The following is a 71,504-nucleotide window of genomic DNA, read 5'->3' as shown; positions in this document are numbered from 1 at the left end:
AGGGATCTAAGTGTCTATGGATGGTGATCACCACCCAAAGCAATCAGCTGTGGTTTCTTTCCTGAGACGGTGGAGCATTCCAAAGGTGTGTCCTAGCCCAGATATTTGTCCTACTTTTATCCCCATCCCCAAAGGCCACCTGGAATGATAAGCAATGATGAGCCTTCACCTAAAGCCTTTTTGGACTTTTCTACACCATGGTCTCTGGGGGGGGGCCTGATAGCAGGTACCAACAATGACCCCAGCATAGCATTGCTAGTAACCATCCAAGTGTAGATCACATCTATGAACCACATCTTGGGGGGTGGGGTGTGTAGACAAGCCCTTTGTGCCTGTGCTGTGCCTGGTATCAGCTGAGGGAATAGAGAGGATCAACATCATGACCTAGCAATTGGCCACATGGTCTGAAGATAGGAACCAGGCCCTTACCTCCCAGCCAATGGCATCACATGCCATTGCAGTAGTTGTTCATGCTTGCCATTGCCACCTTCAGACTCAAGAGCATCTGTTTGCCTGTGCAGCAGCCAGACTGGGCTAGAAAGGAGTTGAGGAAAGAGGAAATAAATAAGGAAAGCAAATGCAAAAGGAAGGCAATATTTACACCTGATCATAAATATCACCTAGTAATTGCCTCCCTGCAGCTTTATTGAAACAATCTGGGTTGGTAATTAAATCCCCAGCAGGGATCCAGTGTCATTGTGGGTAAACACACGATAAATTATCCAGTACTTAAAGGTCAACTGGAAGGAAATTTTCTTTTGTTAATTTCTTGGAAATGAAAATCTCCCTGGGGACCAAAGGAGGGTGGGCAGTGGCTCAGGGGAAGGAAAAGCAAGAAGTCCGCTCCCTTCACCTTTGGGTGCAGTCCCTGTTGAGTGAGGTTCAATCCAACTCCATCAATGGGGTGGTTGGAAGGACTTCTGGAGCTCCTTCTCTGGTTACCCCATCAAAATCCAAGGGATGCACCTCACCTCTATCTTCTGCTTCCCCACCTGCTCCACCATCTTGATTGTAATCATCATGCCTTGAGAAGTTCCTCAGAGCAATGCATCCCAGAGAGACACCCCATGGTAAGAGGATGACTGTTGGACAACCCTAGTGTGTTAGGGCCAAAAAGACCAACTTGCAGGCTTTGGCACTGCAGAGAATGATAGAAAGCTCTGCTGGGTGGTTTGAAAGTAATAAGGATGTCCTGGAGTACTGGCCAGAACTATCTCACCCATCCTTAGTACTGCTCTATGGAGGCATCTAAGAATCCCATCTCACTCACCCCTTGTGCACCTCACTAGAAGAGTCATTTATGATTCATCCTGCCAGTAATGCAGAAGGGCTCGGGACTCCCCATCAACGTCCTTAGAAATGGAGCCTGCTACCTTTTGCTGTGAGGATGACATCTTTGATATCCTTGTGCCTCTCTTGCTAGTGACCACCTACCTCAAAATACAATAAACCAAGCAGAACCAAGCCCCTTTCTCCTGGTCTCCTGGACAAGTCGAAGGCTTCATCCTAAATTTTCCCCCAAGGTTTCTGCCACCAGCGGCAAGACAAGTGGGAGCAGAAGATGGCTGTCTAAGGCAGCTCAGAGCAGGTCCAAACACCGCTGCAGTAAGGATTTTACATGAAAGGACTCCCCCTGTCTCAACACAGCTAAAGAAGAAGAAACAGCAAGTACAGACAAGCCCTGGTACCCTGCCATGCTACTGTTTGTGGTATTACATGCTACCACCGAGTGTTTAATGATGAGGGAGGCGGCTTTGATATCTGCTGGGAACTCCATAGCACCCACATGCCTGGAGTCTCCCAAGATATTCTGGGTGAGTACATGCCCTAAGGACCTTGAATAAGCTAACTCCCCAGTCAGTGCCAACCATTTTTGGCAGTGAAAGAGAGGTCGCTGCTGCTTCCTGGCACTGGCAGAAACCCAAGCAGAACTTAGCCCTATAATGTGCAGAGAAAGAAAGATGGGACTTGGGTGCAGTGAATGCAAAAAGGATTCTTTGTCAAAGCTTTGCTGGACACGGACAGCCCCTGGGTTTGCTCTGGCCCAGTTTGCTCCCAGACTGACTTGTCACAGTTTGCTACACCTAAAGTCACCTCCTGGGGTTCTCCCTGCCTCCTGGATTTAGCCACCATGGAATTCAGGCTGTAAATTTCCCCAGGGTTCAGCTCATCACAGCAAGTCACTGATGAGGACAGATGTCACTGAGTGAACCACTGCAATTGGTGAATGGGGGGTGAAGCCCGTCACCTTCTCACCTTCTCCAGCCCAACCCAGACCAGCTGGGACCAACCCCACCCAGCAGGTGACAGCTCATGGCATATGTAAGGTGACCTGTGCAATCTCCCTCCAAGCATACAGCCCCAAAAACGATACCAACTGGAGCTACCAATCCCTTGGGGGTTAGTGACAGGAGGACTGAATGGGCCATGGAGGAACAAAAAACCCTTCCTCCCTTCATGGGAAACCCCTCCAAAGGCGCAGCTTTTTGTCAGGGTGCAACCTGGTGAGGGGAAGCATGCACGGTCATTGCCCCCCGACTGGGATTCCCCAAGGAGCCCAGCTCCCAACAAAGGCAGCAGCTTAGCAACCCCACCAGGGCTACATCCTGGCCTGTGCCATAGAGACGTGGCTAGAAGCAGGGATCCTGGGCTGGAAGTGGGATGTCTGTTGGGGGAGGCGAGGTGGCCGTGTTCAGGGATTCCTCCTTCTGACCAGTGCAGTACAGCTGCAGCAGAGCAACACGGGGCTGTATTTCTGCAGGATATATGGGCTCTGCCACATGGCTCAGGGATGGACTTCCTGTCCATAAATGGGCAGGTGTGGGGGGGAGCAGCCCCAAAGGCAGCAGGCGGGGCAGCAGAACGTGTGGGCCGCTTCATGCCTCACACTAATGTGGCAGGCTGCATTCAATGGGGTGTTTTACAAGCTTGTCGGAGACCCAGATGGGCTTTCAATTACCAGGGAGCCACTAGCCAGGGCTGGATCAATAGCATCATTAACGGGAGGTGATGGGAGCCAGCGAGGGGAACAGAAAGCCGCTAACAGCACAGGAGGGAGTTTGAACAGCGCTCCGCCTGTCAGCGCCGTCAATCACCTTAACGAGGGGATCGGATCCGGATTAAGGAATTGAGGAGGATAAATAATTTTTATAGGGCTCGCAGCTCCTATTTACTAACTGGGATCAATAGCAGGGCAAATTGGGTGCGCAACACACAGTGCAACACAATTATTTAGCTCAGTACTGAGATCCTTAAAGACACTGCAGCGCTCTCCCGATTCCCTTGGTTTCAAGCCCTTCTTCTCCCTCCTTGTGTGCATGTCTCTGCTCCTGTTTTTCAGTCCTTCTCTATGTCCCTTTCTTCCACCGTCTGTCGCTCTCTCTGTGTGTCTGCACGCACATCTCTTTCTCTGCTTCATTCCCCGTCTCTTTAACCGCTGGGACTTTGCTGGAGGGAGCATGCTAGAAGCAGCAGCCTCTGCCAGGCTGCTATTTATAAATGTAATCCTGAGCGAGAAACAATCTGCTTACTTTCCAGGCTGAGAAGCAATGTGGTTTGCCTTGCAGTTCCTTGCCTTGGCAAATGTTCCCATCCTCAGATCGATATGCCATTGACTCAGTGTGGAATATCCAGATACCACAGGAAAGACATCCAGGAGCAGAGCCGGACTGGCAAGTTGCAGTGAATGCTCTGGGCACCCAGTTTTGCCTCCCTGTGACACAGGCCAAAGATCAGCATCTGCTGTTTCCTGCACGGAGCCCAAAAGCATGGAAAGGAGACTCATTTTCACAATAAGCAGAACCCACAGGCTGCCACATCCCTAACAGGGACCCAGTAATTAAGCCAATCTTAGGCCTGTTTGGCCTGCGGTGGACATGTTATAAGAGTCATGTGATACGGTACAGTCTTCTTCTTGGCCTCCTGCTATAGTTAACCAACAGCATGTGAACTGAAACCGTCACAGCCAACCCTCCCCAAATGTCTGAGGCCACAATCCTCCTGGTGCAGTTATATTCGCTAGGTTGTAGCACAGGCAAATTATCGCCATTCTGGTTTGGCACCATCATACACCTATTTTGCTTGGGTATAAATGGCAATACAAGTGCAGGGCAAAAGGGCTTCTGGCCCCATGGCCTCATCTGGAGTAGGATTTAAACAGCCTGTGTTAGATAGTGTTCCCGATTTTGATGAAAGCAACACCTTCTCAGGCAATGTCTTCAGTGTGAAAACAGAGGTTTGGGAACTCCAGCAAGAAACACACACGCATACACACACACACTTTTCTTTTAAGTGAAGGTAAGATGAAAAACTCTAGTCAGAAACAGAGGAATTGAACTTTAGCACATGCTAAATAGAACTGAGCTACCACCCGACCTGCTAAAATACAGCTAAAGGTGTTAGACTGTGTCTGCAGTGGTGCGATGTGGGGTTTCCAAATGAGTGAAGCAGTTAGATTGAACTAACATGGTGACAAAAAAATAAAAAACACCTCTTTCCCTGGCTTAGTCCATTCAAAATGTCAGGTAGATCTGGTCAGATTAGAGGTTCAGGCCAGCACCTGAACACGCTAGAATAGTTCAGTGTTGAGAAGGCCATGCTTTCTTGAACAGATGCTGAATTACACTATGGCCTTGCCTAGAGCTGTGTTTCTCAAACTTTTTAGACTTAAGGCATCACTCCAGAGCTTTTCCAAATGTAGCAGTACCCATTTCAAAAACTAATTTCATACTCTTTTTGACTATGGAAAAATACTAGATTACGTCTACAGTTGCACAGAACTCAGAAAGACCAAACAGGTCAGAATACTTCTGACACTGTGGATTCCTGCATGAAATCTTGGGTTAATCTTGTGAATCATGTGTGGGTGTTTGCACACCTAACAGTGCTAATATTGAGCATCACTCCATGGCACCCTTAAAAGGATCTTATGGCACCCCTATTAAGAATCATCCCCATTAAGAATCAATGGCCTAGTGTGTAACTGGCCAGGATACAAGAGTTATTTTTGCAGGAGAAATTTGAGCATTTTAGGATTTTTACTTCTTTATTCCAAATAGTCATGAAAGTTCAAATTTCTGAATGTTTCTTCCAAATGGAAATTCTGCATGATTTTGACTTAGAAACCCCCAAATGTCATATTCTGATAAAGTTACATCATAATATACAAAGATGGCAAGTCTAATGTAGTCTAGTATAATATGAATATCTCAACGAAGTCAATCAAAATAATAAAACCAAAAATAAAAAGTTTGTGCTCCATTGAAACTGTGTGAAATGGAAAATATGAAAGGTTATTTTTTTCTTTTTTCCCTGTTCAGAAATATAGTCGCGGTTAACATATTCCTGAAAACCACGTTGATTGTGACACAGTTGCATTTTTTTCTGGAACCTTGTTCTATTGAAAATGCTCAATCTAGACAAAAACATATATTTAGGGGCTTTGCGGCTTCACGTATGCCGGTATAGCCCTCATAGAAATCCTCTGTGTTTACAGTGGGTCTGCTTTACCTGTGTAGGACAGTTGGCCAACGCAACTAGGAAATTCTGTGAAGAGAAGGCTGGTGAGGTAGGGGAAGATCAGTGTGCGCTTAATGCAAGGAGTGGACAACCAGTTTCTGTTCTCTTACCACTGAGCAACCTTGGACATGTCATTTCCCCCTTGATTTCTCACTTGCCAGAGGATTGCTGCTTGTGGTTAGGATCAAGGGATAAGTGGTCTGGTAGAGTGGGACACCAAGTGTCCAAGCTATGGGAAAATCCAAAGACTGTATTTTACCAAACAGCTTCCTGTCCCAGCAGCGGCAGGACATGAACAATGCCTTCATGCTCCTGCTTTAGCTGGGCCAAGTTCAAGGGTGTTTTTGATGCTCAGGCATTATGCCTGGAAGTTGTGTGTGAGGGTTGGTCCCAGAACCGTAAGAACAGGTTAGACATATGCTTGTCTGGGATGGTTTAGATAAGGATACCCCTGTCTTGAGCAAGGGATTGCACTACCAGACCTCTGGAGGTCCCTTCTAGACTTACTTTTCTATGACTCTAGGACCAGCATCAGGAGTTGACCCAGGGCTCTGGAACTGGGGGTCTAAGGCAGGAACCAAGCCAGGGCCCAAAGTCTATAAATTGTGGCTCAGACACAGAAATCAGGAGCCAGGGAACTGGGCTACTTGGGGCAGACAGGCAAGAACATAAAATAGGGCAAGAACTGGAGACCAGACAGGCTGTAGGAACTAGGGCGGGAGTTTGCTGGCTCAGGGCTGTGTTTCAGAAGCGAGGCACATTGTACAATCAGACTGCTTCTGCTTGGGCTGTCCTGAAGGCAGGGGCCATCGCCACTCGGGTAAAACAGGTAAACGGGCAACCTACTAAACAGACTAGCTAATTGGTGCTCAAACTTTTGGCCTTGCAGGCTGGAGGAGTGGCCCAGGGCTGGTCTGGAGGCCAGATCCTATAAGGGGTCAGTGCCTGAAAGTGCCACACTAGTCCTGGGCACCCAGACTGGGTCCATGCCACCCCAGCAACCCATGTGTACCCTCTAGGGCACAGGGCTGTGCTATCCAACCCATGGGGCTCCCCCCAGGTCTAGAAAATAAGTAGCAGGGAAGTGGCAATTAACACAGCTGCCACTTCCCCACCACCAAATGTTCAGACCTGTGTGGAGAGCTGGATGACATGGGTCCTTGGGCCAGATCTGGCCTGTGGGCTGGGGGTGGAGCGCCTCCAGACTAGCTCAGCAGGGGGCCTCATGCTGATTGTTCCCCCCACACCAGGCTGCAACTTGCACCATGCTTTGCCATGCCCTGGCAGGGAGAAGTGTAGCACAGTGAGATTCACAGATCCTGTCCAGTGCCTGTTCCGCACAGCTTAGCATGTAACGCTGTGTTTCTTCCTGAGCTGGGTGATTTAAATGTTCTCATTAATTTTATATCCATTTCCGCAGATGAACCAATTCATTTCAGCCAGGACTTCCTGCTGAGCCCCAAGGACGGATTGGCCAAAACCCTGGCTGTGCAGAGAATGAATTTGCTTGTCAAATAAATGGAACATTTAAATAGCAGCATAGCTGTGACGGGGGCGGGGGTGGAATGGGGCATCTGGCAGGCATCTGGCTAGTCACAGCCATAGGTCCCATTCCCCTATTCAAACCCCTAATCTAAGAGCGTTACTCCATAGACCCCACTTCACTACTGTATGTCCTTAAAGTAAAATGAAGGTCTTACTGCAAGATTTATTTCCAGGGTGGGTGCTAAGTGACCCATCCCCCTGGCCTCTCTAGCAAGGGGATACTGCCCACCCTCACCAGCCTGCTCCAGGCTCTACCCCTCATTTGTCACTCACTTGCTGTGGAAATGGGGCTGAGCACATCTCTCTGGGCTTGAGTGGGGAGCATGACCAAGGAAGAGCCCAATGGCTGCTTGTGGAGCACTCTGAGGTGCTGGCATGGAAGGCACTGGGGGAATGCAAGATCAATGGACTGGGAAGGAACCCTTTCCATATGGGCCCAGCAGGCTGTGGACTGAGAGGAGGGTGGGAAAGTACTGTGGTAATGACTAATGCATCAGCAGCTCGACTCTCAGGCTAGAAACCTACAATGGGTGAACACTGCAAGGAAAGAAAAATGTGAAGGGACATCCACGCTGATCTGAGTCCCAGTTGTAATGCAAGGGATGTGACTTTAACACTCCTGAAATCAGGGGATGAATCGAGTCGAGATTCTCACAGCTGCATCAGATCTAATCAAAGCGAAGCACCAGCATGTGAGATAGCAAAGGGGCGGGAGGGCAGCTTGACAGCAATCAATAAGCAAAAAAAGCCAGCGGAGACTAACAAGATTCCCTGGCTTATGCCAGGAAGCAGCATTACTCCTTGTGACTGGCACCCAGGGTGATGGCCAGCATGGATGACCAGCGTCTAACATGCCTCCTTATCATGTTTCAGGAACTGCAAGCAGCTCAGTATTTGCAAAGCAGAGGCAGCTGTGGCATTGCCTAAAGCCATGTGAACTGCACAGAGATCCCTGTATCAGCTCTGCTAGAGCACCTCTGTCTGACCCACAGCCCTCCTTCTGCTCCAAACCTGAGTCCTCAGAACCACAGTTCTTCCCCTGGCCCTTGATTATGCCCATAGCCCTGTCTCTCCTCTACTGCAGGCCTGCCACCTTCCACTGCACATCTTGACCAGCTACTCCACCCTGAGGCTGCTCTGACTTAGACCCACAGAAGAGGAAAGCCCTGTATAGGCTCAACTGGTGACTACAAAGCTGGTGTAATGGCCAGGATCTTAGACCTGGGGCCAGAGAACGCTACAAGCCAAACCTGCCAGCTTAAAGAGTGAGGGCTCACTAGAAGGCTGTGTAGAGCTGGACAGGTGGCAGGGTGGCTACCTGCCAGGACTCTGCTGGGGACAGCTGTTGAGGAATGCATGCACCCAGCCAGCCTGCTGTCAGCTTCACCAGGGGTTCTCTGGGTGATCTGAGCCTGCAAGATGCTGGGATCACCAGTTTCAGAAGAACCACTAGCCTATGGAGACAGGCTGTGACCAGTACAACCCTGGGGGCCTCCAGTTGCCCTGACAGGGTTTCCCACCCCGCCACCAATCCCTGTCCTGTCCCTTCCCCTGTCTGAGCACAGCAAGAGGAGGCTGAAGTTTATTTTCCCTTTAATTATTTCGAGATAGACTGTGTATTGATTGTAGATATTGTTCTGCCTCTTGGATACGAGCATGTGCATAATTATTGAATCCATATCAACGTCTGGAATGTTAAATCTCCTGGCTGTCACACTGGAGGCTCGTGGCCCGGAGACCTGGCTGCCCTCCCCATTGGCGCACCAGGAGCAGAGAAAACCCCCTTTGCCCTTTCCCCATTCCCATCTCTGCCATCCGTCCAACAGATTAAACAAGCTGCAGGTTTTAATGAAGCCGGACAGGCCTATAATGAAGAACAGAGGGATAACAGGTGCAAAGAGGAAATGCAGGATCAATACCCACAATCCAATTCATTAGGCAGCTTTTAAAGAGACACAAACAACCTGCCAATAGCACTGTAGTCATCTGAAGCCCATTAACTCTTAACTGATGGTCATCTGGCTGGGGTTGACAGGCAGAAATTGGATTTCCAGGAGCTCTGCATGAATCCTTCCATCTTAACAGGCTACGTTACCTGGTAATACAGAGGGCTGGGCCTGGGGAAGTGGTGCTCTGCTAGCCATGGGTGGTTGTCCCCCATAGCTTATAGGATCCTGAGCAAGCCTGACCTGGGATCAGGCCATGAGAGGCTTTTCCTTCTGGTCTTGTTGCTGGGGAAAGATCAGTCCAGAAACTGTGAGTTTTTAAGGCATCTCCCAAACAGTGAAGCCTAGCAGCCTTGCTGCTTTTACTTACAGCTGACCTCAGGATGCCCTGGCCACATCCCCTTTCTCCCAGGTGTGATACTCAGCAACCCAGATCAGCCAGGCTTCTGGCCGCTTTATGCTAGCAGGACAGCGACTAGGATCTGGTCCTAAATGGGCAGCATGACTTACCCTGAGTGCTGAGAGGCTTCCTGGAGCACAGGTGCTAACCAGGTACCATTGCTCCATGGCTGTCTAAGCAAATATTATTTGTTCCCAGTTCAATTGCTGCTCCACCCTGTGCCTTACCTGTTCTGCTCTGAGTTGGGAGCTGCCTTACTGTGCTGGTGATTGCTCTCAGGGTCTGAACTACATTGATAAGCTTTGTGTCTCACAGAGGGGTCTCCCTTGTAAAAGGGAGTGTCACCTCACCAGGAGTCAGAGGGGGAGGGAAGCAAGTCTGGATTCACAGAGAAGGAATCCATCAGGAGTGAGGCTGAATCAAACCAACCCAGCCATGCCGAACTCCTCATGGAGGGAAATGACAGCCATGAGGTACTGGGGGATGAGCTAGGATGAGCAGCACCTCCCAAAGTCATGACATCTACCCTTGGAGACTGGGTGGCAGCTGCAAAAACAGGCAGCATATTGTATTGTGACAATAGAAGTCCTGCATGGGACATGGGCGAAAGCATGACTTGAAAGCTGGGTCTGTTCTGCTGTCAGCACCTTCACAGAGATATCACAGATCTGAAGAGGGTTCAGAGAAGAGCCAAACAAACCATCTGAGGCCTGGAAAAGCTGTTTGGCACCCAAAGACTGAAGGAGATCAATCAACTTGGTTTGTTGAAGAGGGGATTTGAACAGGGGTCTGTAAGCACAAACTACAGTGAGGACAGTTGATACAAAAGGGCTTTCATCTGCCAGACCAATAGGACAGGATCCAGTGGTTGGAAATACAAATTGGTAAAGTTCTAACTGGAAACAAAGCACTTTCTTCATAATGGTAGGGATAATTAGCTATTGGAAGAGATGGTCAACAGATGTGGTGGATCCCCTAGGGCTTGCAGTTCCTAAACCAAGACTCCGTAACAGTTCTAAAAGGCATGCTCTAGCTGCAAAACTATATGTTACTGGGATGGCAGCAGGGATCCGTAAGTGAAACCCTCAGATTTCTGTGATGCAGGAAGTCAGGCAAAGGGTCATCATGCCCCCTTGTAGCCTTAAATACCCAATTTAAGGCTAGAGCCAGCATGCCCCATAGTTGCCACCTAGCCCCCTAAGAGGCAGAACAGAGAACACAACTGTGGGCTGCCTCCCCCAGACACAGACCTTTCCCACTCAAGCCAAAGACTAATCATCATTGACTGCTGCAGAAGCAGTAGTGGTAGGGCTTGTATCTGCCCCAGGGCAGTCAGTAGAGAGCAAGCATATCTGATATTCATCCAACAGGGCTGTGCAGACAACTGTTAGTAGGCCACATGGAGATGGGGAAAATACAAGAAAAACAGGGATGGCCAGGAGGATGGTCAATGGTCACTTCAAATCATCTGATGTAGGCAAGGCCCCAGCAGTACTGGGGCATGGTCATTGATAAGGCTGCCTTTCCAAGGCCATAGGGAGTGATGGCCCTGCTCTTGCTGCTGTTAAGCAATGTGCCACAAGAGATTGGTTAGCAGCTGGGCTCAGTGCTGACATATTGCCGGGAAGGGAAACACTGACTTACAAGGGTTTTATCAGGCCTGGGTACTTTTCCTGGCTCTACTCTCAACCTAATGGATGGCCTATTGGCCTTTGTCAAGCCCCACTCTTTGCTATCTTTTCTATTTTGACTGTGAGCTCATTGGAGCAAGTTTTGCCTACCAGTAACTGTATGTCTAAGTCCCCACCAACAGGGTCCTGATTTCAGACATCCACATACAACATAACCACCCCCAGGGGTAGCTTCTCTGCTGGGAAGGAGGAAACAGCACCATGGAAGAGAGCTCATCACTGATAGAGCTCTACCCAGGCCTGTCACCTAAGACCCACAACACATCATGACCCCAGGCCGTGCCACACCCAGCTGCTGAGACACTGGAGGAGGGAGCATGGAGCATGGAGCAAGGCGATGGTTCCTGGCCTTGTTTTTGGACTTATTTCCCCTCACCCAAAAGGGTGAAACCACAAAAAAAATAAAACAAACAAACAAGCTCCAACCAATTTCCAGGTGGGGAATGTACAAAATTACTATCCGTGACGCTTGAAACAGAGTGGAGGAGAGCATTAAAGCCACTTTATACGCAGAGAATGGGCTCGTAAGCGCGCATGCTAAGAACTCATCCACGACGGCAACTGCTGTGCCAATAGCGGCTGTGCCACTCCACATGCTTTAACTCCTCTTTGGAACAGGCACCGCTTCACTGTTGGGTCAGGCATAGCTTGGCCTCCAGGCCCTCCCGCTGACGGTGCTCTGCTGGATGCAAATGCCAGCAAGGAGGATTTGGTAAAAATAAGCCACTGTCGGGGAGTAATGTGGTTTGTCTGGAGTGTGCCCCACACTTCCCAGCGCCTCCTCGCCCCAGGGATACCTTTGTATTCAATTTATTGTTAAACAAATCAGCCAGCCTTGCACTGAAATTAGATTAGCAATTTACACCTTTGTAAAAGGATTAGCGGAACTCAATTCTTTTGATGTCTGATTCTTAATTTGCATCCTTAACGAGGTGGGAGCCCATCCAGGGAGCCAGCTCCTGAGCCTCTGGGCTTGCTCCAGCTCTACAGAGGATGAGGCAGGCTTGGGTAGTGAGCTCTGGGCTCATTCTGACATGGGTTGGAGGTAACAGGGTCTCAGGGGGAAGTCTGAGGGGCCTATGGAGCCAGGAACCATTGTGGTCCTGCTTCTGGCTTTTGCAAATTTCTTAGTCTGTCAGAGCTCTCCTTCCCTCCATAGAATAAGCTTTCAAACCTCACCTGGTTGCAATGGCTTTGTGCAACCCAAGCCAATGGAGCAAGGATGGTCCACTGTTTAAGTTAGCCCAGGACTTGGGTTTGATTCTCTTCCTGTATGACCTGGGGCAAATCTTCTGTGCCCTGGTGTAAAATGGGGGTAACAGCAGTAAGAAAGCATCAGATTGAGGGTGCAGACACTGTGGTAACAGGGGCCAGAGAGGAATGTCCAGTGGATAATGAGGGACCAGAGCTTCAGGGTTTGGATCCAGCATCTGTGATTTTGTTTCAGGCCATCACAAAGCCAAGGCCCACCCCTGCCACCAGGACTTTCTAGACTTTCTAGATTTTACGAAGGCCTTTGACACTGTCTTTCACCCCATCCTCATCAATAAATTAAGCGACTGTGGCATTGATGCCTGCACAGTTGGATGGGTAAAAAATTGGCTGATGGGGCGCACCCAGAGAGTGGTGGTGGATAGGTCGTACTCAACCTGGTGAGATGTGAGCAGTGGGGTCCCCCAGGGCTCGGTCCTCGGGCCCGCACTGTTTAACATCTTCATCAGAGACTTGGACAAGGGGGTGGAAAGCACGTTGTCCAAGTTTGCTGATGACACTAAGATGTGGGGCAAGGTGGGCACACTTGAAGGGAGAGAGGTTGCAACTAGATTTAGACAGACTACAAAAGTAGGCAGATGAGAATAGGATGGGGTTCAATGTAGACAAATGCAGGGTGCTGCACCTTGGGAGAAGGAGTCCACAGCACACATACAGGCTGGGGAGTTCCCCTCTGGAAAGCACAGAGGCGGAAAGGGATCTTGGAGTCATTATTGACTCCAAGATGAACATGAGCCGCCAATGCCAGACCGCAGCCAGCAAGGCCAGCCAGACCTTGTCATGCATCCAAAGGTGCATCTCAAGCCAGTCCAGAGAGGTGATTCTTCCCCTCTATGCGACTTTGGTCAGGCCGCAGTTGGAGTACTGCGTCCAGTACTGGGCACCGCACTTCAAAAGGGATGTGGCCAGCCTGGAGAGGGTTCAGAGGAGGGCCACCTGCTTGGTGAGAGGGCAGCAGGACAGGCCCTATGAGGGGGAACTGAGGAACCTGAACCTGTTCAGCCTCAGCAAGAGGAGGCTGAGGGGGGACCTGGTGGCTGCCTACAAGCTCATCAGGGGAGATCACCAGCAAATAGGCAGAGCCCTTTTCTCCCCAGCACCACCTGGGGTGACAAGGAACAATTGTAATAAGCTGATGGAGAATAGGTTTAGGTTAGAGATCAGAAGGCAATATTTTACAGTTAGGGTGGCCAAAATCTGGAACCAACTTCCCAGGGAAGTGGTCCTCGCCCCTACCTTGGGCAAATTCAAGAGGAGGTTGGATGATCACCTGTCTGGGGTCTTGTGAACCCAGCATTCATTCCTGCCTGTGGCAGGGGGTCAGGCTAGATGATCTGTTCAGGTCCCTCCTGACCCTAGCTACTATGAAACTATGACTTGTGACCATCCCTGTGAAAGCTGCCTGCACTAGAGAAACTGGTCCCCTCTGGTGGCAACCTGCAGGCACTCCCTCTTCTCTTCCCCATGCTCAGCCCTTGCTACTACTGCGGAGCCCCTGCCTATGTCTCCTCTCTCTGCTAGGACCTTAGTGACACCTTTATAGGCAGCAAAGTCTGTCTCTGACTTGTGCCCTGCTGCCAGCTCCTCATGTGCCACAGTTTGATTTCTTCCCCATGCACATCCTAAGCAGCCTCAGCCTTTCCTGGTGTTTCACGGCCTCTTAGTGATTCCCTTCTCCTAAAGAGGTGCCCACTCAACCTTCCTTCACTCATGCTGTGCCCTCTCGGTTCTCTAGTCCCACGGGTGTCAAGTCCCTAAAGACAGCACTTCCTCAACACCTTGACTTCTTCTCTTGCCCCTTCTTTGATGTCCTCCTTCCCCTTCAACACTTCTTCTGAGGTACCTCTTTAGACTGGAGCCCTTAACTTCCCTCCAGAGCTCTTTGGCCTGCTCTCCATCCATCACCAATGGCAATTCCACCCCTCTCACCTTGGTGTGGACACCTGTCCTGCAGCCTCCTTTGGAAGCAGGCTACTTGTACCTCACAGCCTAGGCAGGGCAGGACTAGGTCAAGAGCAGACCAGCAAGGAAACTCAAGGGCAGCAGGAAGGGGAATACTGTCTCCTCCTAATGCTGGTACCCAGCTCTATTAGAGACCTCCCTCAAACTGCTGAGAAGCAGCAAAGAGACAGTGCCCATGCAGCAAGGGAAAATAAGTGGTGCTGGGATTTTGCTTTTAATCTTCTCCCTCCTGAGATATGTCTGAGGCAGGAAGGAGGCAACTGAGGTGCAAGATGTAAGAAATCTCCACCTGGAAATCTCAGGTGGTTTCAGAAAAGCAAAGATAATGAAACATGAGCTTGGAAACAGGGAACTGTGTTTAAAATAGTTAATAAGGCAATGGAAGTGAATTCTAGGCACAAAGTTGACATAGATAGCTAGCTAGCTAGCTAGCTAGCTAGCTAGCTAGCTCACATGGCCACCATGTTAAGTGGCTATCTTGGGACGGGGTGGTGCCAAGCAAGTTTCCTTTCCATCCAGGCTCTCAAGAAGTCACAGCTGGCTCTTGTGAGCAGGATGTGGGGGAGGATCCAAGGCACTGACCTCAGGGATGCTATGATGGAGACATGCCACCCAGAAGCATAGCCCCTGGGGAGCACAGCAATGGAAGAGAATCCCCTGCCGCATCCTGTGTGCTCTGCTCAGCCACTTCGCAGAGTCCCACTCCAAGGCTAGGAGATGAGCATTTGCACCAGTTCCTGGAGTGCTGTGGGCTGCATCGGGGCAGAGGGAGGAGGAGTGGATCAGGCAGGAGCTGACAAAGCGCAAAACCCCTCGCCTGTTGATCAGGGATTTATTCTAAGGGGGGCTTAGACCAGAGGGGCCTTGATATATGAGACACCAACTACCATCCTTTAGCCTCCCTATGCCAGGAGAAGATGGGATTCCTCTACTACCTGGCCCCAGGGCAAAAATAGTGGGCAGGGCTCCCCTTATTAATCCCTGGATTGGAATTGGGCCCAGACATATGTGGACTCCAAAGACAGTCTCCCCATGTCATCTGGATGCTTTGCAGCACTCCGGGTCTCCTCCCAAGGTCTGTCCTGCAGCTCCTTCCCGCACACACCCCAGGCAGGAGACAGCACATTGTCAAAGCCAGCGGCATCCAGCCAGCTGCAAAAATGCCCTCAGTGGCAGGGAGGCATCTGCTCTTTGCATGCAGCCCACATCCTCACTGCCCAATGTAATTAACTCCTTGTAATTGTGCTGCCTTGTTTCAGAGAGGCGGTTCTCCAGCTTCAAAACAGAGGTGTGCAGGACAGGGTTGGGGGGAGCTAGAGCCCCCTTCCTATTCCGCTGCTGCCTGGTGAGGTGTATGGCATGGAGGGAGCCTTACACAGGGCCTGTTCAGAGGGACCCTCAGGAAAAGAGAAGGGCAATTCCCATGTCACTCACCAGGGCCCTCTCTGGCAGGTGCATGCAGTGCCTTTCATATGCCCTGGAGCAGGACCCAGGGAGAGACACTCATTTCCACATAGGGAAACTCACTGACCTAGCAGAGGCAGTGGAGGAAATTGGAGGACCCCCTATCACTCAGACCTCTTGTTGCACCCATAGGTCTCTCCCATAGGTCAGTGCAGCATCCACCAGTGGTTGGAGGAGGCTGCATGACCGAGAGAGGACGAGTTCTTAAGCAGTAAGAGCCACTCACAGGCCCCCGGTTATGAAATGATGATCATCTATGTCTGCACAGCACCTAGCACCATAGTATCTGGGAGCAACGCTCATGGCTCCCAGCTTTCCCAGGCTGTAGAAGATCACATCTCCCCATGCCCCCCTAGCACCAGGACACAGAGTGCAGACAGCAAAGGAGCCCTAAACCCAAGGCCTGGTAAAGTGGGCCAAGTTCTGAGCATTTTTCCAGTATGGGCAGACTGAGGGTCCTGGCTGGCCCCTGTGCTCAGCCCCAGTACCTGCATTGGTCCATGACAAAGACATCGGTGAAGGAGGGAGGCCTTGCTCACAGAGGAGATGAGGGTCTAGGCACTCAAACATTGATGAGTCTAAAGCAGGGGACAGGTGCCCTAGCAAGCTGGGGCCATAATCGCCCTTGCCAGGTCTCCAGATACTTTCCTCTCCCTGTTGGCATCAACTGCCACCTTGCATGGATTGAGCACTAGCCCAACCACCTTCTCTTGGGTGTTGGCATGGAAGGGATTGTCACACAGGCAGACCTTAAGCCAGCTCAGTTCCTGTTCCCCTGTCCATGGCACTGAGGAGGCTAATTCTGAGGTACTCACAAGACCATGCTGGTGATAAAGGGGCTAATGCTTGAAAGTATTTATCCTAACTCCATCTGGCCCTCAGTCCTCTCCAGGCCTGGACCTCAAAAGGTTCATGTGATCCATAATTGCCTGGACCAACCACCCAGGTGTAATGGTTCTACCTGTCCCCCTCCATTTCTTTGCCCTGACACTGAAGAGGCTAACAGCATGAAATGGCCCCCTTTCTCAGTTTACCACTGAAGATGTTAACAGTACGTGCAGGTGCTAGCCAGTACTGAAAAGGTTAACACCATGATGTCACAAAAGCCTGCCTATGCTCCCTTCCCCTGATCCAGCACTGAACGAGATAATGGTGTGTGCGTGTGGTGGGGGGCACCCACTAGCCCAGCTCAGGTCCCTTCCCCCTGATCTGGCGCTGAAGGGGTTACCACGGTGGCCCATGGCAGCCTGGCCTGGCTGGTGCAGTAACAAATGGTCACAGCGCTTTCACCTGCAACTTTTCAGCACTGACACTTAATCCATTCCCATAAATCACAGGAGCCGCCTCAATTATTCCTTAATTATCTCCTTCTATTCAAGAACATGTTCCCTTGCTCAGTCTGGCCCGGCCTGGCCCCGCCCCGCCCCGCCCCGCCCAGCCCACCAGCTCATGACAGCACCAGGCAGGGCTGGCACATGGCACATGGCAGATCCCTTCCCACCTTCTGAGCACATCTCTGTACCCACCCTTCCTTCCCACAGCAAGAAGTGTCACCACCCCACCAGTCAGCCCTTCATAAGGGCTTTTGGGTTGGATGCCCTGTCAGGCCAGCATTGATCCAGCCCTGACATCTGCGCAGGGGAGCCACCGGCTCATTTTCAGGCTTAGGATAACTGATCCTCAGACCCCTTTGGTCTCCATAGCAGGGCTCTGGCTTTGCAGTGCAGCTGGCTTCCTTCTGTGCCTGGCAGCAGCCAAGGCTAGCAGGGACTCTGGCTATGCTTCAAAAGAAGGCCACATTGGTTTCATGTAAGGGGAGATTTGAAACCCATGTCGTTGAGCGGCGCAAAGGACTGGCCACATGCTGGCCCTGGTCTGATCCAGAGTTCTTCACACCAGTGGAACTGCTGCAGTTTGAAGTCAAGCTGGTGCAGCTTTCCCGTGTAGACAAGGCCAGGCCATGAGGTCTAGGAAAGGGCTGAAGGAGGAAGACACAGGCCTAGCTGAGCTGCCAAAGCTTTCACTGTGCTGTGAATGGGGATCTGAGAGTAGGAGATCCCCTAGGTCCCCTGCTCATGTCATGACATCCCCTACCTCATGTCAGGAGCAGTCACAGGGGAACACTCCCAAGGGGCTTCCCTGCTTCATTTCCAGGTTTGGTGGGTGGAAGTGGAAGTGGTTGGGCGGCAGGTACTCAAGACTGTCCCTCTGCAAACACTCTAGAGACACAGCATAGACATTCTCTTAGCGACTCATCCCATATCAGAGCAGTAACCAGAACCAACAGCCTGGCCCAATGGTCCTATGAATTTCACTGGGCTTCAAGGTAGGGCCTATGTGCATAGTAGAGTGATACAGAGGAGACTATGTTAGAAAAGATCCTTGGAGACACCCAGGGCCTGGTCATGGACCTGCCAACAACACCTGGGAGGAGGTTACGCCAGGTGAAATCTTGAGTCTGTGCCAGTTCATCTCTCTCTCCCAACAAAGAAAAAATAACCGCTCTGGAGTCTGAATCATGCTGGCATAAATCTGGTGAAGTCAGTGGAGTTCCATATGTCAGTGTACATCTGGGAAAGATTTTGTCCCTGGGATCAAAATCTGTCCTGACTCCTCTAAAACTAGTCCGGTGAGTCCGTGTACTTGGATTTTCATCAAAGTTTTTAATGAGGTCCTTCACCAAAGACTCTTCAAGAAACTAAGCTGCTGTGACATCAGAGTGAAGGCTCTCTCCCAGATCAAGAACTGGTTAAAAAGTAGGAAACAAAGGGCAGAATTAAATGGTCAATTTTCACAACAGAAGAAGGTAAAAAGTGGGGTTGCCAAGGGATCTGGCTGGGACCTGTGCTGTTCAACATACTCATAAATGACCTGGAAAATGGAATTAACAGTGAGTGGGCAGGGTTCAATTGAGTCTAAATTATTCCAGATAGTCAAATCCCAAGTGGATGGCTTTGTTACAGAAAGATCTCACAAAAGGGACTGGGTAATCAAGTGTCAGCTGCAATTCAGCATTGATAAATACAGAGTAATGCATATGGGGGGAAAATGTCCGTAACTATAATATACCCAATGATGGGCTCTGAATTAGCCATTACTACTGAAGATAGAGATCTTGGAGTCATTGTAGAGAGTGTTTCTAAAAGCATTGGCTCAATATGGAGCTGTGCTCTAAAAGGCAACAGAACATTAGAAATCAGTAGGAAAGCACAGAACATCACTGTACTATTATATAAACCCATGGGACACCCACATATTGAACATTGCGTGCAAGTCTGGTTACCCCATCTGAAAAAGGCTCTTGTAGTATGACAAAAAGTAGAGAAAGAATAACGAAAGTAATATATGGGATCTGGAACACCCTCCATATGAGGAGAAATAGAAAAGACTAGGGCTTTTCAGCTTGGAAAAATACAACTGAGGGAGGAGACGATAGGGATCTATACAATCATGAATGCTGTGGAGAGAATGAATAGGGAACCATTGATCGCTATGTTTTATAATCTAAAATCTAGAGGTCACCTAATGAAATTGCCAGGTAGCAGGTATAAAACAAGCACAAATCCTTTGTTGTACAATGTGTAATTCATTTATGGAACTCACTGCTACAGGATGTAGCAATGGAGGCCAATAGGATAACAAAGCCCCAAAGAAGGATTAGAGAAATGTATGGAGGACAGATTCCACCAGGGCTATAACTCACAACAGTCAGAAATGAACTTTGGTTTCAGGATGTCGCTAAACCTACAACTGCAGGTGACTGAGGGGATGATGACAAGGGATGGATTATCCTACATATGCCCTGCCTGTACCTTATACTTTTCCACTAATGCATCTGCTACTTGCCATTGTCAAAGGCATGATACTGTCTAGATGGACCTTGAGTCTGACCCTATATGGTAGTTCTTATGCTTATGCAACCTAGTGGGGCTAATTAAAATAATACCATGTGGAAAATGAATGCCAAAAAATAGCTACTAGCTTGTAGAAACAAGGGAGCTGTTTGGAAGACAGCAGAGAACAGATATTACAGAGATAGGTCTAAGTCCTCAATAGCTCTTGCTGCTTCTGGGACAAGCCAAACTGCTTAAGCCAGTTGCTTAAGCGCACACAGCTGGGAAGAAAATGTTGAAAGCCATTGATCAACTCATCAATACAGTTGACTTAATCGTCAATGCAAATGACAAGCAGCTGTCAAGTTCCATTCTACAGCTGCTCCAGTGAGCAGGAATGAGCAGATGTAGAAAAACTCAAAGTCCTGGCTGAAATGTCACCACCTTGAAATGCAGCAGAACCAAGGTGGTCTCTTGGTATGATTGAATTTTGAAGCGATTCAGAGCTGATCTGTTCCCAAGGGACTGAACTCTTCATGAACTGCAGGAGAAAGTCTGTGTTCCTCAAGGATCAAGAGTTTTTGAGGATCGACCAAAACTATTGAGTCCAGTGCAGTCCACATTAACTGATAGGCCTTGGAGAAAAATAGCCCTAGTGCCATTGAATGGAAAGGGAAATACCTACTGGGGAGGTTTGTATACATTTTCCTTTTCCTTGGATCAACAGGTCACAGGGAAATGGAAAAGTGACTTCCTCCTTCTGATAACAGGCTACAGCTTGTCAACTTCAAATCCCAACCTGTAGGGATACAGAAGCACTTCAAGCATATTTATCCCAGCCACCCACAATGGTCTGGCTGAGAAAGCAGTGCAAAACACTGCATGAATTTTGGCAACAAAAGACCCTCACACCAATTAATCGGTGTGGGTCATAGGTGAATCATACCAGATAACTTACAGGTACTCTTCACAGTAAATTATATGAAGGTGATAAAAAAACTCAGCCTTTCTGGAACTGTGGGAATGCAGCCCACCGCCAGCAGGAGACAAAGCTGAAATAAGTGGGTGCACAAAAATATTGGTCATCAGCTGTTGTCACCGCACCCTAAGGTCTCACACATCTGAGACCGAGAGGAGGCACAAAATGCAATAGAAATGAAGAGCACATTATCTTGTCTGAAGCCTGGCTGAGTCACAGTGACCCCCAGAGAAAGGGCACTCACACTAAAGCTAGAGTGCGGCTCTGTTGAGACAAATCCTGGACCTAGCGAGCATGACTACATCTCTGGGCTTTGAAGATCCAAACGCATCAACTAGACAAAGCCAGCCACCAGGCCAGAAGTTGAGCAGACCTGTATGGGAGCTGAGGCAGGTGACTTGTCTGGATCAATACGCTGCTGTTAAATATTCATTCTGGCTAAGGACAGCTTGTACAGAAAAAAGAAAGAATATGGGCAAGCTATATAGTGTGCATGCTGCTTCCTCAAAACTGTAGCCAAAATAAAAGCCCAGCAGGAGAGGGGCTGGGGAGACTGCAGCAGAAGCTCCACCTTGAAGCAAATAAAGGCAGATGCTTTAGAGAGCGCATCGGGTCCCCTGTTCTAATAAAGTTCCTTGTTCAGTGTTAGAAGAAAGTGACCTTTTGACTCCTTATCATTGCCAAACTGTTAACCCGAGCCCCGAAAGGTGGGGGAGTCAACTGAAAGAGTGGAGGGACAGAAAGCGGTTTGGAGCCAGTCCCGGGGTGCAAGGGCAGCATTTAACAGGGAGTGGAGGCTGCATACATCTGCCTGAGCCCTTCCGGCAGGGAGGGTGTTTAACGGTGACTCTCAGGGATGGGGGAGCTGGATTCGGCGTTGCAGGTGGGTGTGGGGGCAGCATTTCACCAGTGAGGCTCGCAGGAGCTGGGCACAGTATTTATCATGGCCCCTCAGGTGGGTGTTGTGTGCAATTAGAGAGCCATCCTACGGCGTGGCCATGGCAACCAGCAGCCAGAGCGGAGGGATGGGGTAATGAGACGCCACCTGCAGCCCGACCTGCCACCCCCTTCCTAGGCCACTCACCTTCCAGCTCTTTGGCGCGGTAATTGCTGTATCACAGCAACCGCCGTAGCAACCAGGAGACACCCTGCCAATCCCATTGGCAAGCTGTTGCTAAGAAGCCAACCTGACCTTCTGGGATGAGCCTTCTTTGCCAGCAACTACCAGCACTGCCGCAGAGCCGCGCCTGGAGCAAGGGGAGGCTGTGTGCACAGCGGGGCACAGCGCCGGACTGATGCTGCACATGAACAGCTGCCATCCAAGCTCCCGCTTCCCCTTCCGTGCACCTCAACACACCCCCCTCCTGCCCTGCTGCGGGGCTCCCAAAGCCAGGTGGGGCAGCTACCCCTAAGAGGAGTTGTCTTGAGGCAGAAGGGACGTACAGGCCTGGATGGGCCAAGGGGAAACAAAAGTGGCAGGATGGCTACCTCTCCCATGGTCCCCTGCCCCAGACAGCCCTCCTCAGCTGGCTGTGGACGGAAGAGAGCCCAAGAAAGTGTTAGGAGAGGCCTGCAGGAAGACCACGGAGTGGCTGGCAACAGGGAGCCAACTTTGTGTGTCCTATCCATGCCTTGGTCCAGAGCTACCAGGAAGGGGGTCTATCCCTGCATATACCAGCGCACAGTCAGCTCCTATGGCAATGCCCTCCCCAAAGGCCAGCATCAGCAGAAAGCCATGAGGAAAGGGCGAGGAGATCTAGGAACAATCCCTCCTGGATCCAGTGGACTCGGGCACCCTGGCAGGACAGCACAGGGCAAGCTGACCTCGGTACCTATGCCCTGCAGTACCGTACCTGGGGAGAGCACGAAACTGGTGAGGCTCTTTCTTGGGCACTTTTCCCTCAGCACCCCCAATGCTGAGAAATGATCAGGGTGATAATCAGCCACTCACTGTCCAAATAGGCTTGGGCTTAAGAATCAGCGGGCTCCCTTGTCTGGGGCAGGGATCACCAACCATGCCCTCCTGCTCTCAGCTCTGAACAACCAGAATGCTTTGATGAGGACAGCCAGTAGGTTTACAACCCAGCGATCTGCAGCTGAGGCAAAACCAGGGGACTGGCAGCTTTCATTTCCGCCGTCAACCACCTTCCCCTATTCAGGTTTCAAAGAATTTACCACTGGTTGGGTAGGGAAACACGGATGCATGTGAAAGGGCTCTCGGACAGTGGGGTGTGCAAGTGTGTCAGACTGTAGGTGTTGCTACAGGCTGGAAAATTGCAGGCTTGTGGGCTGAGAGGTTGCATGGAGGGTATACGTGCTCTAGGTATACAACAGTGATGGTTTGCGCATGTGTGCCATATGGGCAGCAAGGAAGCAGCTGTGCTGGGGAGGAGAGAGACCATGGGGTGATATCAGAACAGGCAGGTGCCTCGGCCTCCCTGAATGTGAGAGATGCAACATAACCAACTGCCTCAAGCCATCCTCAATGCTGGAGCCATATCCCAGAGGCCTGAAGAGCTCATAAAACAACTTTTTACCCCTACATTTGTAAAACAAGTCCTGGACCAGCTACCTTCTGCTCCCCGAGCAGTCCCAGAACACCAGGCAGAGTCCTGCATGCCTGTGGAAAAGACACCTTATGACATTGCCTGGTGCTGTGTTAACTTGCATAAGCTGCTTCCAGTCAGGGAGGCAGCTGGATGCTACCTCTGGAGCAGGAAGCAGCAGAGCTGGATTCACGTGGCCCTTTCTACAGTGCTACCTCTACCTGCCTGTGCCACACTAAGGCAGGTGCATTAACCGGAAGTTGGTACAAACCACTGCCAGTCCCAGGGCCTGTGCACAGTGGTTACTTCAGCAATAAAATGCCTGTACCCACATGGCTGCATGCATACGGTAGCACCCAAGCATGCAGGGATGGACACATCGCTGTGAATGTCTGCACAGCTAGGCATGCATCTGCTCGTGTCTGAGTGTGCAGCGGGAAGTATATCAGCACGGGCCATGAATGCACGTGTGCACAGATCAGGGCAAGAGCAGCACGAGCCCCTCCCTGTCTGCACATGCCCTCAGCTATCACATGGAGCGCACTGATGTGTCTCACTGCCCTGTTTCATGGTGAGCAAATCCTGCCTCCCAGCAGCCTATACTGGAGAAAAAGCTACTCCTAACAGCAACAGATAGGTAGGCATGGTGTATGGCCAGTACAGCCTGGCAGGCAGAGGCCACCCTGAGCAGAGACCACAACACTGACAATTGTGTTATTACCAGACCTGGATTATAATTATTTGCTTCCTAGGTCTCTTCTTCCTTCCCCTCTAAGAGATGAAGGAGCATTTTCACTCCCACTGAACTGTCGGCGTGCTGGCCTGTCATTCGCCACCATGAAGTGCCAGTGCTGGGACAGGGCCTCGGCGTTTCTGACGCCAAGGCTACCAGCAGCCAGGTGGCACCATTGGCTGCGCTTTCACTCCTCCGCACCAGACGCCACAGCAATGACTAACTTCCATCTGCTTCTCCTCAACCCCCCTCCAAGCACCGTGGGGACCCTGCCACGCTGTGCGGCAAAACCTCAGCTGAACCGTACTGCCATTTTTCTGCTCTCCCCAATCCCATGCCAAAAAGCCATGCCACGGCGGGCATCGCCTGGGCTACAGTTGGTGGCTGAATTTGGCACATTTCACTCAGGTGCCAGCATGAAGCAGGCAGAGAACCTACTTCCCAGAGGGCAGCTACCTGGTATCGCTCTCTGCAGCGTGGGGGTCCTGGGCAGGGGAGTGGGGCAGCAGGGTGACACAGCCAGACCCAGCACTGACTATGCTAGCACCAGGGATCAGTTTGGTCGTCAGCTCTCCACCTCCCCCATACAGCTCCCAGCATGCCAAGGAGTCTGCTGTCACCCTCCTCCACAGTTTCTCTGTTTAAAAAGGCTCTGATCACTTCTCCAGACACCCAAGACTCAGTAGGGGTGGCTCCAGGCCCACAGAGGGGTTTGGGAGACTCAGCCAAAGCCGAAGCCCCATTTGATGTGCAGTCACAAGCAACAAGTATCGACAGCAATGAGGGTGAGCCCAGTCCCCTCCTCCTCCTGCAGCGACCCCAGCCAAACTTGAGAAGCGCTGCACTGAGACCAGACGCTATGGTGAGCCAGGGCTGGAAGCCGACCCCCTGAGTCTAGCCCGGAGAACGAGATAGCCAGCCTTTGTCCTCCGGGGCAGCCCAACGGCCAGGAGCCAAGCCAACAGCTACTGGTCATCCCCAGCAGCTGGCCACTGGTGGCCAAAGAGTTGGGTTGTGAAGCCACCTTACAGCTGGCCACCCCCACACGAGGCCCAGAAGCAGTCCAGGATAGGACAGAGCACTGGGGGGCTCTTGTACCCCATTTCTGCAGCTGCACTCCCCAATTTAGTATCCAGCTGCTGCCTATCTAATACCATATTGCTGCATGTGTTGGTTTCACCCCGATCTGGCACAGCCACTCTAAGCCCACTGCCAACAGACCAGCCCGCCTGCCTGTCACGAAGGGCGGCTGAGATCTCCGTTTGCAGCCCAATCCACCAGGCTTGAGGCACAAAGGACAGCGCCAAGGCTCTGCACTCGCACAGCCCAACTAGGCCCTGCGCTGCCCCAGCAACCCAGAGCAAAGAGAGCAACTCAGGGCACAAGGCTGCGCCCAGCAGGCAGCAGCTGCCTGCTTGCACCAGCTTCTTGCAGGAACAATGGCGCCCGAGGCAGGTAACAATTTACGCTGCATGGGAAAAGCAGCAGCAACTTTTAAAAATAGGACGGGATAATAATCCCCTTTCCCTCTGTGCCTGCCGCCCCCTCAGAGCCCAAGCTGCTGCCTTGCAGCTCCCAGCAGAATGGGAGAGGGGGAGATCATCCCCAGACCACCATTGCCCCCTGCCGGCACCTCAGCCACATTGCCCGACCCTCCACAGCCAGAAGAAAGCCCCTGCACATCTGCTGCACCCTGGCTCCCTCCCCAGCCCCAGCCACTGCAACAGGGTAGGGGTTGAATTCAGGAGCTGCTGTTGTTGGTGCATCTAAGGACTGCTTTTATGGTGCCAGGCTAAAGCGGCTCCCTTATGCAAATAGGTACAGCCCCACCCTCTCTTCCTTCTGCTCAGTGGCAAAAAGGCAGATAATATTTGGGGAAACAGGACAGCCATATGAGGAGAGAGAATAGGGGCAACAGGCTCCTGTATCCCAAAGAGGAGATGCTGCAGCCTTAATTCTTGCATCTGCACAAGCTTTGTCACAAAATTACGAACACCACTTGTGGAATTATGTTCTCCACGGGGCTGCTGCATTGCAGGGAAAGCGGAGGACTACACTCAACAAAAACTTTTTAGCAGACAAATACCTGTGTTACTAAAATGGACACTTGGTTGTTCATCTTAAACTCACTCACAAATCATAGCTTCTTTGGAATGAGATACAAAACAGGGTAGAGACATCCCAGCTATACCAGTGGGGCCCAGGCTCTGAAAGCTGAGTCTATCTTTAGAAAAAGAAAAGCAACCTGATGCCCTGCCACATGTAGCCAAGGCTCATCTGAAAACAGGACTATTCACCTTGGAGATCTTTACAATTTGAACTTTCCTCCCTTTTTCTTATGGTTTGAAGAGCAGTGCAATGGTTCAGTGCTGATGACATCAAAGCCTCAGCACTGGCAACAGGAGTGAGTCACAGCTGCTGTTGTGAACTCCGGCAGCTGTCACTCCAGCAGTTACATGCAGGTCACATTTTCAAGATTTTCCTTACAATCAGATGAGACATGTTATTTTAGAAATAAAATCAACATTTCAAGAATGCCCAAGAGGCCTGTCAATGCTCCACACAGAGCTTTACAAGCCCAGGGTACTGTTTCTTCCACATTTGGAGAAGCTCTCTCAGACTCATTTCACTTGTGATCAGAACAGATTGATGCAGGGATGACATATCCCTCCCTAAACCTCTCTTTAAATTTTTTGCAATGGTTGTTTTTGTACATCTACCACTGACAGCTCTTGTTATCATGCCAGGGTAATTCAACTGCTTAGCAAAGATGGGCAAGGCCAGCCCTCCTGCTTTCAGTTCCTTCTAATTAGCAGGGAAGAGGGCAGCAATGATAGGAACAGAGTCAAAATAAGAAAGTTGGAATAAAATATTTCAAGAAGGTCAAACTGTTTTTGCCCACACAGAATGTTTCAGTTTAATGAAATCCATGTCTTTTGACAGAAAGATGTTCTGCTCAAAAAAGTTTTGACCATCTTTCAATTAGGATGTGTCCATCTCTGCCTTTCCCTTTAGGCATCAGTAGGTAAACAGAGAAGCAAGTGCCAACAAAACTGTGCACTAGAAAAAAGACTGAGGCACTGAAGCATTAGTTTCCTCAAAAAGCTGAACAAATCCACTTCCCATTACTACTCCCCACTACCATCAACATCTGGACAAAGGTCCCAGTTATGCCCTTCACTTTAAAACAGGAACAATCCCACTAATCTCAATGGGACAACATACGGCTTATGGTTAATCATGTAGGAAGTTGGTGCCTTATACCCCAACCATGGAATGAATCATAGAGAAATAGGGCTCGAAGGGCTCTCCAGAGACCATTAATCCAACCACCCTGCCTGAGGCAGGATTATTCCTGTCCAAAACATCCTCTACAAATCCATTATCTAAAATCACCACAACCTCCACCCATGCCTTGACTTGGCATGCCAGAGATGGGGGAGCAGCAAGGGGCCCAATCCTCATTGCTGGCAGTGGCTGCATGCATGCCTCCGGGTGGATGGCGGGAAAGGGGCTGGGGTCACGCTGCTCTGGCCCCTTTCCCACCAGATGCTGCAAGCAAAGCATGCATGGAGCCTGTGCCAGGGCTCTGGAGCCCAGAGCAGCTGTTTGCAGCCTCCCGGCTGCCTTCCACAGGCGCCCCAGGCTCTGGGCAGCTGTACCAGGTGGCTGGAAGGCTGCAAACATCTGTGCCAGGCTCCACAGTCCTGGAACTGGATCCGCAGTGGTAACAGTGGCACACATGCCTCTGGGCAGACAGTGGGGGAGGAGCCAGGGTTGCACTGCCCCAGACCCTTTCCTGACCATGCACCCAGAGGTGCATGCACAGCTGCCACAGCCACGGAACTGGTGCCAGGGCTGTGGAGCCCCATGCAGCTGTTTGCAGCCTCCCGGCTGCAGCTGATCCGGGCTCTGGGCAGCTGCTGGCAGAAGCTTCCCAGAGCTTGGGTCAGCTGTGGCATGCTGAAGAAAATGGTCTTGCATGCCATGCTCCTACATGCGTGCTGGGGGTTGCTGATCCCTGGTCTAATCTATTAGACAAACTGCAGTCAACCCTGACATGAGACATAGCACCCTAACCTGCCACAAGTAAAGCAGGGGGGTAATGGTGGCCCAAGTTCTACGCAGCAATTTTGTTAAAATATGCCTGAGAGATCCAAGAAAGCGGGCCACTCCCCCACTACAGAGGAAGGCAAAAAAACTCTCAGTCTGTACCAGTCTGATCATGGGTTAAAATTCCTTCCTGATGTCATGTATAGTGATTGGTCAGGCCCTGAATGGAAGGGCAAAACCCTCTAGTCAAGAACCTCTATGCTTATGTCCCAGCAGGAGCACTGGCATGCCAAGTCTGCCATTCTGACATGAATCCAGTTATAATTATCCTTGAGCCAGTTTTCATTCACTTTACAGTAGTTTTGTCCAGCCCACATTTCTCCAATTTATGAGATCATGCGGGACTTCATCAAAGCTTTGCTGAAGTCCAGAGACACTGTCCACTGTGTTCTCTTCATCCACCAATTGGCCAAAGGAGGAGATCAAGTTTTCTTGGTATTTATTCTTAGTAAATCCATGCTAGCTACTTGTGATAAGTCTTTCCTCCTCCAGATGCTTGCCAGTGGACTTCCTTAGTAACTTCCTGGGCATCAAGGTGAGCCTAACCAGTCTCTAGTTCCCCACATCCTCCTTTTTGCTATTTTTTGTTGGCCCTTTTCCAGTCCAAGAAGTCTCCCTCAACTTCATAAATATTATTGCCAAAGCTCCAGTATCTCTGCTAGTTCCTTCAATAACCTAGGATGAAGTTCATCAGGCCCTGCTGACTTGAATTCATTCAGACCCATCAAAAGCTCTCTGTTTCTTGTTATCTCATGTCTCAGTTTGTCCCCTTATCCAAAAAAAATTTTATTAGGTGTCTGGTTGCAGCTGAATTCTTCTGTGAAGACTGAGGCAAAGTAACTGTTGAGTTGCTTGGCCTCCTTGTATCTTAAGAGTTCACCCTAGCTATTTAACAGTGGATTCAACATGTGTGCCATACGGGCAGTGAGGAAACAGCTGTGCTGCTTCCTTTCTTTTCTGGCCAGTACACTTATAAAACCTCCTCTTGTTGTCTTTTAACTCTTCCCACCAGGTGCAGCTCATTTGTTACTTTTGCTTTCTAGTTTTTATCCCTGCAGGTTCTGCTGCTTCCTGGTACGCTTCCTTGGTGACCTATCTGTTTTCCATTGCCTATGTTTTCCTTTTGCATTTGAGGCATCCTAGAAGCTCCTTGTGCAGCTGCATTGATATCTTACCATTCTTCTGGTGCTTTCCTTGTGTCAGAACAATTTCTTGCTGGATTTCAAATACTGTGCCCTTTAGAGGCTTTCAGGCCTCCTGGGCACCTTTATGATGATAGGACAACTGCAAATAAATAAGTTAGGGAGATCTGTTCTCTCCCAGTGGTACAGTCAGAACCTTCCCTTTGAGGTTTCAGAATAGCAGTCCTTAAACTTCACTGGTTCAGCTCTCAGCTTGAAGGGAATTATATCTGAAACACTGCATGCAAATGTATCCTTTCTGTGAACAGTGTAAAGCCTTAATAGACTTCAGTATGCGTGAACTGCATCATAAAAAAACCTTATGAAGCTTATAAGGGTTGACGATACCAGGGCTGGCTAAAGACAGGAACTCCCATCTTGGTTCGTGTTCTGCTGCAGAGCAGAATGAGAGTGACTTCAATATTTTTCATAGGAAGGAGAGAAGCAGGCAGACAGAGGCATGCATGAACAATAATCCAATGGGCAGGGTACCCATGTGGAATATGAGAAACCTAGGTTCAGATCTCTAGTCTCAAAGAGCATGTAGATTGCCTTGATTCTTAAGTATTACAAGTTCTCGCTCGGTCTCTGGTTTTGACCAGAACTTCCATTTTGACCTAAGAAACTTTTTTGACAAAATGTCATCAGGAACTTATTTCTACAAAAAAGTTTCCATTTCAACACATCAGCATACTCTGAAGAAAAACATTTCATCAAAAAAAGTTCCCAACCAATACTGTGTCTAATTATAAACATCTTTTTAAACACGTTAGGTTCTGACAGCACATCAAGAAGAAACACGATGAAGCAACCACTATTATTTATGCCTTTTGTGTTGTTCAAATTACAAACAAGTGTGTTGTAAGTGACAGCTTGGGATATTTTGGTATCCTATTGAATGACAGGCAATGGCTTGACTCCTTAACTTGTTAAGTCTGAAGAGCCTGCTGATTCTGACTAGGCCTATTGTTGAACCCAAGGCAAAGTAAACTTTCTTGACTTCAAACTTGTAAATGATGAGCAGGGATAAGAACTGTCTTAGCGGCTCTTGGAAAATGTGCGCTATTTCAAGCATACGTGTGACTGTGCTGTGGCTCTCTCCTATGCAAAAGCAAATGGGGAACAGAACCCAGAAGGAAGAGATCAAGAGGTGGGGGAGCCCTGCCTGGAGGTAGGTGCCTCTTTTGGGGCATCAAGTAGGTTCAGCTCCAAAACCTGTCACCAGCAATGTCCCTGGATGCCTGCAAAGCTGCACAAACTGCATAAGACTGCTCCTGTGGAGCAGAAACGCAGCTGGAGCTCTGCTCTAGTGCTGAAAACTGAGGCAGCTCTTGCCTTAGCTCTGTTCACTCGGGATTTTATCCAGAGTTTCATAGTTCCACCGTACCCTGAACACTACTCCCTCTATTCCCTGTTCTAGTCTGCAGAGAACACACAGCAAATCCTTTCCTCAACAGCCCTATGGGGACCCAAGATGCAGGGGAAAGGACAGAGTGAGCTCCTGCTCTGCTGTGGTTTTCTGCATGGAGGCCTCTTTGATCTCAGGGCTCCCTGTAGCTGTAGGGTATGCTCTGAATGAGCCCCATGTGGGTGGTTCTTGTCAGAGAGCAGCTGTTAAGTGATATACAGAGCTTCAAGTTCACTTCAGTAGCTGAAGCCATGGAACTGGTGCAAACTGGCTGCTAGATCTAGCAAAGAGCCAATCAGCTGCATGCCACAACTACAATCTGCCCACCTGCACTGCCACAAAACACACCATTTACACTATTATGCTGGCACAGTTTCTCAGTTATTCACCGTCACGGTGAAACAGTGCCAGGGGAGGGGCATCTGCTTCTTGGGCATTTCCTGAATGCACTATAATGCTTTCAACAGCCGCGTGTGTGCAACAAAAAGTCTGTGGCATACAACTTCCAACAAGCTGGCATGCCACCAGCAGCGCACATTACCATTTGGGAACCCTGTGCTTGAGGTTAAAAATAAACCCAAACTCAGATGCCTCTGTAGTCTTTTTAATGTAAAATAAAACAATAGCAAAAAGTTGGCAACAACAGAACGAGCAGCATAGAAATCTCTCATTTAAGGCTGATACCCATGTGCGTGTGCAATGTTCCATAGCAGTATGTCTCCGCCTGGCCACAGGAGTCTCCCCAAGGTATCCAACCCAGTAGAGAGAGCTAAACATCCACAAGCACTGGCGTTTAGACTCATTTATAGAGTATTATCCATGTACTCTGCATGTGGTGTTCAAAATGAAATGAGACAGAGGAGGAAATCAGATCGCAGTCTCCCTGCTGAGAATTTAACCCTGGGAGACTGGAGAGATTGGTCAAGTCCTGTGCGGGGGAGGGAGGGGGTGACAGTGGCACACACCTGCTGAGCACACCGACTGATTCACACAGGATTTTTCATATTCACAGGACTGAGAGCTTCCTATGAAAAGGAAGTTTAGATGATGATCTCACAGATGATGATCTCAGGGTGCCATTCTAGTGGCTAACAGGCAGCAGTAGAGCCCAGGGCAAGGGCCCCAGAAATCACAGGGCCTTGAGGGTCATCTAGTCTAACCCCCTGCACAAACACAGAATTTGCTATTCAGTAGCATTGTGGAGCTGGAAGGGACTTTAAGGGACATATGCATCAGTGACGTTTGAATTCACAACCCCCGGTTTACAAGTCCAGGGCTCTGACCTTGCAACTGTGGAGCCACATAGCGTGAAAGATAATAGTATAAAAAGGAGACTCCAACAAGGATGCAGGCAGGACCTTTATGAGAAAATAAAAAGAACTGAGCAAGGACAGGAGGGAACAGCCTGGCAGTTGCTGCCTGACACTTCTGGTTTACACATTAGTGTAATGTTCTCTTCTGCAGTTCTATGTTGGGCCTCCCTAGGGGGAACAGGTGGGTTTTTGTCATGTGGTAAACCCACAGTCCAGCATGTGTATAGTATGATGCTAACATAGGGGACTGGACTAAAAAGTCCAGAAACCACCTTCCAATCCTACGTACTTGTGTGTTAGGTGACCATTGTTAAAAAAAACAAAACCTAGTTGCTTGAGATTTACCTTGAGCTCCTCTAGGACTATAGATGCCATACCTCCCCCACAATGTCACCATACTCATCTGGTCAGACCCTTTTGTCCCTCCCCACTGAAAGACTGAGTCTGAGCTACAGATATAGATCAGTCACTAATAACAGAGCTAAGCATGTACATCCAGAGCTAAGCACGTACAAGCCAGGACAGGCTAGCTACTTAGCAACAGCACCATAAGCAGCCATGGCAGGCAGAAGCTGCCAAACCCTGAGCTGAAGCCTCTGCTTCTAGGGGTAGGGAACCATGGAGATAGAGAAGAAGGGAGCTGTTCTAAGTCACTAGTAATGGCAGAGGCAGGGCAGTCTGCAAGACCTTCTAAACTGGTTAAGGAGAAGAGGACATGCAAGAAGTGCCTCAAGCAGCACCACACATATATATGTCCTCTAGCCTCCACAGCAAAAGGCACTCACTTGGACTACCAAAAGGTAAGGTGTCAACAACAAGCACTTCAGACCCAGCCAGGGCTTGTCCTCCGGTGGCCAGGAAATTACCTTTCTGCAGACCGAGTCCTGTGAAACCCTGCTGCCATGACAAAGTTGATCCCAAAGAGATACTCTGACAATGGGAGACAGAGAAGCTCCCTTACAAAGCCTGTCATGGCACAGGCAGAGGATGAGAAGGCATCTTCCCTCTTTGGACTTATTCTTTATAAGATTTAAAGTGTAAAGAAAACAGAAATAAGAGAGGCAAAGAGCATCTACATCAGCTCATTACAATAGAACAAGAACAACAGGGATTCCCTCTCACATACAGAGGCCAGCAAATTTCCTTAGAGATCAGTGCACTTGGGACAATGCAGCAAGGAATGCAGTGCCCTCCACTCAGAACCCGCTGTATTCATGATCACAGTAACCTACGTAGAGGGGCTCAGCCTGGATGCCACGCCTACAAGAGAAAGACACACAGATGTTAGGTGGGGACAGATGCACAGAACCCAGGCATTGAAACTCTCAGGTCCTTAAAAGGGGAGATATCTCCCTTTGGGGCACCAATAGGGGTGCGAATTTTAGATGCAACACTTGTGAAGCAGGGAAATTGTAACCTCTTCTTGCCCCTGTACTGAATTTTTTAGTTATTTGGTAATAATTTTTGTACTGACAAAAGTGAGGGTAGAAGCTGGTTTTCACAGGTTAAGCAGGAGGCATTCTGATTGCTACCTGGATGGAAGACCCTCAAGTAAAAATAAAAATCAGGATGTTGCAAGAAATGGCATTGGTAATAATGTAGGGCAGGGGTGGGCAAAATACAGCCTGTGGGCCAGATTCGGCCTATGAGGCCATTCTATCTGGCCCGCAGGGCCCCTAAAGAATTTAGAAAATTAATATTTCTCTGCTCTTGGTTACTGTCAAAAATGACAGGAACCAAGGACAGTAGGACTCAGGGGAAGCCCGGCGGACTCCTACAACAGCAGGGCCCGCCCGGCCCCACCCCACCAGCTGGAAGCCCCAGCAGGGGCTTCTGGCCTGGGACCCTGTGACTGCCCTGCACTGTGGGGGGAAGGGGGAGGAGGAAGGGCAGGGAAGGAGCCCAGGGAAAAGCGGCCTGGGGAAAAGCTGAGCGCAGTGGGGAGGAAAAGCGGCCCTTTGCCTGCCCCTTGGCCGGCACCCCACGCTGCAGCTGCTCGCAACCTGCCTGGGGATGCCTGTGCCTGCTCCAGACAGCCCCGTGTGAGCTGCAAATGGCTGCAACAGGGAGTGCTGGCCACGGGGCGGGCGAGGGGCCACTTTTTTCCCACCCCATGCTCAGTTTTTCCCTGGGCTCCTTCCCAGTGCCTTCCCCACCCTGTGGCCAGCGCTCCCTGCTGCAGGCACTCGCAGCCCATGCGCGGCTGTCCAGAGCAGGCACAGGCAGCCCCAAGCAGGCTGCGAGTGGCTGCAGCACAGAGTGCTGGGCACGGGGTGGCAAGGGGCTGCTTTCCCCACTCCCGTGCTTAGCACCACCTTGAAACCTGGCCCCGCTGCCAGCCTGGGCCCCATGCCAGCTCCGAGCTAGCCCATCGGGGCTGTGTGTGGCAACAGCAGCTGCAGCCTCCCCCAACTGGCTGTGCCAGGAAGTGTTTGCCACAGCCGCCTGTGGGTTGCCCAGCGCGCGCTCTGGGTGGGCAGCTGCAGTCAACACTGCACAGTGCAGCACGTGGTGGGGGGCCGCAGCTGCTGCCACTATGCACAGCCCTGATGGACAAGCCCAGACCTGGTGCGGAGCCCAGGCTGGCAGCAGGGGTGGGTTACAAGCTGGTGCTGAGCACGGGGAAAAGCTGCCCTTCACTCGCTCTGTGGCTGGCACCCCATGCTGTAGCTGCTTGCAGCCTGTGTGGGGCTGCCTGTGCCTGCTCAGGACAGCTCCACGTGGGCTGCAAGCATCTGCAGCAGGGAGCACCGGCCATGGGGCGGGCAAGGGGCCGCTTTTCCCCATGTTCAGCACCAGCTTCTCATGGGACCAAGACATTGGGACATTGGTCCCAAGATGGTGACCAGGGGGTGGGGCACCTGTCACGGGGTGGGGCTACCCATGTGGCCCTCGACAGCCTGCCAAAACTAGGTAAGTGGCCCTCTGCCCAAAATAATTGCCTGCCCTGATGTAGGAGGTACTCTTCACTTTGAAATACCATCAAAACAATGCTGCAGCAGCAGTAGGGGGGTGCCATCTTCTGGAGGTGGACAAAGCAAATCCTGGGACGTCATTCTCCCCCTGTACTCGGCCTTAGTGAGGCCGCAGCTGGAGTACTGCGTCCAGTTTTGGGCTCCACAATTCAAAAAGGATGTGCAGAAGCTTGAGAGAGTCCAGAGAAGAGCCACGCGCATGATCAGAGGTCAGGGAAGCAGACCCTACGATGACAGGCTGAGAGCCCTGGGGCTCTTTAGCCTGGAAAAGCGCAGGCTCAGGGGTGATCTGATGGCCACCTACAAGTTTATCAGGGGTGACCACCAGTATCTGGGGGAATGTTTGTTCACCAGAGCGCCCCAAGGGATGACGAGGTCGAATGGTCACAAACTACTTCAAGATCGTTTCAGGCTGGACATAAGGAAGGATTTCTTTACTGTCCGAGCCCCCAAGGTCTGGAACAGCCTGCCACCGGAGGTGGTTCAAGCGCCTTCATTGAACACCTTCAAGAGCAAACTGGATGCTTATCTTGCTGGGATCCTATGACCCCAGCTGATGTCCTGCCCTTTGGGCGGGGGGCTGGACTCGATGATCTTCCGAGGTCCCTTCCAGCCCTAATGTCTATGAAATCTATGAAAGAAGGCCCTGCCCACTCCCAGGCATTAAGGATCCCAGGAAACTTGGCATAAGAGCATGGCATTAACTCAAGTAGCCTGGTGAAGTTTTAGCTCATTACTGGTCTCCCCAGAGATGCACCATTCCTCTCACTGCTTCTGCTGTGTTCCACACCAGGTCTTTGGGCAACTCCCTTTGTCCCATCTCTGAGGCAAGTTAGAGTCCCTAGTGGGAAGGAACTGTGCAAACGGAAGTCATCATCCCTAGCCATATTCCAACAGACAGGGACATTACCTGAGTAGCTTGCAGCGAAAGTCTGCCAGCCGGTAATATGCATCCTGCGGATCTCTCACTGTCTCATTGCTCCACAGTCTCTCAGCTACAGCCCCAGCTCTCGGCCTGCAGGAAGTAAGGCATGGAAAGGAGTTAGTCTTTCTGGGACATTAAAGGACAACAAGGAAGACAGTTAGCACTTGGTCACTTCTGCCTTGCCCCATCGGATAAAGCCATTCCCATGGATGCAGAAATACACATCTAGCAGCCAGGTGCATCAACACTGCAAGGAATGCTTGGGGACCTGGTAGCTTTCACTGTTGGTGGAGAAGCACTGCTAGACCCAGACCACTGAGCTTTGCCAAGGGTGTGGTCAGTAGAAACACTGTTTAACCAACTCCAGGAGAAACTGGATCAAGAATTAAGAAGACTGAGGGCTAGTATGGGGTAGTTTGTGTCCGGGATTAAAAGGTAAATGAAGGAGAAGGGAAGCCTTGAGCTGAGTGGCATATGGGATGGTATTTCAGCCCCCACTCTATAAAGCAAGCACATGTAGAAGTAAAAAAATAAAATAAAATAAAAAGTCAGCTGGTTCTCCTCCCTGGTATTTCTCCAATAAACAGCTGTGTGAACCCCAAGACACCCTTCCGAGCCATATCTGCATCCACTAAGCAGGGCATGATAGCAGAGCAGACATCACAGTGCTGCAGCAAGCATCTGAAATCCTCCACTACACAGAAGTTCTAATGAGAAGATAAATCTAAGCTGAGATTTACCAGCCCCAGAGTAGAGGATGCAGCACAGCTATCTCAGTGAATCCTCCGAAGGCCTGTCTGAGCAAAGGTCACTCAGTGCAAGTACTAGCCAACAGCGAGCCAGAGGAGCAAAAAGGAAGCAGAAAGGCAGTAGAGTCACCAAGGAGACCTTAAAGACTCATCTCCACAAAGGTGTCCCCACTAACAGCTACTCTTCACCACACAATCTGGAGCCAGATCCACTGGGCATGGCAGGCTTAGAGGCAGGCAAGGTCACTCTGCATTGCTGACTCAGCACTGTGCATCTAGGGTAAAATGAATCCCTTGACATGTCTTAAAGAAAAAACTTGGGGCCAGACCAGAACAGCCAGTTAGCTCCATTCCAGGGAGATATGAAGACTGGAATTGCACAAGTTATTTACACTCTGCCTAAAGCAATTACATGCAGGTGGGCTTCACAGAAATCCACAATGATGAAAGCCCCAAGTGAGGGGAGAGAAAGGCCTAGTCCAGCTGTACTCACTGAAGTGTGATTGCTCATCTACAACCATTTCAGGTGTGTGATCTCTGCTGTTACAGAGTATGCACCCAGATGGAAGACCACTGGTTAGTGGAATCTGCTAGTATTCCCTACACTCCGAACACAGGGAGTGCTCTACTGCATGAACTTTCTATTGAGTACTGCCAGGCACAGGTTCAATGTGCTCTGAATTGCAATGAACTTGCACAAAATGCGGGACTTCCTTCCACTTTCCTCTCTACAGCTTCACCGTATCATGTGGGAGCTGTTCCCTTTCATACAGGCACAGCCATAAATCCAGCCACAGGCACACCCGCTGCAGCTGCTGTGCTCGCACTGACATACACAGAGGCCCTGCTTCCCTTCTTGCAACAACCTAGCTCCACCAGAGCTCCTTGCAGTGTACAGCACTGTGGAGAATAAGACCCAAAATCTTCAAAATGGAAAGGGAGGGGGTGGAGCCAGTCACCTGCTCCTCCTATAGGTTCTCTTACCAGAGTCGGGGGGTCAGGTTAGTTACATCCACATATTCGCCCCACATGCAGGCCTCTCCACCAATCACCAGGGCCTTCTGCTCAGAGCTACCTATCAGAAGAGACATTGTTAGGTCCACCAGGTGATAATTCAAACCTAGTTCAGCTGTCAGAAGACAACAGGTGAACCTGGGACCAGCAGCCCAGAGGTAGAGTCTGGTACAGTCCCCAGGTTACACAGCCCAGAGAGACTTCAGTTCTATGCTCTGGAGGCCCCCACCCAACTCAACACATGTGCTGAAGAAGAATTCATCTGTCTCATGCCCACAACAAAGCTGTTTGGCCCTCATCTACTGACCAGTACAGTAGCTGCCAGCAACTGGAGTCAAGGATATGTTCAAACTCATTTGTTTCAGAGGTAGGGACCAGTCAAATGAGTGACTGGCCACAATTCCCGCACCACAGTGTAGACGGTGGCACAACAGAGTCCTGGAACAATTCTGGTGCAGCCCACACACACACAAGGTACACACCTGCAAACTCCAAAGGCTCCACCTTGTAGGCCGCCAGCCAGTCCTGCCCATACGAGATGCGGTTGAGGTACCAGGGGGCTGAGAGCAGAGCCCTGTAGCCAGCTTTGGTGACCTGAGCCATCTTGTGCTGGTATGGCACAGCGCCTTCCTTCCACACATGGATGATGGTGTCTGGCTTCACCTGGCTCCACGGAAGAGAAACTTGCATGATCTTCACATTCAGTGAACTGACCCCCTTACAAGAGCCCTACTGTCCTAATGGGCAAGAAGCAGCAGCCAGATGGCCTGAAAGCAAACACTAGCAGGTTGTAATATTACAACCTTCCTACCTTCTGTGAGTTTTGGAGTAAGCCAGCCCCTAACCAGGTCTAGGGCACATGCAATGAATAAGTTATACTAGGGTATAACTGAACAACTGCAGGTTGTGACTGCCTGCTGTGAAGGGAACAAAGGGCCTAAAGGGACACTGTGTCCAGGATAAGGTTAAAGATTTTCCTCTTTTGGGAAGAGGCTACAAGAAATCAGTGAAACAGCAAAAAAGCCAACAGGTGAGGGAGTGTGCAGAATCTAGCCCCACACAGCACCAGCATCAAGGGCAATCTTTGTGCTCTTCCAGTTGCAGGACAGGGCAGGAGAAGATCCACACAGAAAGCAGTTGTACTCCCACCACTGCCAATCAGCCAGGCCCCTCCCAAGAATGCCAAGGGCAGGGAGCAGATGTGTGCTGGCCAGGTCTAGTTGCTACGCTGCCAAAACTAAGGGGAGTCCAGGAAAGGTAAGCAGGTCTCACCTTCACGCCATTATCGAATACCTCCTGCCACACCACATAGCCCTTGCCATAGGAGGAAACAATATCCAGCAGCCTAGAGTAGAAAGGAGTGTGATTATTGTAATACAAATAGCTCCTCCCTGTTCAACCTTCTCCCTCTGTTGTCCCCACCAAAGTAATGCCCAAGTCCACCTTCCAGCATACTTTTTTTTTTTTTTTTTGCGGGGGGGGGGGGGGGGGGGGGGGGTCGTCTGAACAAGAATAGCACCTATTCCTAATGATCACAGCAAGACAGGGAATTGTTTCATTTTCCCCCTCATCCTAAGCAGGGCTCCCCTCACCCCACTTCAAGAGCTAGTTTGCATCACCCTGGGCCAGTTTAGGGTTAACCTGCCCAACAAGCCAGTGCCTGGGCTCCTCCCATAACTGACACTGGAGTCAGTGGTATTCCCAAAGAACCTGCTCCCAGAAGGTGGTATGGGGATTTCTATGGCAACAGGGTGGACCTATAATCCACTGAAGACCCCAGTCATCACTCTGCAGCTGGCTGTTCTCTGCAGACTCTGAACAAAGTTCTCCTTACCTCTGAATATAGAAAGATTCCAATTTAGTGTAGTCGTGGCCAAACCCCATCTGCTGCATGAAGGAACGGATTTCAGGATTTGACCTCCTGTGTAAGAGACAGAGGAGCAGGATAAAAGCTAAGTGGTGCACCAAGCTGTGTCTGATACCATAATGGGGAATGTGTCAAGACTAACAGGGAAGAAAGTCCCATGATTCTTGTCCCACATTTCCTATCCATCCCATAGTGAACAGCCACTGCCCCAGCATCCCAACAGAAGCCAAGCCTAAGAGCTGCCTCTGACTGAGCCAATAGTGTCAGCTTCCCTTAGACAGCTCCATGGTGAGTGTGGATCAACTCATTCAGCCTCTCAAGACTAAGGACCAGGGACTCCAAATTGGTTTGTTTTATCCCATCAGCTGAAAGTCACTGGTGACAGTCAATGGCAAAGCACTTGACTGGGACTGAGGAGACTTGGGTTCAATTCCCAGCTCTGCCTCAAATTCTCTCTGTGTGAACTTGGCCAAAGCATTTGGTCTCTCTGAGCCCCATTTCTATCTCTGAAGAATGGGCATAAGAATTCTCTCCCACCCTGTGCCCATCTTGTCTATTTACACTGGGTAAGGGACAGCCTATTTGCAAGCATGCATATAGCACCCTTCTCATTTGGGGCTTCTTAGCCCTGCTGTGACACTAGCCACTGGACAATTATATCCCAGTTACTTCACTATGTGGAGTCTGCCTATGCTAAAATGTGGTACCATATCAAGACCCCCTTGACCCCCTCCTCCCCCCACACTTCTCCCCTCCCTAACACAGACTGATCTCAAGAAGGTCTAGGATAGAGAAGCATAACCAACCAGCATGTAAAGTCAACCTCATCGCCACCAAGGTGAAGGTAGAAGTCTGGGAACACGTTGCTGACCTCCTTAAAGAGCACGGCCATGAACTGGTAGGTGCTGTTGAGGATGGGGTTCACAGGCCCGTAGGCCCCAGAGGGTTTTGAGCCTATGTAGCAGGGAGTTAGCAAGCCAGGAGCACCTGGGTAAATACCAAACACAATGCTGTGAGGAAGGGTTTAAGCAACCCCAGCTTTCCCTGCACTGGCCAAAGCCACTCAATGTTCCTAGCTTCCCAAGACCACATTCATCACTCCTCAAGGCCTGGCCCAGGAGAGAACACCAGAGTACAACATGTGAAAAGTTTAGGGACACAATGCAGCAAAGACTCCATGCAAGACCTTCCTGGCATTGGCAGAAGTTACTGCAGGTATAGGATTTGGACAAGAGGGGCAGCAAGGAGTGCATGGGCAAAGTTGGGTGAGGGTACCTCCCTGCCCTCTGCCTTGCTTTCCACCTCTTCAAGCATCAGACACGCTCAGAGAAGTCAAAAACCAGTCGCCCCCAAAAGCCAGGCTTTGGAAGGTGGTGCACACAGTTAGTTGGAGATCTGTGCTACAAATCTGGACTGTTGAGACCCACCTCTGAGCAGGGCCCCAGAACCCCTAATCTACCCGCTTTGATCTAGGGTCCTGGACAGGCCCTACTCCTTACCTGGCCCCCAAGATAGAGTGTGGCCAGGCGTGTCAAACTCAGGTATCACTCTGATCCCCCTGAGCCGAGCGTGTTCAATCACCAGCTTCACATCATTTGGTGTGTACACATGGGTGATGGGATTGTAGGACCCCTGGAAGGCACAAACAGTCACATGATACTGCTACTGCACAAGGGTTTCAAATTCAGCATGTGCCAATTTAACAGCCCTGCTCCAATCTGATGTTTGCCAGTGCGACCCCTCTGCACCCATAGGAAAGGCACCGTGTTCATCTCCAGGACACTTGCAATGGCTATGAAGGCTGGGTACAGCTCAGAGGCACCACTGTTCTGCCTCCCATCTACAGTGATGCTAACTTTATGGCAGCTGCTGCCAGCCTGGGAACGTAGAAGGCCAGACAGACAACTCCTGCTGAGAATTGTTATTGGTGCCTCAAAGCAGATCAGTATGCCTTCCTGGCTGAGCAGAGAGCTCCAGGGAAATGCATGTCCTCTCCTTACATCTACTTGGCTAACACCACTGGCACAGCAGACCAAAGGAAGATGGAAAGCTGCCTCTGGGAGAGGCACATATGGCTCCATAGGTTTGGTTGCCTCTCATAGTTTCATAGTAGCTAGGGTCAGGAGGGACCTGAACAGATCATCTAGCCTGACCCCCTGCCACGGCAGGAATGAATGCTGGGTTCACAAGACCCCAGACAGGTGATCGTCCAACCTCCTCTTGAATTTGCCCAAGGTAGGGGCGAAGACCACTTCTCTGGGAAGTTGGTTCCAGATTTTGGCCACCCTAACTGTAAAATATTGCCTTCTGATCTCTAACTTAAATCTATTCTCCATCAGCTTATGACCATTGTTCCTCGTCACCCCAGGTGGTGCTGGGGAGAAAAGGGCTCTACCTATTTGGTGTTGATCTCCCCTGATAAGCTTGTAGGTAGCCACCAGGCCCCCCCTCAACCTCCTCTTGCTGAGGCTGAACAGGTTCAGGTCCTTCAGTCTCTCCTCATAGGGCCTGTCCTGCTGCCCTCTCACCAAGCGGGTGGCCCTCCTCTGAACCCTCTCCAGGCTGGCCACATCCCTTTTGAAGTGCGGCGCCCAGTACTGGACGCAGTACTCCAACTGTGGCCTGGCCAAAGTCACATAGAGGGGGAGTATCACCTCTCTGGACCGGCTTGAGGTGCACCTTTGGATGCATGACAAGGTATGGCTGGCCTTGCTGGCTGCAGTCTGGCACTGGCGGCTCATGTTCATCTTGGAGTCAATAATAACTCCAAGATCCCTTTCTGCCTCTGTGCTTTCAAGAAGGGAACTCCCCAGCCTGTATGTATGCTGTGGATTCCTTCTCCCAAGGTGCAGCACCCTACATTTGTCTACGTTGAATCCCATCCTATTCTTGTCCGCCCACTTTTATAGTCTGTCTAAATCTATTTGCAGCCTCTCTCTCCCTTCAAGTGTGTCCACCTCGCCTCACATCTTAGTGTCATCAGCAGACTTGGACAGCGTGCTTTCCACACCCTCGTCCAAGTTGCTGATGAAGATGTTAAGCAGTGTGGGCCCGAAGACCGAGCCCTGGGGTACCCCACTGCTCACATCTCGCCAGGTTGAGTAGAACCCATCCACCATTACTCTCTGGGTGCACCCCATCAGCCAATTTTTTACCCATCCAACTGTGTAGGCATCAATGCCACAGTCGCTTAATTTATTGATGAGGATGGGGTGAGAGACAGTGTCAAAGGCCTTCTTAAAGTCTAGAAAGACTATGTCCACGGTGACACCATCATCCAAGGATTTAGTTACTTGGTCATAAAAGGTAATCAGGTTCATAGATTCATAGATGTTAGGGTCAGAAGGGACCTCAATAGATCATTGAGTCCGACCCCCTGCATAGGTAGGAAAGAGTGCTGGGTTCAGATGACCCCAGCCAGACACCCATCTAACCTCCTCTTGAAGACCCCCAGGGTAGGGGAGAGCACCACCTCCCTTGGGAGCCCATTCCAGATTTTGGCCACTCGAACTGTGAAGAAGTTCCTCCTAATGTCCAGTCTAAATCTGCTCTCTGCTAGCTTATGGCCATTATTTCTTGTGACCCCCAGGGGCGCCTTGGTGAGTAGAGCCTCACTAATTCCCTTCTGCGCCCCCATGATGAATTTATAGGCAGCCACAAAGTCGCCTCTCAACCTTCTCTTGCGGAGGCTGAAGAGGTCCAGGTGCCCCAGTCTCTCTTCGTAGGGCCTCGTAGGTTGGTCAGGCAGGACCTGCCTTTGATGAACCCATGCTGATTGCCCCTTAGCATGATCTCCCCTGCTGGCCCCCCACAGATGTGCTCCTTGATGATTCTCTCCAAGATCTTCCCAAGCACCAAGGTGAGGCTTACAGGCCTATAGTTACTTGGGTCCTCCTTCCTCCCTTTCTTGAAAATTGGGACCACATTAGTCAGTTTTCAATCCCCCGGCACCTGGCCAGATGACCACGAATGCTCATACAGCCGGGCAACCTCTCAAGAGGTTGCTGAGTAAGGCAGCTTTTCCCCATTTCTACTCACACTCCCTATTCTATTCTAGCATGAAATTAGAAGGATAAGATTACTAAACAGAGACCAAGCACACTTGCTAACATGTAGTCTAGGCCTACAACTGCCTCACTCCCAGCCCTGGGCCACCAGTTCCTCCACTAGCCCAGCTCACAACTTCACACAGCTCTGCCCATGCCCCTCAGTCTTCATCCACAGGCTCTTCCTTCCCCACCAAGGCCCTTCATGTATACAGGCTAACAGCTATGCTAAGCCATATATGGCATACACAGCAGTCTGGTCTGCAGACAATGAGAGACAGTTCATGTCACTTGTGAACCAAGCTGCTGCTTCTATTTTAAAGGACCCTGGCAATATGAAGCCAAGGAACATATGACACTGTAGGCTCTAGTGGAGGGTCTAAAAAGACCTGGTTCTGAGGGTAGCATGAAGTCTGGCTCATGTACCAAGCCAAGAACACATTTTACATATAAGGAGCACATGCATCAGTAAACGAAAAACATATGGAGCCCAATTCTCCTTTGCAAGAGGTTCCCACTGACTTTAAAGAAAGCCCCATCAATCGGGGGTTAGATAATGGGCCTCCCCACTGTTAGCTACAAAAGTACGTCAGAGTTGAGGGAACCAGAACACACTACCTTTTCACTGAGCTCTGGGAAAGTTGCACTCTCATATGGGAAGGAGGGGTCATCCACGATGTGCCAGTGAAATACATTTAGTTTGTTGTATGCCATGACATCCTGGAAGCCAGAAGAGAGCAACAGGGTTACAGATGGATATAGCCTTGTCCCATGCAGGAAGATCAGCCAGTTTCCTTCCGAGTGCCCTAGGCATCTAAACAGGGACTTCAGAGTGCAAGTAGAACACCCTCAGGGTTCTATTTCCAAACAGGTTCCAAACGAAGGACAGCACCATGCGCTCAAGCAACAACTCTAGGATCAAAGGGTCACACAAAGAACTGCCCACTATGTGCACCATCACTGCTAAGAGGTGCTGTAGACCAAGTGGGATCCTTGCAACACCCATTCAAGCCCAGCTGTCCTTATGGGCAGCCTACCTACAAGCCTACTCAGGAAGTCCTGAGGAATCCTCCAGGAGAGGATAGTGAATGGCTTGCTCTGCTTTCAAGGCAGAGAAACTTGCTAGCAAGACAGGGAATTTCCAGGTACACATACCAGTGTCTCAAGGATGGTTCCCACAGGCAGATAGTGGCGAGAGGTGTCCAGCAGCAAGCCTCGATAACGAAAGCGGGGAAAGTCCACAATGTCAGTCTTATTGACATAGTACTGCAAAGAAAAGAGTGTGTCAGCCCCTCAGCAAGTAAGGGGCTCTAAGTAAGCGCACATACACATTGTAATATTCCCATGAACACACTTACCGTGTAGGGTTAGCTTCCTTCTCAGCAGAGGCCTCTACCTCCCTAGGGCTCAAGAAGGCTGGGCAGGAGCATTCCCATTAGCCCATGGATGGCCTTGGACAAGCCAGCCACTAGGACCTGCTACTTAGCTCCAAGACATGACTCCTCCCTTCCCAAGAGAAAGTGTTCCCCTCCCTGCTCATTCCCAGTGTTCCCTACATTCAGCTACTGGCTTCACTGGCCCCATGAGGTTGGGCAGGGCATCACCACAGGAGTCTGCACTAGTCGCCTGCAATGAAGGCTGGACCCATGTCTCCACCCTTCAGGATAGCAAGCACTACACTCACTGTGCCATCTTCAGCCCGTCCAACAAGCTGGCTGAAGGTCTCCAGGCCTGTAAGAGAACCATATACAACATTAGGCCTTCAGCATGGAACAGAGCCCAGGAGATGGAGAAAAATAGGGGTGTGGGAGTCACAAGAAGGCTCGGAGGAGGGTAGTAAATATCAGATCATCTCAAAAGGTGAACACACCTCACCTCTGAGTGCTCCCCACACAGAGTCCGCAGTCAGCAGGAAGGAGTCCTCTGAAATGGACAGCTTATCTGAAACACAGCATCATGCAGGACAATCCTGTGCATCTGACCCCCAACACAGCAGTTCCTGGGCTATAGGAAATTATACCCAACAGCTTTGGGATGGGACCATGACTGAACCTGGTACTCTCAATTTTTTGTTGGTTAATGGAAGAAGTGTTCCCCTGGGCAGGCCTTCCCTGCCAGCTCTAGCTTTTCTATCAGGCCCCAGTCCACACTGCTTTTCTAGCTCTGCATCTTTGTCAATCTTGGGATGCATTTGGGATAAGGTTAATTCTGCCACTCAGACAAGAGGTTGCTATGGGGGCGGGGAAAGGGGAGGGGGTTCTTCTGCAGAGGTACAATAACTGCATGAGCACTGAATGGAAGAGATACCTGCTCCTTCAGCTTCCTACTTCACTTTCCCCATCTATATAATAAGCATGATGCCCCACTGCACATTTTTTCAAAGCACTTGACCATCTAGACATGGACAGTGCTTTAGGCTGTTATTTCTGTGTCTGTCAACATACAGCTGTCCCCACATCCCTCCTCAAATAACCTTCTTACCATGTTTGTTCAAGTGATGCATAGCAACAGCTCTTACTGGGATTAGCTATAGCCAAGGAAGCTCCCTGATATATATGGCCTGGGATCTGTGGCCCCTATGCTAGTATTTTAACACGGTTGTCACAGTAGATACAGCTTTGCCATAAGCTGATGCTTACAGCTCTCCTCGGAATCCATGTTGGGATAGTCTTCGCATCCCGGCTTGGTGACAGAGACAAGCAACTCATTGCTGGGCACCTCCCACAGTTGCTCATGCTCTGCAACACATACAGAAAACAGATAAAACCAAACTCAATGCACTTCCCCTGCCCCAAATCCCAGTGTCTCCTCCCCTGAGGAGACACCCATCTTCCATTTATTCAGTTCGCAAAGCAGCGGAAATGCCATCAGACCCTTGCTCATACTGTCAGTGTGACTTCTAATACACAAGGGAGATGTCCCCTCTCCTCTACCCACAGGTCTAATCTGGGCTTTTAGAAGCACAACTGGTAGTAGAAGCATTCAATGAGTGCTATTGTGGATGTAATGCAAGATCAGGACAAAGAAACAAATAGGTAGAGCCCTTTTCTCCCCAGCACCACCTGGGGTGACAAGTAACAATGGTAATAAGCTGATGGAGAACAGGTTTAGGCTAGAGATCAGAAGGCAATATTTTACAGTTAGGGTGGCCAAAATCTGGAACCAACTTCCCAGGGAAGTGGTCCTCGCCCCTACCTTGGGCAAATTCAAGAGGAGGTTGGATGATCACCTGTCTGGGGTCTTGTGAACCCAGCATGCATTCCTGCCTGTGGCAGGGGGTCAGGCTAGATGATCTATTCAGGTCCCTCCTGACCCTAGCTACTATGAAACTATGAAACAACAAAACTGCCTGTACAGGAAAGTCTCACCCCTCATTAGTGGGGTCTGCCCTTGTTACTCGAGCGCCCCAGGGAAGACTGTAAAATGGCAGCTAAACACATAAGCAAGCAGAGGTGGGGGACAACTGTGTGTGAAAGAGCTTGAAGTCCAGTGTAGCAACATGTCATAGCACACTCTGAACAATGGAACCCGTTTTGAATACAAACAGGTGAGATCACCCACATCATCATATTTCATTAGACAATCTCAAGGGCACAGAGAGCTCCAAATGACTAAACTTCCCCAGTTTTGGGTAGAAAGAGCACAAACCTGAAAACATTCCTCACTCTCTTTCTCCTCAGGGGAGGTGAGGAAGGGACCCTGAGGCAAGGCAGAAGGAAGGTTAATCCTGGAGTACATGAAAAGGCTTACAGAGCAGATTTACCGAATGACAGCAAGGACTTAATCTACAACTTGCTCAAGTTCCCCATCAATTTCAAATGGCTTTGGACTTTAGGATGAAAGAACTTTTGAAGCCTCCCACATCTGGGCAAGATGAAAAGACCACAAACTCTGATCTGAGGAAAATGTTGCCTTCTGAGGGCAAGGCGACAGAGAAAAGATGGATCGGAGGGATTAACAGACATTCCCTTATGGGAGAAGTCAGTAATGAAGCCAACCATGTTGACATAACACCAGTTGCTAAGCCATGTGAAAGAGCAAGCACTACCCAAATCTGAGAGGAATGAAAACACCCAGAGGGACCAAGCCACTTTCAACCAATCTTATAACTGGAGATAGAATGAAAAGAGATATACCAGGGGCCAGCAAAGACAAGAGACAGAGCCCTGGAGACATGAAAAGAAATGACATTTGTCCCAGAACGTGGAGAAACAAAGGACAGCATTTCCCAGCCTATTCGCATGACTCATAAATCCCTTATGCAAACAGAAATTTTAGATTCTTTCCAAGCAAGCAAAGGACGTCCCACTGAGAGAGGCAATCTGTTTCTTGGTACCAGATATAAATGGAAATTTCCAAGAACAGAACAGCAGTTGTAGTTCTGCTAGTCAAGGTTGGGCCAATAAAAGTAGGATAGTTCCTAACGTTATGGTCTTGTCAAATTTTCCATGGGTCACCAACTGTTCTTTAAGTAACCTTGACAGTAAGGACTGCTTAATAATGAACCAAGAACTGGCAAGGCATATACCATCCAACCAGCCTATTACGAAGTACAATGCTAACCTGTCACACTAAGAAATGAGAGTACCACTCCAGCTTTACAAGGAATGTCAGAAAGACTGTGCTGTGCTCACTGAAACTGGGTTGAATGGCAGATGCCTTCTGGGAAGATGATCTCAGGGAGTGGTTCTCTACTTAGAGGTCTCCTTGGTCTACCAGATATACCAACCTTAAGGCTGAGTTACAAAGCTGATCGATTTGCACAGGCTTCAAAGAGGGTAAGAGTGGGTTGAGTGGATGGGAATGTTTGGGGAAGCTCCAAGGAGGTTTAGTCTAGAAATTGCAGCACTTGTTCCAAATACAAGCAATCCAGAATAGTCAAACCAGGGTTCTGCATGGGCACATTCTAATTAGCTGGTTTAATTGACATCAAAGTTTCTCTAATTCTTTGAAACATGACCCTTGTATTCATTTCTAATTAGAACACCAATTCCACACTTACTTTATGAAATACAGTATTCCTTTCTATATGTGATTTTGATTCTTCTATTATTCACAACAATCCTTCCAATAAAAATAATTATAAAAATAAACAATGCAATTAGACATGTCGTTAGGAAGTAACTGTGTTCTGGAAAGAATACAAGGACTAACTAAAGATGAGATGAGTGTGCAGGCACATGTCATAATTGAACAAATAACATCCAAAAAATTGTTCCAAGTAATTTGATGGTCACATTTTCCTCTAGCAGAGGTGGGAAAACATGAATAATCATTTCAGTTCAGATTCCTGGCAGAACCTAGAAATGTGGAAGTCCCCCATGTATTGAGTTTAAAATTAAACTTAACTTCCTATTGCTATTTACAGGGGGTCAGAACGGGGGTGAAGAGGAAGAAGAAGAGAAGAAAGGAAAGTGGCTGCCCCCGAGACCACACAAACCTTTACCTGACTCACTTGCTGTGTCAAAATCTGATGTACTTCAAGTAGTGCATCATGCATTCTAAAATCATCTTTTTTTTTTTTTTTTTTTTGCTTTGATCGGCAGGGAAACCACTCATGTTGACATTTAAGTTATTAAGCATGACGGTTGTTGGTTATTTCTGATGAATAGGAGATGCTGTATTTCTCAGACCTATTGCTTCATGCCAACTGCAGAGCTGGACAGACATTAGAGCATCAACGTATACCAATTCACACTGTGAATGTTTGCTTTGTGACAACAGCAGCTGGGAACTATTGTAAAGAGTTTAGGTTCTTGAGCCACCACAAAGAGATACTGGCTTAAGAAAAAAAAATCAGCTAGCAATTGTCCCAAACCAACCCCTGCCTGTTTAAAGTTTAAGCCCTTCAGTATTTGACTATATAGGATAGTCTACAGTGACCGAAGAGTAAGTCACATCCTTTACTTCCTAGACAAAATTGCTTTCCTGCTTCTTGCACTAGGGTGTTTTTGCATCTTATCCTACAAGGACAGACGCTCACAAATTGAGAGAGTATACTGAGAATGCAGGTCTGATTATGAGAGTGCTGCATGGACAGAGTCCTTTTTCCCTGCAGCCCCAGTTTAGCAGCTAAGAAATACAGAGCAGTGCTACAAACACCAAGACCTGAGCTTGTCAGAGAGAACCAGAGCTTAAGCAACTACAACATTGGCAGCAACCCATTCCCAGGCAAAGTGAAGTGGCAAAGAACCGTCATGGGCAGGGGTAGGATTTGAAGCAAATGAAAGGTCAAGAGTCCCAGAGGGAAGGAAGGACATGAAGACTAAGAAACCCCCAAGAACAAAACAGATTATGGTCTAGTACAGGGCTGTTCAATTTGTGACCTCTGAGCCACATCTGGCCCCAAGAGATGAACCTGCAGTCCCTGGGCTCCTGTTCTGGGTACTACTCCCCCACTACTCAGTTGCTGTTGCTGGAGTCTCCAAGTTCTCTCTCCTTCCTTTGGCTTTCCTTCCTGCCCCTACCCCTGGGGTTAGGGCAGCAGGGCCAAGAGAGCCTGTGGCTGGGTGGACCCAGGGACCCTACACACTGTACAGCAGGATTGTGCTTGTCACATGACATGGTGAAGAGGCATGTGGCACAGTGCAGTCTTCAGGGCTTGGAGGCACTGCTACCGTGCAATAGAAGGAGGTTGGTGGGGGCATTGCTTTTTACACGGTGCAGCGTAGGTGGGGGCAGAAGTGTGGGGTGGGAAGGGGCACAGCATGTGGCTGTGGGACTTGCAGCACTCAGCCACTTAGAAATTAGACAACCCTGGTCTAGTAGTTGAAGTACAAGGCTGGGCAACTCATCTGGGCTATGCTGCAGAAGTCAGCTAAACTCCAGTGTAGTTTACTTCACTAATACTTGTAAAGCACTTTAAGAACCTTGAAAGGAAAGGCAAGATGTACTACAGAACAGAGGGCAACACGACAGTGTCAGCCAGCGGGTACAGATTGTTTCCACATTTTAGTCATATATGCAGAGCTTATCACCACTCTTAAAATCAGGACTGGACCGCTGAGTAACCAGGGAATTTCTAGCCTGGCTGTTTGACAAACAAGATAGAAGAAGCCAGACAGGAAGGAAAAACTGCTCTGTTCAGCTGCCTGGAATCTCAAGAGAAACATCCTTTTGCTGATCTTTGACTGTTGTAACTCCCCCCCCCGCAAGAAACTTCTGCTGCTTGAACAATCCATTTAAACATGCTAGAGTTTTACAAAAGTTCAGAGCATGTTTGCTAAATCACTGCAATATTTTATCTCATTGAGAGCCAATCTTTTTGTCTGCCATGCCAAAGTAGCCCCAGACCTTCCATGGTGCCACTCCTATTCCCTTCCCCTTTCAGATCTGATGTTCTGCTTTCTGATCCCTGCCACCTCTCCCCTCCCTGATCTGCTGTCTGTCACAAAGAAGCTACCCATGTTGTTGGAATATGTTTCAGAATATGTTATTATTGTTTAAAATATGTTATACTTATGCTATAACTCTGCTTATAAATGCTTATGCTAAGTAGCCATCTTAACTGTGTCAACAATTTTAAAAGCAGCAAGCAAGTCTGTGCAAGTCTGTGGGCTGTGAATGATGCAAGAGAAATGGTTAAATGGAGGCTGGTACAAACCGGCTACAGTAAGTAACAAGATAAGATACAGGGGTCTTAGGAATGTGGAGATGGTACAATGTGGGACTGAAAAAAAGACTGGAATATGAAAGACAACACGTAACTGGTGATAGAGCCTAAAAAATATATATATATATATATATATATATATATATATATGCAAAAAGGTAAATGGTAATTGGTAAAGAAGTCTCCATAAGTTTCCAGGCTTTGGTCGAAGTCTGCCCAAAAGGAAATAAAAAGGTAGTGAAAAAACAGCCTGATGAGCGCCTTGACCACCAACACCAACCTACCGACATCAAGAGAGCTGGCGCCCCCTCTCGACTGGACATTGCCTTGAAGAAGCCTGTGACTGGCCATCGCAATGCGACTCCAAGAGCCACGTATAGTTGACTTAGTGTGAATGGTATGCATGCTGAGTGTATGATATAAGCATGTGGTGTACTGCTAAATAGTCTGACTCTGTTGCCCATTACTATGCAATAAACCCTAGTTTGCTAAACCAACATGTTGGTTTTATGTCCAGCAATGTCACTTGGGACATGCATATCAAGTTGGCCACCCCCAATTTATCCTGTATTAAGGCCAAGAGACACATCCTACAAACATTCAGTCCAAACATGATTTTGTTTTTACATTAACATGCTAATCTTCTTACGGCAAGGACCGACTTTCCATTCTGTACAGGTGCACACCCAGAACCCAATGCAACAGGGCAATATTCACATCTCCTAGGTGTGCCCAGACGACACAGGGCAGCCACCTTGCTGTCATGTGCTTACATCTTCAAGAAAGGGTACTTATGGGGGGGAAATGAACATCCAGATGCTCCAGTGCCACAAAGACCCAATGGCAGAGCGCTGCATTTCGGGGTCATTTATGCACACAGGGGCGCTTTGAAAGGAGTCCCTCCCTTTGGGCTGCAACTGTGCTAGCGAACCACCACTGTTGCCAGTAATCCCTTAATTCAAGGATGATATCTATCACTGCTCACTAATGGGTCTTGAGGCGACTCAAGACTCTAAACGTTGAGCCACGGACCCATCCACAGACATTGCAAGTCTTTCCGCAGGGGAGAGTAAGCCATAGGCTAGGATCTCTCTCCTTTTCCTTCCCCGATTCTCCCTTCTCTGCTTCAAAGTTGAGGTTGCAGCACCACTGGAGTCGGTTGGCAGCCTGCCCCTCCCAGCTCTGGATGTCAGCGCCCATTTTCTTGAGATGTGCCTTCAGCACGTCCTCTGGCCACTGCAAGGGCTCAGGCGGCAGCTAAACTACAAGCCAAGCGCTTGTTTTGGGAGTTGAGAGCCGGGCAGATACACGTGGCACCCAACCAGCGAAGCTGGTGCTTGAGGATCCCCCACTCAAGGCTGGCAATGATGCCACGGGAGGAGGAGGATCTCCACGGGGCGCTAGCCCGCTGCAGGCTCTGAAGGGGATGACGGCAGGTCAACTACATTTCACAGCCATAGAGGAGAGGGGGGACCATGACCCTACTGCAGACCTGGATCCCGGTGCCTTTCTGGCGAGCATGAGGAGCAGAGACAGGCTGGAGCCGTGCGGCATCTCCTCTCTGCCGCCCGCAGCAACGACCTGAGTGCCCAGCTGCAGGCACTCGCAGGCCTGCCTGGGGGCAGATAGCCTCCACGCCCCGAGGGCTCCCCATGGGCCTCCCGCCCCAGGACACTGCCTGCCGGCCCCCCTCACCTGGCGGGCGGCGCTGGGCGGCAAAGAGCAGGCGCCAGTAGCGCAGGAAGGCCTGGTCCAGCACGGCGCAGCCCGGCCCCACCGCCGAGCCGCGCGCGTAGCCGAAGCGGAAGCGAGCGGGCACAAGGCGGGAGCTGCCGCCCGGCCACACGCGCACGTGCTGCGGTTGCGGCCACACGGCGCCGCCGCCGGGCCCCGCCGCCCCCGCCAGCACCCACACCCACACCCACACCCGCCACAGCCGCCCGCACGCCATGCTACCCGCGACCGTCATGTGACCCTCCCAGCCGTCATGTGACCGCCCGCGTGACAATCCCGCCACGTGACGTGGAGCGGCTCCCTGCGGGGAGGGGAGAGGGGAGGGGGCGGGGCTTCGATGAGGGGCGGGGCCACGCCTCTCCAGGCCCCTCAGACGTGGGCATGCGCCCTCCCCTCCCGCCTCCCTGCGGCAGAGGCGTCACCCCGCGGGGGCGGGCCCAGGCCGAGGCTGCAGGGTTGCGGCGCTGCACAGCGCCCCCCACTGGGTGCCGGCGGCAGGCGGGAGCTCGGCCCTGAGGGCAGTGAGTAGCCCGGCGCTGCGCAGGGCGCGCGCGGGGTTTGCTGCACGAGCCGCGAGACGTCAGTGTGACGTTTCATTTCTAGCTGGGTGAAGTGGTGCGCCCCGTGCACGCTCCCTTGCCTGAGGAAGGCGTGTGGGCCCGAAAGCTTGCAAATGAAGACTTTTTTTTTTTTGCAGCTATTTAGTTGGAGACATCCGAGATTTGGCACAGGATCCGGAGCGTTAAAGCCATCCCGCCCTCTGTGACTTTTCATGGGGGGGTGGAGAAGCCGGGCTGGAAGGGACCCCCGCAGAGGGCATCTAGTCCCGAGGCGGCATCAGCCCTAACCCATCCATCCCGTTCAAATACAACAGTTTTGGAGGGAACAGCCTCCCCCGAGAGGTTGGACTGGATGTGTCCTCCCGAGGGGATGTCCCCTCCAGCCCTCGTTTTGCATGTTGTAAGAACTGCTGTCGTATTTTTCTGTATCCAGAAAATTAGTAAAAACTAAGAGCTGGTGTTTTCCAAGGAGGGCCTTGAGTTTAGCGAGGAAGCTCTTGAGTCTAAAAGGATTGAAAACTACTGATTTCAAAGCGTTTCAGTTTGCAGAGGCACTCCCTGACCAAAGTTTAAAGAGCCCAGGAGCTGCCAGTGCACCTTTACCCCCACCCCTTCCCCCCCATTCAGCCTAAAAATAACACAATCCCCCATCTGGGACTGTGGTGAACAGGCACCTCACCTCAGTCACATGCATTACGTATTTTATTTCAGAGCATGGCCTTTGCATAAGGTTTGCTTAAGCAATGCTCTTCAGTTGCACGAGATGCACTACAGTGGTCCAGTATTTCATCAACCCCACCCCCTCCCCTGCCCCCAACCACACAAAAAATATCAAATGTCGTTTCAAGCAAGATCACACAACAAATGGAGGCGAGTGGTATCAAAACACAGATGAAACTACCCAAAGTCTTAGTGGGAAGTGAGGTGTTTTTTGAAGCTGCTGCTGCCTGTAGCAGCATCAGTGTTCTCCTGGCCGGTTCCCTGTTCAAACAGAAATGTGGAGCAGGACGCGTGGGCCTGTGAGTGGGGACAACTTCTGCAATATTTGTTGAAGCGTTCAGGGTTTTTTTAAGCTTTTAAGTTAGGGAACAAGCCTATCGAATGAATGGTGTTCCTTTAATGTTGTACAGAATAGATCAAAATAAGGTGCTCAGTTACAATCCCTTTGAAAGAAAATAAAGGAAAACAGGTAGTCTAGAGCTGAAGTTGTGATGAGACAACATATTATTAAAAAAACCCTCCAAACTCCCCAAAATGTGTGACACTGAATACTTCTAATGTAAAGTCCATGCATGCAGTTTTCTATGTTGCATACTACTTGCCTCTGAATGAAAGATGTTTGGAGACCATTCTGGTTTGCTGGAACTTTTAACCAAATGTAGAACCAATTTAGGATTTGGGCTGCATCCCATTTACAGCACTTCAGGGGGAAAAATGACCACATTGCTTCTGAGATGAGACAGAAAAAGAATTGCAAACGCAATTAAAGCATAAATGGGAAGCTTTCCATACTCGTTGATGAGTCAACGAACCAACTCGATGAGTCAACCAACTAGTGTCAAATGCCTACCAGGGAGGTACCTTATATGTGAAAGTGACAAAAGCTTTGAATCACGCTTCCTGTGTTTAGTTCTCAGTGAATTTTCAAATCTAAAAGAGGACACTATTCCAAGTGTTTCTTTGAATATCTAATGACCCGTGCCTAAAACACCTACTGTTGGCACCAGTGTTGTTTGGTAGGAACTCAGGAGGTGTAGCTTTTGGAAATCTACACAGATATTACTGAATAGCACTGTTTAAAAAAACACAGGTTAGAATTGTTAGTTAGTGGCTCTTTCCCAAGTTGGAGGAGTGAGACAATTTCACCCATTCAGAGTCAGATTATATATTATTATCTCCTCCAAACCAGCAATAACTTGCAGATTGTACTGCAGGACTAGAGCAACAAATGACAAAAATTGGCCATGTTCTAAGCACCAGATGGGTAGCAAGTTAATTTTGAACTGTTTATGCTGTGTAGTACAGCTAAGAAGCATTGTGTGCTTGCTTTCATTTTACAAAGAAATATGGAATAAAAAGGTCATTGTGAGAAACAAAAATCTTTCAAAAGTCAATCTTGAAGACTGTCTTTGAAGCAATATTGTGCAGATTATGCGATCGTGTATGGCAAATTGAATGAGTTTGCCCTCCTTTCTGAATATTTTGAAAAAAGGAAAGTGCTGTATTGCTTTAGTAAGGGCAAGTAGGTTTTCACTGATTAATATACTTTAACATATTTTAATTATAATCTGAATTCCTTATTGCAGGCACATCAATTCATTAATTTTGTGTTTCTTCTTTTCAAGTCAACCTCATAACATGCATTAGACCCAGTCTACCTTTTTCCTGTCTGTAAAATGGCTGTAAAATCTGAATAAAGTTCAAGACCATCATAGAACAACACTCTTTTGGAATCTTAACTGCTTGATTTGAAGTTTGCAGAGACTATTAATGGTGGAAAAACAGTATTTTTGGTGTATCAACAATGGACTTTTTGCTTAATTATAGGTACTTGGGATGTACCTCTCTGTTAAGTGTAAAGCTTGGCCTATGAGAGCTGTCTTCTGCTGACACAATATGCATTTATTACTAATATGTAATATCTCATCATTGCTGGTACATGGATTTCCAGTGTGATGAAGTTTATTGGTAAAACATTTTTGAACAACGCTTTCTTAAATGGTTTTGGCTACAGGTGCTTTATGTAAAGGTAATATGTCACAGAAGATGGGCTTTGGAGAAACCTTTGCATGTGACAGAATTACTAGCTTGAAGTCTTTGTTTTAGGGCATCTGTACCATAACATTTCATGCTATGTTATGGTTTATGCCAGTCTATTCCTGTACAGAAAAGAAAAGAAGTTGTGCTGCAATTAGACAGCTTTATAAACTCATTCACATTAGGGGTCGTGCCGGCATAACTATATTGGTATACAAATCACAGCCATGACCAACGTGCTAATACTACGACTTGCCCAGGATCACACATGAGATCTGTGGTGGAGCAGAAAACTGAACCAGATCTCCTAGCCTTAAACTAGTACCCAACCACCAGGTCACCTCCCCCCTCATCCCATCATGGGCCCCTCTCATATCTCTGAACATGCTTCCCCGTCCCTACCTCTCATACTCACTCCACACTCAGCACCTCCATCCCCTAATCCACAACTCCTCATGGCCTTGCTGGTTCTCTTTTCATCCCCATATCCTCCTATGCTCCTTTATAAGAGGCAGCCTCCACCACACCCCACCTTGCTGCCTTCTGCTTGGCTCCTCAGAGCATTCAGCTTATGGAGGCAGCAGCACTAGACCCACTTCCCTGCCCTCAAGACAGCTCCCTTTTCTCTTTGCCCCCTCATACATTCACAGGTTTTACCTACTTTGTTTAAGCCCCACCCCCACTTTGTGACTCCCAAACCTTCTTCTATAGCTGCACAGAACCAAGCATTCAGAGGACAGCAATAGAAAAAACACTTAGTAAAGCTGGGTATTGTTACAAGGTATAATATTTTATTACTCCCACTCCTCACTGTTCCGAGGAGCCACACATCTAATGATGGTGGGGGCAATCTAAATCCTTATGGTTTGCAGGTTCAGCTTGCAGTGACAGAACAGTGGTGCAAACAACATGGCAGCCATGGGGAAAAACTGCTTGTGAAGGGATGGGGAGTTTGAACAGCAAGCCAAAAATAAAGTGTGCGTGCTTTTGCACTGAAATGTGAAGCATGACTTATCCCCATGGCCATGGGAGTGATGGATCAGTGATATAGCAACATCCAGGGCACAACAAACTTGGCAGCCACTGAGCTAATTGGTTTCCACCATTATTACAATTTCATATGGATTTTCCCCTACAGATCCATGCTCTTTTTCTTGCTCCCCGTTTCAGAGGTTGGAATCCACCCCCTATTTCACTTCATATCACTTGGGTGGTTGGTTTGTCTGAAAGCAATGGTAGAGTTTAATCATGCAAAAGGAATGGCTTCTCAAGAAACTGTAGGACTGTGCTACCCACATTCAAAACAACAAGTCACTTGACACCTCATAAATGAACCACTATGAATCATCCAACAATAGTTTCATAGCTTCATAGTTGGTAGGGTCAGAAGGAACCTGAGCAGATCATCAAGTCCAACCCCCTGCCATGGGCAGAAAAGAGTACTGGGGTCAAACGACCCCAGCAAGGTGTTCATCAATGAGCCCTGGGACCTTGAGATAGGTTTTCTGCTTGGACTATGTACGTGGGGTCATGTCCCACCCATCCCCTTCCAAACTAGGAAAGTGGGATCCTAAAGCAAACTGCTGGCAGGTCATTCACTTAATGGGTCAATATACTTTTAATATGTATTTAGTCATACAGCTTAAGGCTTGAGAGGACCTTTCTATTGTGTAGTCTCACCTTCTGTGTACAACAGGCCCTTAAGTACTTTATCACCTAGATACCTCTGGAGGTAAAGATGTTGTGGGGACAATTAGTCCTGGTTTCCTTTGTTACATTCATCCCAGGAAGGTCTGTCTAGAGTCCATTCAGCTGTCTTCTGAGAAAATTTTATTTATAGATTTCATAGACACTAGGGCTGGAAGGGACCTTGAAAAATCATTGAGTCCAGCCCCCTGCCTGAAGGGCAGGAAGTCAGCTGGGGTCATAGGATCCCAGCAAGATAAGCATCCAATGTACTCTTGAAGGTGTTCAATGTAGGTGCTTGAACCACCTCCGATGGCAGGCTGTTCCAGACCTTGGGGGCTCGGACAGTAAAGAAGTTCTTCCTTATGTCCAGCCTGACTCGGTCTTGCAGTAGTTTGTAACCATTCAACCTCATCATCCCTTGGGGTGCTCTGGTGAACAAACGTTCCCCCAGATACCGGTGGTCACCCCTGATAAACTTATAGGTGTCCATCAGATCACCCCTGAGCCTGCGCTTTTCCAGGCTAAAGAGCCCCAGGGCTCTCAGGCTGTCATCGTAAGGTCTGTTTTCCTGACCTCTGATCATGCGTGTGGCTCTTCTCTGGACTCTCTCAAGCTTCTCCACATCCTTTTTTAATTGAGGAGCCCAAAACTGGACGCAGTACTCCAGCTGCAGCCTCACCAAGGCCGAGTACAATGGGAGAATGACGTCCCGGGATTTGCTTGAGAAGCATCTATGGATGCAAGCCAGCGTTTTGGTCGCTTTACTAGCCGCAGCATCACACCGCAGGCTCGTGTTCATCTTGTGGTCAACGATGACCCCCAAGTCTCTTTCTTCCATAGGGCTAGCCAGCGTAGCACTGCTGAGCCTATAAGGATGCTGCAGGTTTTTCCTCCCAAGGTGGAGAACCTTGCATTTTTCAGTGTTAAACACCATCAGGTTCTCGTCTGCCCATTTGCTGAGCCTGTCCAGGTCAGCCTGGCCTGCCCTCCTGTCTTCAGGTGTGGATGCTTTGCCCCAAAGTTTGGTGTCATCGGTGAACTTGGCCAGTCCGCTTCTGAGTCCAATGTCCACATCATTAATGAAGATGTTGAACAATATGGGTCCAAGGACAGACCCTTGGGGGATCCCACTGGTCACAGGGCACCATGATGATTGACTTCCATCAATTACCACCCTCTGGGTCCAACCACGGAGACAATTTCCCAGCCAGCAGGTCGTGGTGGACCCAAGGCCACAATTCGCCAGTTTCACCAAGAGGTGATCATAGGATACCAGATCGAAGGCTTTTTTTAAGTCAAGATATATGACATCAATCTCTTCTACCTTGTCCAGGTGATAGGTCACCTGGTCATAGAAGGAAATGAGATTAGTCAAGTAAGACCTACCCACAACAAACCCATGCTGGCTATCCCTCAGGATGTTGGTGTCGGCCAGTCCATTAAGGATGGCCTCTTTAATAAACGTTACTAAGATCTTCCCCGGGATAGAGGTCAGGCTGATGGGCCTATAGTTCGCCAGATCTACTTTCCTCCCTTTCTTGAAGATAGGCACCACATTGGCCTTCTTCCAGTCTTTGGGCACTTCACCAGAGTGCCAGGAGTTCTCAAAGATCTGTGCCAGAGGCTGGGCTATGTTGCTCACCAGCTCCTTGAGTACCCTGGGGTGTAGATTGTCAGGGCCAGCTGACTTGAAGGCATCCAGCCTCTCAAGGTGTTCCTTCATGAGGTCAGCATTGATGGAGGGCAGGGGATCACCCTCACCCGGACCTCCCTGTCCTGTAGTGGGCATGGGCGTCCCATGGGACTAATGAAAGACTGATGCAAAGTACCCATTTAATAGGTTGGCTTTTTCCTGGGCGTCAGTTGTCAGTTGTCCCGTCTGGGTCAGCAGGGGTCCAGTATTGCCCATGCTTTTCCTCCAGCTCCCCACATATCTGAAAAAGGACTTTTTATTGTCCTTGATGCTTGAAGCTAGTTGGAGTTCAGTTGCAGCCTTGGCTTTCCTGGTCAGCTCCCTGCAGGACTGGATCAGTGCAGAATATTCCTCCTTGGAGGTGAATCCCATCCTCCATCCTTTGTAGGCCTTTCTTTTTAGCCTCAGGAGGTCTGCTAGATCCCTGGAGAGCCAGGGGGGCTGCTGTGCCCTCTTGCAGCCTTTCCTCTGAGATGGAATAGACTTAGCTTGTGCATTGAGGATCACTCCCTTGAGGAGCAACCACTCTTCCTGGACTCCCCTCCCCCTGGGGTTGTGGTCCCTTAGGGCCTCACTGACGAACCTCCTGAGCTTGTCAAAGTCGTCTTTCCTGAAGTCAAGGACTTCCGTGTTGCTGACTGACTTGCCAGCTTTACGGCAGATGGTGAAGGTGATCAGCTCGTGGTCGCTGTCACCCAGCTTCCCATCAATCACTAGGTCGCCGATTAGGTCATCCCCAGTAGCCAGTACCAGGTCAAGCAGCGCTTTACCTTGCTTTGGCCCATAGACTTCTTGAGTCAGGTAGAGGTCATCCATGCATGATAGGAAGCTTTGCGACCGCTCGGATTTTGCTGAGTGATCCTCCCACGAGATGTCTGGATAATCGAAGTAACCCATGACAACCATGGTCCTGGAGCATGTGGCCTCAGCCAGTTCCCAGGTGAACTCCTGGTCAAACTCTTGACTTTGGGTGGGAGGTCTTTAGTAGACTCCCACCGTTGTGTCCCCTGTGCTGTGTTCCCCACGGATTTTAACCCAGAGGGTCTCCAGTCATCCACCTTGGTCGCCAACATCAGCTTGCAGGGACGTGTAGCTTTCCTTAACACAGAGAGCTACGCCCCCGCCCCTTTTGTCCCTTCACTCTCTCCTGTACAGGGTATAGCCTTCTATACCCGTGGTCCAGTCATGGGTGAAGTCCCACCAGGTCTCCATTAGTTAGGGTATAGCTAATCAAAGCAACAATTGAAGATGGTTGTGGTAGGGACATCAAGTGCAAAATACTTCCTTTTGAATACTCAGTTCTTGGCTGTTTCTGATTTCTTCTGTCAATAGGTACTGACAGACGGCAGGGAGGCACATAGCTTTGATGATGTCTTTGCAGACTCTGTAATCTGTACGTGGTGGCTTTACAAAATATTATCAGCCTGCGCCTGCAAGTGTTGACTAGAATTTTTGTCTGATCCAGGACTTGATAGACAACAAGATTGTCTTTAATAATCTGTAAGAGCTTTCTATTTAGAATCCATTCTCATTTCAGCAGCTAGGGGAAGGTGCACAGTATCTGTGTGCAAGTTACCAGAATGACATATTTGGTTCCTCAATTAAGCAAAAACAGCCCTTCTGCCATCATATTTTCCTTCAGTTTTTTATTTTGGAGTTTTCTGGACTATTCACACTAAAGCCACCAGGATTTTAACCAGTTACTGGCATGAGGCCTGATGGAATAATTATTTGTGGTGGACAGTTAATTCCTACAGCCCATATCAACCACTGTCAGTGCTATGTGGTAGTGTCTGGTTTAGGACTACTGCAGCAAACATAGCTGGAAAGAGAACACTTAAATTGAAGGCGTGTACTGAATTTCACGGCTGCTACAAGCAGCCATAAAAGGCAGTAGGAGCCATCAGTTTCAAGGTTACTAATAGCAAGGGTGAGCATGGCTAGCAGCCCTCAATTTCAGGGCTGCTATTAGCAGCAGCGAAACTGCCTATGAGCTGAATGATTGATTAATTGAGTTTGCAGGTGTTGCCCACAGCAAGGGAATTGCTGGGTGAGGAGGCACAAGGAGGTGTGAACAGCTGAGCACGTGTCCTGTCTGCTGAACTAACTGGCTGTCCACCTGCAGCTCAAGTAGTATGTTTGATATTGAAATCCATGAGAGATGACAAATGGTACGCACTATCTGTGCAATTTAAATGGCTGCCCACATTAGCTTAATGTGGGGCATCTTAAGTAGTTTTGATAGTAATAATTAATAATAGTCTGTAGCTCATAACTAGGTCTTTTATCCGGTAGATCTCAAAGTGCTTTCCAAAGGAGGTCAGTATCATTGTCTTTATTTACTGTGGGGGTGGAAACGGAAGTAACTTCCAGAAGGGCACTCAACATGGCACCCTCACAACCAGGACTACAAGCAGGGTCTTTAGTTCCATTTACGTGTTTTATCCATTAGGCCACACTACTTGTCCTTGAGTACAGGGATGCCATTTGACTGATGTATTAGCCAACTAATACATGGGTCTGGAATTCCCATTTGCTCTGCTTCTTCCTGGTACACCAGATATAGGTCCTTTTTGTAACCTGCTGCAGTGAGAGCAGTCTCTCTGCTAGTGCTTTCCATATCCCCTGCTTCACTAGGAGCATCCTGCACATTGTGGATGTTCTGGGGCCTGCGGCACAGGGGAAGCACTGTCCCTGTCACTTTGGGACTTGAAACTGATTCCAGGGTATTCAGTGGGCTGAAGCTCTTCTCGATTTCCATGGGGCCAGGATTGCATATCAGTGTCTGGCTGTCTCATCTCCACAGCCAGTAGAGAGTTAATTTGAGGAGAATCAGGAGTACAAATCACAGATATAAGAAATGACCACAGTGGTGAAAACCCATCAGGCTGCAGCATGGCTATATGCTGGGAGCAGAGCATTACATGAGTGCTCTGTGAGAGACTTGCTTATATGTAAGGGTAGCATGTCAGGAGATGACCTTGAAAAATATGGAACATGGTTTTGTGGGTTTTATGAGACCTGTAAGTGTTGTGTACTGCTAACGGCTTCTCCTGTGCAGTGCTTCCCATGGCAATCTTAACGTGGTGTCAGAAATAAAGTGTTTCAGCTTTAATCCTTCAGTGTGGCTTACCAGAAGCATCAAAGCTTTGTGTGACATCCTGCTCCCTCTTTGTGATGCAAGTGAACACAACCAGACATGACAACTGGAGCTGCTACAAGGCTTCCTGGAGAAACTGTGAAATGGCTGCAAGACCCGGCAAAGCAACCATGACAATCAGTGAGTAGCTGGAATACAGCCATGGGCAGAGGACTGCTCCCTTCTTTGTCAGCAGATATGAGCAGCTAACAGAGAAAGCCAGGATGCAATAACAAATCCTAGGTGCCTTGGAAACAGTGTGTGTGTCTAAAAGAAATATATCTTCAGTGCATCTGAAATTGCGCTACAGACCCCTAAGCAAGTGGGATGCACCATTTAAGTCTGTTGTGCATGTTTGGCATGCTTAGAATCATAGGGTTGGAAGGGACCTGTCACATTGGGTCATGGGCAGGTCTGGAGCCATTCGGGAAATTGAGGTGCCCACCAGGGTCAGGAGGAGCAAGCAGAATCCGGAGACAAGCTGGGCAGGAAGTGAGGAGATCAAGTAGAGAGTGGAGTCAGAAAGGAAGCCAGAGGGAACACCAAAATAGTCTGAGTCCTGTTTCCCAGACACTTCCAGGTCAGGGGCGTATATGCGGGAAGTAAAGGGTCTGCACCCAGTACAAGCCTTGCCTTAGCAAGATGTGCCAGTCTGTGCCTACCTGCACATGGGATGGTCCTGTTGATGACAGTCCCACCTTCTCTGCTTCATTCACTCCATACAGCTCTGCTGGGTTACTCAGGGTAGATATACCGCCAAAGCCAGCACAGAGAGTGTGCAGGCACTAAGGAGAAAAATGGAACAAGGAGAGTGGGATTAAATCACTGTCGGCCTTATGGGATGATGAACTTGCTTCTTCTCTTTTGTTGAAACTCCATGTCACTTCTTACCTAAATGCAGACCCCAAGTTAACATGTATTATTAGTATCAGGATAAACAAGATATGTGAAGCTCCAGGTGAGAGGAAATGGCTCTGGAATTCCCAGACAATAACGAGTTCTTCCTTCGTGTAAACTTAACTTCATTCACATCCTTATGAAAAATGGGACCTGCTCCCCCTTGCATTTGTTTTACAGCACTGAGAGCCTAATGATATCCTGCATCTTCTCCTGGTTTATACCTACAGGAGAAAAAAAAATCTAATCCTAGGACTGCAGGGGCTTGTCACACTGACTTTTGCCATGGTTTAAAACATTTTTGTTCTTAAATCTGTGCTGCATTGCATACAGACCAGACCTGAGTTAAACATTCTACTCCCATCCCTCAACTAGCATCCTTATGCCTTTTTGTAATTGGCCTTTCATTATTGGTTTTAAGGAACTTGACTGATGGTTCAGGAGGAGGATTCAGAGAATTTTATCTCTAGATCAGGGAGTGGTAACAGTGCTGTACAGTAGTAACAGTTCCAGATTTGTTATTTTTTTTATTTTTCGTATTCCAAGCCAAATTGGCCAAATCAATTCCAAACCCATGAGTTAGTCCAGAACCAAAAATGGCCCTACTACCAGCAATCCTCCACCCCCACCTTGGGCTCCAAATCCTTTGGCAGGCATCCTACTTGCAGGCCCAGGCCCAGTGGCTTGGGGTTCGGATGCCCCTGAGTTTCGCTTGCCCTTAGTCATAAAGCCCCAGGAATAAACTAGGGAGGAGTCTCCCATTTTCATGTATAAAGCCAAAGTTAATTATGCATTACCTATATGGGTACTATCCTATGCCAGTAGAGTGGTCTTCCCCAGATGCAACTAGGAAGCCACTGTGTTGTGATCACAGTATTTCCCCTAGGTAAGCATAGACTATGCTTGAACTGAGCCTTCAAGAAGCGGAGAAGCACACTAACACTTGATCTGAGCCCATGCCCACCAGACCTTGGGTTTAATCTGCGGCTGACTGTCCCAGGCTTTAACTCTCAAAAGGATGAGGAGAGTTGGGAGGGGGGGAGTAATTTACACACTCAGTTTGAATGGCAATTAACAGCTACTGTCTTGGACAAAGTGTTAATTTGGATACTTCACAGGTACTTAACATGAGACAATAGGGGTGGCCTGTAGGATCCCAGGATACAAGGCTTTGTCTTGGGAGAAATATGTTTTTAGTAATGCAATTTCATCTGGTCCATGAAACCTGGACAGTGGTAGCATTTCAGCAGCAGGGAATTCTGTAGCGGCCAGGTCACACACACAGCAGCAAGCAATTTGGCGGTTTGAGGAGGCAGCAGCTGCCAGTTTGGAAGTGCTGATCTGCACTGAACCAAACTACATAATTTTGACCCACTGCTCCTAGAAGTTTGCTGACCCCTGCTCTAGAAAATCCATTTAAATCTAGGTTAAGTGCCTAGTTCAGGAATGATACTAAGCATGTGATTCAATCCATCAAAATTAAAGGCTCCCCTTCAATGGTGCTAAATCAGTGGTGCTGGGAGTCTCTTGAGCAGATATTATCCTTTTAGTTGAGAAGCAGGACACTGGCTGCCCTGGTCCCTTTGCTTTACCTGTGACAGGTTAGGGTGTGATGTCTTGTGTTGTGTCAGGGTTGGCAGTAGTTTCCTTAAGAGCAATCCAAATCCCAGATTATGGATTTATATAGGAAAGCTTGGGTAGGAACGATCCTGACTCAGGAAGAGGGTTTCATAGATTCATCGATTCTTAGATGTTAGGGTCTGGAAGTGACCTCATAAGATCATCAGGTCCAAGTGCCCTGCGCTTGGGCAGGAAAGATTGCTGGGGTCAAATAACACCAGCAAGGTGAGTGTTCAGACATTTCTTGAAGATATCCAGAGTAGGTGATTGTACCACCTCTGGGGGGAGTCTGTACCAGACCCTGGACACTCGAACTGTAAAGAAGTTTTTCCTTATGTCCAATTGAAAGCAATCTTCTAGCAATTTATGACTGTTATTCCTTCTCTTCCCCTGGGGTGCCTTGGTGAACGGATGCTCCCCCAGACCCTGATGTACACCCCTTATGTAGGCTGCCACCAAGTCCCTTCTAAGTCCTGAACAGTCCCAAGTCTTTCAGCCTCTCCTCGTATGACCTGCTCTCCAGACCTCTAACCATACGCGTAGCCCTCCTTTGGACTCTCTCAAGCTTCTCCGCATCCTTTTTGTACTAGATGACCTCTGGATGTCCCTTCCAACCCTGCTTCTCCATGATTTCTATGACAGAAGACAACTCTTTGGCATATATGAAGTCAATCAGTGATTTTATTATACTTTCTAAGGGACATGTTTGCAGCTAGCAGTAGCGACTGTGTTAATTGGCTTTGTTCAGAAGAGAACAGGTACTAGATAAATAGATGGTCTGAGCCCCCTTTAATTTTACAGTATTCCTAAGATCAGGGATGAGGTAAGATTGGCAGGGGCAGGGGGGAATGGCACACTGTAAGACATATTATACTGTCCCTGTTCCCCCTGTACCTCTTCTGCAGATAATTGATGATATATGTTCTGACCTCTAGAGCTCTCATCAACTATGCAGCATTTCAGTCAATGCTGTAGCAGTGACCCAGTTAAGCTGCAGAGGATCTGCTGTTTGGCAGAGACAAAAAACGAATTCCTGGTCACTAGACAGCTATGCCCTTAAGCAACCTCACTCATGCAAGCAGTCAGAGAGGAGTAAAGTTAGACATGTGCCTGAATTTTTGGCAGGACCAGAGTCTTATATTGCAAACATCTACACTTGAGGAACAAGATAGCTCAGGGCAACATCACATCAGAGTTGGCATGTAACAAGCCACCTGAATGAATTGGTGTTGACATACTTGCTGCTCAGGTTATTGAGATGGCGTTTATGCTCTGTTGGAAGTGGAACAAGTGAAACAATATTTCCTTCATTGGGTTTGGAATGATTTATCTGAGAGCCAGTTGTATGAGAGTTTTTATCGTTTAGAGATAATCCTACTAAGCCCAGGAATGTGGGTCAATATCTTGAATGATTGATTACATTATTAAACAGGGGCTGAAGGGTTAAGTAGTTGTAATATGAATGGGCTGTTTCTTTTGCAGTTATACATGACATCTAACTACAGTCTAACGTGTACTTATGTAGAAGATCCTAAACCAAAGATGGTGCTAAACCTGTGTCAGACCATGGAGAGAGATACAATTGCCTACCCTCTTCAGCATAAGAGACCTCCTCCTAATGGAAAAGTCTAGTCCAATGTTATTTTGCACCAATTAATAAAAAAAAACCCCAGCCAATCCCTGACCCTGCAACTGCATCACTTATTGACACCCACAGATACATAAAACACATGCATCTTATATCATATTCTGCCCCGGAAAGGCTTTAACAGAGGAATGCGGTCAATTTGTTTGGTGGCCTGGATAGAGTTTAGCAGCTGGGGTGGCTGTAGGTGCATGGACATATGGAAGCAGGACAATTTTTTTGACGGAGCAGCTTCTTATCTCTGAGCATATTCATGAATGAGAACATTGGGACAAATCTAGTTTCATAGTTTCATAGTAGTTAGGGGTCAGAAGGGACCTGAATAGCTCATCCAGTCCAACTCCCCGCCACTGATTGGAGCACACGCTGGGATCACATGACCCCAGACAGGTGTTCATCCAACCTCCTTTTTTAATTTACCCAAGGTAGGAGCGAGGACCACTTCCCTAGGAAGTCGGTTCCAGATCCTAGCCACCCTAACAGTGAAATAGTGCCTCCTAATCTCTAACCTGAACCTATTCTCTAGCAGCTTCTGGCAATTGTTCCTTATCACCCTAGGGGCTGCTGGGGGGAATAGGACCCTTCCTATTTGCTGCTGATCTCCCCTAATGAGTTTGCTTTTTATGGTGCCTCCGATCTCAAAAGGTTTAGAACAAACAAGTTGGGCCTAAATTTATAAAGCAATCACAAGGATTTAGCTGCCTAATGCAGGCAGCTTTGGAAACCTAGGCATGATGGATATTTTGACAGTCAATAATTATTATATGGGGGTGTGTGTGTGTGTGTGCGTATGCGTGGTGGATACTTCCATGAGGAAGCACACAGATATCTCAAGGATCACTGCTATGTCACTGTAAGCCTAGGGCAAATTGCAAATGTAGGTGGAACATTTAGAATAGTGTTCACAGTTGTGTTAACACAGGACTGGAAGGAGCCTCCTGGGCCCTTGAGCCCAGTCCCCTGTGTTCATAGGCAGTCATTCCCCAAGAAATTCTCCAAATTGCCACTTCAGACCCTCACCTATAGCTGCAAAGCACAGCCCCTAAAACACTGAGAACACCCTGCAGCACACCATAAATGACAGGAGGGAAAACAAGGTCAATTCCAATGTCCTGCCTCTGAAATGACAGGGAATAAGCTGGTAAATATATATGCATTCAGAGGGTCCTGGGAAAAGGGCTGTGCTCTGTGCTATAGAAAAAGGCAAAACCTTGCACAGTTCATGCCCATCTGACCAAGGGGGGGAATTCCTTCCTGATTGCAAATACACAAGCTACTTTGCAGTCAGTCAGAACAGGAGTGCACAATCTAGTTGAAGAACGCTTTCTGTTCTGCTCATGTCAGTGGTGTTGGACAGGGTTAATCCTGAGATGGGAAGCCTCTACCAAATACGAATAGTGGGTACTTCTGAAAATTATGTTGCTGCTCCAGCAGATGGCACCTTTGTCTTGGAGCAGCTGTGCCACTGGATTATTCTGCTTTATGGATGAGATAGAGGGCTCTGGTCCTCCCCACACATGACTGGCAGTGGGGGTGTTGATGTATGGTCTATTTTTTACTACGTGACTGTGTATTACCTAGTACAACTGGACTCAGCCATGCAAAGAGATGGAGACAACAGATGCTAGAGGGAAACCAAAATGCATTGCCAAATTCAAGAACAAACCCAAAGCTGAAATCATGGACTGGGAAGAGTGCCTGGTCAGACAAAAAGATAGTGACCAAAGGGCGAAATTACCTGTGGGGAGCTAGAGGTAGACTCCAACAGTTTGCATGAGCAGATTACTGAACTGCTAGCTTGGACTACAAAACTGGAGGCATCTGGCCAGGAAGGAGAAAGAGCTATGAGCAGCTGTAGCTAAGATAGAGAAGAAAGCACCTCAGAAGTATGTGATCCTGGAGGAAATCCACGACCTGGATCTCAAGAGCACTGACCTGCAGGAAGATCTGAAGTCACAGTGTTCAGCCAGGAAGCAAGCAGCCCAGATACAAGACCTGAACAGGGAAGTGGACATATTGGAAATAAAGCTGCAGGTCAGGCCTGGAGAAGGCAGGAGAACCAACAGGGCTGGCTGAGAAACCCCCACCGCTACTCTGAGCTGGACTGTGATGATCAGGGTACCTGCAGGATCATCCCAAGTCACAAGAGGGTGCCCAGAGGCAGCTCTCATTTACATGGTGGCGTAACATAGTCCCAGAAATTCAGCTTTAGGTCAAGATCTGGTGACCTCGTCTTGGGCAGCTGGGTCTCATTCTTTATAAAAGGCTATTTCTCATTCCCACTAATGGTATATCACTGACAGGTTAAGGAGGAAAAAATAAACCACCCAAGACAATTGTGCCAGTCTCTTGTAGCCTGGTGTCAAATAGCAGTGGCACAGCCTGTGAGTGTGAGTGGACAAATTCCTACTGTCTTCTGTCTATCCAGACATTATACAGAAGGCACATGTGTGTTTGACAAAATCTGGAAGCCCTAGAACAAATGGGGGTAGATTCTTTACTCCCAGGTTACAGAACTGAGATACACAGCCCACCAGCAGAAACGTCCATGAGATTCATATTTATACAGGGCAGAATGATTCACTTGGGGGTTTTTTGGTCAATCCAAACTGTAATGAAGAAGCTGAGTTAATTAACAAGGAAATGCAACATGGAACAGCAGACATGCTGACCCAAGTCATCTGCCAAGGCTTGGTGTCCCTAGGCCCCCTCCCCTAGGGTTTGGCTACTAGCTCCAGGTCCCTCTGACTAGGGACCAGGCCCACCTCTCTTGAGCCTCAGCCCTGCAACATGTTATATTAGGTGTACACTGCCTCATGGGATTGAGTCCCTCTCTACAGGGTAGAGATAAGACAAGACAGTTGAGTTCAACAAGCTTCTTCATGCATGCTTGCCAGTGAATACAGCTCCTCTCTGTCCCACAATGGTTGCTGTGATGGATGGAGGGACTTGATCTGGAGCCCCCTCTCTTTCAATGCCAGCACTATCAATGCAGCAGTTTCCATGGAGAGTCTAGAGCTGTGGAAATCAGTCCTCTTGTTCAATCTACCACTGTGGATTTGATACCCTTCCTGGTACACTGCCAAGCCCCTTTCTTTCTTTAGCCAATTGGACAAGGCTGGCGTTGGACTGGGGCTTTCAGATTTGGGTAACCACTATGATTACACAGGGATGCTGCTGTATTGTGAGGACACTGGACAGCTCTGTCTCTAGTGAGTTCTGTTAGCTCAGTTGTTCAGTGGTGTAAATTATCTGAAGGCCTGATTTTTTTTTAAGGTGCAGGTAGACACCCAAGGAGATTTTCAGAAGAGACTAAAGCAGGTTAGCATTTAAATTCCATCAGCTGCTTTTGAAAATCCCATTGGGTGCCTATCTACATCATTACGTGTCTAGCGCTTTTGCAAATCTAGCCTCAAGAATAGTAGATGCTCACGCACTTTGAAGATCTCTCTCTAGTTTTCTCAAACAAGTTACTACTTTCATGCAAACACACTACCTTATCTGCAGGATTTGATTATTTGTATTATTAAAGCATAACGTGAGCTGGATTCCCTGTTGCCCTACACCTTGTTATTTCTCGCCATGCAGAGTGGGTGCCTAAAGCCTCCCAATCACTCATCTTGCAGGGGTGCAAGAGACTCGCAAAGGCACCAAATAATGAAAAATCAACCCTGCGTTTCTAGAGGAGGAGAAGCTGGAACCCTGCCTGGACTTACTGTATCTGCAGTGCACAGGATAAGAGCACAGGATATATCATCAGTCTGGCCCAGTTGGGAGCGTCCTCTCCTGAGCCAGAATGCAGAGTGTTACTAAGCCAAATTGAATTCTGTCTTCTATCCAAAGAGTTGGAAGGAAAAATACTGTATAGATCAAGCTGCTACTGTATTCCCAAAACAAAGACCTTTCCCCTTAACACTCACCCTGTCAGTAGCTCTTGTCACCTGTAACAGATATCCAAAGGACAGGCAACAGCTTTCTGCAGAGAAACCACCTTCAAACAACGTAAGATTTATTTCTCTAGCTCAGTGGTTCTCAACCTATTTATATGTGAGGTACCCCTCAATAGGCTTAAGGCTCCCCTCAGGAAATGCCAGCTCTTAATTTTCACTTCATTTTTTGACTGGAAAAACAACAGAGCAATTCTTCTGTTGCAGAGAAAACAAAAAGCCCACACTAGGCAAAAGGCAGAAAAGGTTCTTTGGGTAAATCTGATATCTTTTATTAGATCAACTCAAATATTTGGAAAAATTCTTATTAGCAAGTTTTTGGGTTTAAATACCCTTCGTCAGACTGAAGAAGCATCTGCAGTTGGTGTGTGCTCAGGCAAGATGTTTTTAACAGATGGATTCCAATTTGAAATCTCTGAATTCATCTCGCGAATCACATTTGCACACCTAACAGTGCTAACATTGTGTGGTACCGAACACCACCCTTGAAAGGATCTCAAGGCACCCTGGTTGAGAATCACGGTTCTAGCTCAATGATGCAGTCCTGACCAGCTGAGGAGCCATATGAGCAGCTGGTGTTGTCACTCTTGGGTGAACTGTGGCAAACACACCCCAGATCAAAAGGAAGAACAAAACCAAACCAAACCCTACAGTACTTTAGTTAAGACATGCACAGCCCACTAGTGCATATATCACACTATTCATGACTGAAGGAAAAATAGGTGTCTAACT

At 48.9% G+C, this 71,504-nt stretch overlaps 1 protein-coding gene across 2 annotated transcripts; it reads right to left on the bottom strand.

Moving 5' to 3' along the window:
* Positions 1–18,519: 18,519 nt before the first annotated feature.
* Positions 18,520–53,057, bottom strand: HEXA (hexosaminidase subunit alpha). Of its 2 annotated transcripts, none has more exons than XM_059714923.1 (14): positions 52,787–53,057; positions 46,119–46,217; positions 45,355–45,420; positions 45,164–45,210; positions 44,635–44,745; positions 44,098–44,199; positions 40,933–41,065; positions 40,240–40,420; positions 39,401–39,487; positions 38,839–38,911; positions 38,049–38,229; positions 37,537–37,627; positions 35,789–35,893; positions 18,520–18,542 (listed from the first exon to the last, which is right to left on the bottom strand). In XM_059714923.1, the coding sequence occupies exons 1-14, from the start codon at positions 53,040–53,042 to the stop codon at positions 18,536–18,538; spliced, it is 1,539 nt and encodes a 512-aa protein (XP_059570906.1). In that variant the 5' UTR covers positions 53,043–53,057; the 3' UTR covers positions 18,520–18,535. The 2 variants fall into 2 exon arrangements, with proteins under 2 accessions (XP_059570906.1, XP_014459960.3); XM_014604474.3 differs by lacking the exon at positions 18,520–18,542 and adding an exon at positions 31,179–33,163.
* Between the last annotated feature and the right edge of the window lie 18,447 nt (positions 53,058–71,504).

Source organism: Alligator mississippiensis, chromosome 11, assembly GCF_030867095.1.
Source record: "Alligator mississippiensis isolate rAllMis1 chromosome 11, rAllMis1, whole genome shotgun sequence".
Lineage (NCBI taxonomy): Eukaryota > Metazoa > Chordata > Crocodylia > Alligatoridae > Alligator > Alligator mississippiensis.
This window is presented reverse-complemented; position numbering and strand designations above follow the sequence as displayed.

Bases quoted from the DNA above. Each gene is read 5' to 3' on its own strand.
- HEXA (XM_014604474.3), bottom strand. From the start codon at position 53,042: ATGGCGTGCGGGCGGCTGTGGCGGGTGTGGGTGTGGGTGTGGGTGCTG. The intron at 39,488-40,239 runs GTTGGTTATGCT...TCTCTTACACAG, and splicing joins GAGGTTGACTTTACATGCTG to GAGGTCAAATCCTGAAATCC. The intron at 35,894-37,536 runs GTAAGAGAACCT...TACTTCCTGCAG, and splicing joins AACCTGACCCCCCGACTCTG to GCCGAGAGCTGGGGCTGTAG.